The sequence below is a fragment of the Nicotiana attenuata genome, unplaced genomic scaffold (genome assembly GCF_001879085.1).
Source record: "Nicotiana attenuata strain UT unplaced genomic scaffold, NIATTr2, whole genome shotgun sequence".
NCBI lineage: Eukaryota > Viridiplantae > Streptophyta > Magnoliopsida > Solanales > Solanaceae > Nicotiana > Nicotiana attenuata.
Window position 1 is genome coordinate 229,021 of NW_017670276.1, and position 62,358 is coordinate 291,378.

General features: G+C 39.8%; 1 protein-coding gene and 1 pseudogene across 1 annotated transcript; one reads left to right on the top strand and one right to left on the bottom strand.

Moving 5' to 3' along the window:
• Positions 1 to 24,936: 24,936 nt before the first annotated feature.
• On the top strand, positions 24,937 to 25,743 carry LOC109237120. The gene is made up of 3 exons (XM_019403380.1): positions 24,937 to 24,986; positions 25,274 to 25,428; positions 25,519 to 25,743. Exons 1-3 carry the CDS (start codon positions 24,973 to 24,975, stop codon positions 25,659 to 25,661), a joined length of 312 nt encoding a protein of 103 aa, XP_019258925.1. The 5' UTR covers positions 24,937 to 24,972; the 3' UTR covers positions 25,662 to 25,743.
• A 537-nt stretch (positions 25,744 to 26,280) lies between these two features.
• LOC109237117 lies at positions 26,281 to 27,639 on the bottom strand (annotated as a pseudogene).
• Positions 27,640 to 62,358: the final 34,719 nt, after the last annotated feature.

Consider the following 62,358-nt stretch of genomic DNA (forward strand, 5'->3'; position numbering starts at 1 on the left):
TATATATATATATATATATATATATATATATATATATATATATATATATATATATATATATATTCTCTTTTTCTTGGTAAAATGGAAATATTTACATTCTAGGGTTACATAATCCTTATGTGTTTTATATATATATATATATATATATATATATATATATATATATATATATATATATATATATATATTCTCTTTTTCTTGGTAAAATGGAAATATTTACATTCTAGGGTTACATAATCCTTATGTGTTTAGTGGGGAATCAAAATATATTACTAGTCCTGCAAATACATTCATCCTTTTTTAGCATATAGTTTATTTGCCACTATATATATATATATATATATATATATATTCTCTTTTTCTTGGTAAAATGGAAATATTTACATTCTAGGGTTACATAATCCTTATGTGTTTAGTGGGGAATCAAAATATATTACTAGTCCTGCAAATACATTCATCCTTTTTTAGCATATAGTTTATTTGCCACTTGGTTTCAATCTCTGTAAGTATGATTTAATTGATAGACGTCTTCCCAATTTATTACTCCCTATTTGTTACTATCAACCTGAAATTATCAACTGTGTATGAATAATATTTGTTTCTTTTTAATATCATATTGATTACCTCACAAAATCAAGTTCGATCTCCAACAATAATAGTAAAAATTATGAAGTTTTTTTTCCAAACTGTTAATAGGGGGAGCCATCCATGTTTAGTTATTATACCTCTCATCCATGTAGAATAGTTATGATTATCCAACTTTAATTCAAACGAAGGGGGACAAGAGTTCAAATTTAATAAAGAAATTATATGCTTAATACATAGTTTACCCGGTGATTAGAGCCGTCAATATGGGCTTGGCCCGTTGGAACAGCCCAGCCCAACCCGTGATTTACCAAGGCTGAGCTAGAATTTTTGGAGCCCATTTAAAAATGAGGCTTTAAGCCCGGCCCGTGTAAGCACGTGGCCCGTGAGGCTTGACTGAGGCTGGGTTGGGCCCGCCCGTGGGCTTAATAAAAATACGTATTTAAAATATATAAAATAACAAGAAGAGTATCCCAAGTTTAAAGCTTATTAAGCTCATCATATTAAAAGATCAAAGTCTTAAAACGTTAACTAATTTTAAAATTTTAATTATTCTTAATATTTAACTAATTAATATTGCATACGAATTGTAGATGTAGAAGAAAGTGAATATGTTAAGACAACCTTCTTCAAGCGGATTCAAATGTGTTTGATGAAGATGATGTGTTAGATATCCCATAAGCGTCATGGGCGTTCTCGTGAATAGTTTGTTTTGAGTTTTGGCTTTTAGTGAATGAAATATAGTCTTGTCTTTTACTTTTTAGTATTTATTGTGATATATTAGAACCGTATAAAAGTTATTAAGTTTTGTGAAATTTTTCGAATAAGATTTTTTAAACTTTTAAATATTTATCTTTTTTTTAGTTTCGAACTTAAAGAAAAAATATAAAATTATATTTTTAAAAATGATGGGCCGGCTCGTGGGGGCCATAGCCCACATAGGGCTGGAGTGGGCTAATCATTATAAGTCCCATCAAAATGGTGTGCTAGCCCGTCCCAGCCCGTCAATTGCAAAAGCCTATGTGGGCTGGCTGGGCTAGCCCGACCTCGCCCAAATTGACAGCTCTACCGGTGATCTTGTAGCTAAATTTCTTTGACACACCCCTTTTTTCGGGAAACCATTTAGATAGTAAAAGTTTCACAAAATACATCTAATTCACACCACTTTTGATACCTGACTGCTCTTTTCAAATAAGTTTATACACGAGAATGAAGTCGTGTCACATGTCATTAACTTTCAAAAATCCTCCGACTCCATCACAATGGTTGCTACCACTCATCGCACTACCTCCACATCCATCCATCGAACTTCGACAACCTAGCAGGTGATTCGAAAATATCCGCGCAATTAACTCATCATGTCGATTTTAGAATAATAAGAAAGATTTAGTTCAACAAACAAGCTCATCTATTCGGTCCAAATAATTTCCCAGCAATTTTTCGAACTATCTCTTCTTGATTAGGAAAATCGAAGAACTAAAAAGGGATAAGAGAATTTTACATTAAACGACGAAATAGGACCCCTAATTTTGTAGAATTTGTTGGAATTCTATTATCACCACCCAAAATCCATTAAAGATCGTGATGGCACCGGACACCACTGTCAGGCAAGCCAACAATAAGTACTTAATTTGGTTCTCATTTCAATATCTTAGAAATCATATTTTCCTTCATTTAAATAGTAAAACATGGGATTTACAGAAGAAATAATGATATTTTTAACAATTTCAGTACAGGACAACCCCTAATGACTCCAAAACCTGGTGTCACAAGTGCATGAGCATCGACTAGGAATATAAATAAAATACAACATCTGTCCGGGATACAAATTGGACAGGAGTAATATAAATACTTTGAAGGAGACTCTGCTAGTTGTGGGTCTTAATTAATATGGAGTGCATCTCACTTAAGTCCCTACATGTATACACACCTCTGCTCTCACAAAGCCACTAAAATATATATATATATATATATATATATATATATATATATATATATATATATATATATATATATATATATATACACGTGCGCAAAAATGTGCAACAAGTGTAGTATGAGTACATAAATCCACGTGTGCCCAATAAGTAGCTAGCCTAACCCCGGAGGAGTAGTGACGAGGGATCGACATCGAAACTCGTGGTCCAATAATATCAGGTACAGTAAAAAGGTAAATAAACATGAGGCAGAGTAAATAAATAAAATAAAAAAGCATAAAATACGTGATACAAATTCTCTCTATACAATGAACTCAACCTACCCATTAGAAATTCCCCTCCTTAACCGGAGCACACATATCGGTATAGTGGATCTGATCAAATAGATTGTCATAATTCATATCAGAAAAAACTCACGGATACACTGGCTTCTTGTCAAATATTACGCATGATTCCATGAGGATATGATATAGGAAATGCCGAGGCGTACGGGCCGATCCAACATAAATATTTAAATTATGCTATGCCGAGGGTCGAACGACATGAACCATAGATGTATCTATTGACCTGCCGAGGCGAACGACCCACTCCCATGAGAGTGTGGTAAATAAATCCCGCCGAGGCGAACGACCTGATCCCATAAGATGTGAAATACATAATCCTACCGAGGCGAATGGCCCAATCCCATTAGAATAAGAAGCTTTGACGGGTCCTTGACCCCACTCGCGAATAAACGTGTGAGTTGTGATTTCTTTAACTAAAACCTTTCGATGAAGTAAAAATATCACGAAAACATGACGTAAGTGGAGTGAAATTATTTGATGACTAGTCATGAACTCGTGAAGTCTCAATAATAGCAAGTCTAGTCTCAAGTAGAAATGCAAAACAGAGGAATTTAATAAGCGAGGTACTTCTCAAATAATACGCCTATAGCATGATGTGAACCTAAGCCTACCGGCAAGTAACATGAATGTAGCTACGTACGGGCTCTCGTCACCTCACGCGTACGTAGCCCCCACAATAAGTAGCACACATCAACATACAACACCTAGGGATAATTTCTCCCTCACAGAGTTAGACAGGAGACTTGCCTCTCAACGAAGTTCCATACCGGCACCAACACCATTCTAACACCTCAAATCGATGCTCGTCGCTCCAGAACAAGTCAAACAATGTCCAAACCAATAAAAATATACTCTAATACTCGGAATAATAAATCAATTTATAACCATTATCTATTCCGCTTTAAAAGTCAATAAATAGACTCTCGGGCCCACGTGTCCGGATTCTGAAATTTTTCGAAAAAAAATATTATCCATAACTCATATGGTCTATATCCAGAAAATCATCCAATTTCATCCATGAATCGACTCTCAAATGAAGGATTTACCATTTCTCGTTCTTAGGGCTCAAAATCCTAATTTCTACATTCCAAACATGGATAAAAATAATAAACAACGAAAATATCATGGAGAAACATCAAAATAAAGGTCGGATATTTACCCCTTGTTGAGACTAGAACAACGCCGTGAAAATCACCTTAAATAGAGCTATAGAAATTATGATATGCCCAAAATACTAAAATTCTCGGTTTATAACACTATCTAGGCGATTTGTCTTCATTGCCTTCGCGGGAGACCTTTGCGTTCGCGAAGAGAAATTTTTCGCGTTGACAGGTCAACCCAGAAATCCTTCTTCGCGTTCGCGGAACCACTCTCGCGTTCGCAAGGAACAAATCTTCGCACCAGAAACCAATAATTTTATCCGGCACGGAAATGAGTATAACTCTCTTATACGATATCGAAATTCGACGATTCTTCATGCTATGGCTTCGTGATTACAGTAAGGATCTAATGGTTCAATACTATCACAAATCAATGGTCTTTTGCTCAATATAGTTCCCTTTATGCCAAAAGAAACGACGCCGAAACATCAAATAAAAGCGCAACACAACCCAAACACCTCCGAAACACACCCGAGGTCCCCGGAACCCCGTCCAATCACACAAACCAATCCTATAACATAATACGGACCTGCTCGAAGCCTCAAATAGCATCAAACAACATCAAAATCATGAATCGCACCCCAATTCAAGTTTAATGAACCTTAGAACTTCAAATTTCTACATTCGTTGCCGAAACCCATCAAATCACGTCCGATTGACCTCAAATTTTGCACACAAGTCACATTCGATATTACAGACCTACTCCAACTTCCAGAACCGGAATCCGACCCTAATATCAAAAAGTCCACTCCCAATCAAACTTCTCAACACCGTTCAAATTTCCAACTTTCGCCAAATGACTCCGAAATGACCTACGGACCTTCAAATCCACTTCCGGACGCGCTTCCAATACAAGAATCACGATACGGAGTTATTCCCAGACTCGGAATCCAAACGGACATCGGTAACACTGAAATACACCTCAACTCAAATTTATGAAATTCTTCCAAAATGTCAACTTCCACAATAGGCGCCGAAACGCTCCAGGGTCATCCAAAACCCGATCCGGATATATTCTCAAGTCCAAAATCATCATACGAACCTGTTGGAACCTTGAAATCCCGATTTCGAGTTCGTTTACCCAAAATCACAATTTAGTCAATTCTTCTAACTTAATGCTTCTGAAATGAGTATTTTATTTCCAAATCAACCCCGAACTTCTTGAAATTCAATTCCGACCACGCATACAAGTCATAATACCTTAAATGAATCTACTCAGGGCCTCAAACCGTTGAACAACGCGCTAGAGCTCAAAACGACCGGTCGGGTCGTTACATTCTCTCCCACTTAAACATATGTTCATCCTCGAACGTGCCAACAACTGCTCCGGAGTTGTCAAAAATCACTATTTAACACCTCGTGCACCTGCCCGTGCCACCACAACCCAGTTGAGCACATTAGCTCGAGCAAGACTGAAGATCCTTCCTGCTACCTTAGCTAGCAAGTTTAGAACCAAATTCCAACATCCAGAGTTTCTCCACGAGATTCTAACACACGAACATCGTATTAATCACCAGACACTGAGCAACGTGACCATGCTCCTCGACTAAAATCACACCATGCACACAAAACTCATTTGCCCAAGGCAATCTCTCCCAAGCACAACGGTTGAAATTTCCACTGACCCGAAGCCCGTAATATACCTTATAACATATATAAGCCTTGTTCCAACCCTCGCAACACTGCCACAACGGAAGAGATTTGTAGAAACTCACAACCATCTGCTGAATCACAAATCATGGAGTCTCTCCTCTTGACAAGAAGCATTACTTCATTTTGAACTGGATAACGATATTTGCTCTTTAATATACCTTATATAAATCTGATCGCATTGATCACAGGTCCAATAATCTCGTCTCACCCAGTACAAGCTGCTCCGGCAATAAGCCACCGCAAACACTATCTAAGATTCCATATGACGCCATCAATGCGCCAACAAGCTACAACTTGAATATGATACATAAGGAAGAATGAACTCTAGAAAGAACTACTCAACCAACATAGCTAATATAAACAAGCGAAAAGACGTTATGAACCTTCTCCAGAAAATGAGAAGCAAAACACACAATAATAGTTATGGGAAACTATACTCAACATCACGATGTTGCGGCGTGCAACCCGATCAGCACATGATACCATTATGGCGTGCAACCTGATCCAACCATGATACTCGTGGCAGCGTGCCACCCGATCCAAGCAACATACCCGTGACGGCGTGCCACCCGATCCACACATAATAATTTAAAAGGAAATACTTACCGAGCTAAAATGATCATACCTGCGAAATACCCGAGCATCAACCACAAACACGCGAAGTGCATAATACAAATCCTAGGGAAACGGATAGCAACATACACTACGAACTCAAGCACAACTAAGGTGCAATAATTGACCTGTATCTTGAGAGCCATCTTACTCTAACATAACCACCACAAATTACACAGGATCTCAATACGAGTTCGAATAATCAAACCACCTCACAATCCACCTGGCACAATATAGATTACACGGAATAGTTGATGACATAAATAACATCCAGGGCCCAATGATTCCTCCGTAAACAACGCTAAGCTGAAATGAGCCCATCCGGCCTGATATAGGGCCCACATTCATATTTAGATCCGCCCACGGACCTCAAGCTGATTCTGACTGTACCGCATTGGGCTAATAACCTTTCAAGCACACTACCCCTTTTTCCATGACACACAAGAGCAACCGCCCAATCTGAAACAAACTTCCATAGTTCACAACCAAATGAACAGAGTGTCTTCCAGGCCTAAACTCTTACATTAGCGATAGTACTATAATCTCCATACTTGGTTTCAATCTTATATCAATCAAGTGACAACATGTCACACTTATACAATCTTCCCGTGGAATACATTCCCACGACCTTCCACACCAGGTAACAAAGTCCGCACATCCATACCACCATCAATACAATGTTGTAAAGCTAATCGAGAATCCGCAGATCAGTACACAAAGCATCTTACATAGGACATCGATCTTAGGTGACGCTAAAGACAATACCAACTTACGTTAAACATCTGAATTCTTTCCTACTCTTCCAAGCTCATAACATTCTTGTCTACACCGAACCGCAACCTTGATCCTCAACTATTAATTCCTATGCCGCTCGCTGCACCTAACATGCCAATACGCGAGAGTACAAGAATTCCATCATAACTTTTGAGCCACTAATAGAGTACACACTCCATCATATAGAAACATTTCACTTAACTCATTTTAGGAGAACCATTGCAACATGCGACTGAATTCCCATAATCGCAGAAAATACAAACCTCGAGTAGTTGTCTAAACCACCGTAATCCTTCTGGGATCAATCTACACATAACAGGCCAAAATACTCGAATGCCCCCATATAAAATCAATTACGGAGACCGTTAAGCCTCGTACGTACCGCCACAAATTACATGTATAACTTAACACGCTAAAAAAACTGATCATTGCCACCATCATGCCAATCCAACCATTGCTAACCTATCCGACCTCCTCTAATTTACTCCGGACATACCTTAGGAATAATAATAGCTCCATTCAAAATATAACGAACTCAATCCGCACTCATTGTTAGAGACCCAATTCACGAGACCGTGTTACCTCAAAACCCACGAACCATTCATACCCTCCTTGGGCGCACATTCGCATCTTCAACTGGCACCCATTCTGATAATTCCTCTACAAATCCGAAGTTATTTTCTTCCTTTCCTCCAATGCTACACTGCAGAACGATGATAACTTAGAACACTCCAAACCCCTTTCATAATCCACTACAAAAGCTCGATACTTAAATATGCCACGAACTCGAAATCCTTAAGCACCACATTTTAATTTGAGCCTACTAGGACCATTGTTGAGAGTCACCCACTCTGATTTATTCCCGAATATAATCAAACTCCAAGGACCTGCTAGCACATGAACACCCTCTCAAAGAAGCAACCAGCTGAATTCCTTTCCTTATACATAACATCCACACGAAGCATAGACTCTAAGTCTTCCCAAAACTCGAACATGAACCAATAACGGCAAAGATAACACATATTCCTCAAATCCTTTGCTCAAATTACCACTGATGTTTTTTTTCTTTAGTCGTAATAACCCACTAATACACCGATAACCAGAAACCGCACAAATAGACAACCACGCAGTCCAATCATAGACGGTGGGGCTCTCCCACTTAGCTTGAAGCTACAATTATATAACATTGAGACCCACCGAGGTTCCCTCTTCCCCATTGGCATCAACTAAAAGTCCAACAACGCATTCTAAACTCGAAGTCATGTTGCACCCAAATAAAAATTCGTGGACCTAGTCGCTGTCCACCATGAATTTCCCAAATGGCTCCAGGCTTTCCTCAAGGTGTGTGACCATCCTACCACAGAACTCATATGTTACTGTGCCTCTCCCACTTTGGTTCAACCCTCTCCGTTAAGCAACTCTCGACTTCCACTTTTCATACTTGACCTTCTAGCAATTCAACCACCGCAAAACACCTCCCACATGTCCTTCCTTGTCCTTCGTCGCCCAATTGTTGCCCCAAATTTGAATCCATCTCCATAACACTCGAACAAATGAGCCGCTACCAACTCTAAACCTCTTAGAAGATCATATTTCTTGAGCCACCAATACTAGAAGTACCAATTTGATTCTGAAATCTCTACACTCCGTTATCTCTAACAACCGCATCTCAAGCACCATTTCACAATACCCTGCCCCGAAGGCAAATTGAAGAAGGCCATAACATCGGTGAACCTTAACGCATTCAACAAGGACGATGATACCACATCAAAATTGAGAACTCTACCATGCTAGAAAATACCAATCCTCGTTACTCCATCAACCCATATATGAACATACCTAGTTTGATATCCTCTACCGGAAATAGAATATTGTATCTCTGAATCATGCACTATGAAAAGCCTCTTTTTAGGTCATTCACTGCCTCGACGCCTAGACAAGAATCCTACCATTACACAAACATTGTGCGATAGCAATGCACTATTCGTCATAACAATCAATGCCAAATCTCAAAACCTTAAGTAATACTGATGTTGAGCTGAAATGACAGGACGACCTTTCGAAAGACGATGGTAGTAGCCAATCAAATACGCAGGTAGAAACATCCTGCACCATATCTGTAGTACCATGACAATTCCTCGATTCCCAATCCATAACAAGTGTTTCACGTCGTATAAGATTGAATAGAAAAGAAATAAAGGTACAAGCCTTAAAAGGATCAGTTTGCACGATGGCGAATCAAGAAGGGAAGTGCTCCTAACAACCTTGTAGCCTCTCGAAGATAAGTACAAACGTCTTCATACCGATCCGCAAGACTCTACTAGACTCGCTTATGACTCGTGAGATCTAAGTGAACCTAGTGCTCTGATACCATGTTGTCATGACCCAAAATACATTTAAAATCGTGATGGCGCCAGACACCACTATCATGCAAGCCAACAATAAATACTTAATTTGGTTCTCATTTTAATATTTTAGAAATCATATTTTACTTCAATTAAATAGTAAAAGATGGGGTTTATATAATAAGTAATAATATTTTTAACAATTTCAGTACATGAAAACCCCTAATCACCCCAAAAACCTGGTGTCACAAGTGCATGAGCATCAACTAGGAATATAAAATAAAATACAGCATATGTCCGGAATACAAAATGGACATGAAAAATATAAATACTCTGAAGGAGACTCTGCTGACTGCGGGTCATAATATGGAGTGCAGCTCACCTAAGTCCTCGCATGTATACACGCCTCTGCTCTCACAAGGCCACTAAACATATACGTACCTGCACAAAAATATGCAGCAAGCGTAGCATGAGTACGTAAATTCACGTGTACCCAGTAAGTATCTAGCCTAACCCACGGAGGAGTAGTAACGAGGGGTCGACATCAACACTCACTAGTGGTCCTATAATATCAGGTACAGTAAAAAGGTAAATAAACATGAGGCAGAGTAAACAAATAAAATAAACAAGCATAAAATACGTGATACAAATTTTCCCCTTTACAATGAACTCAAGCTTCCCATTAGAAATTCGCTCCTTAATCGGAGCACACATATCGGTGTAGTAGATCTCATCAAATAGATTGTGATAATTCAAATATGAAAAAACTCACGGATACACTGGCTTCTTGTCAAATAATACGCACGATTCCATGAGGAAATGATATAGGAAATGTCGAGGCGTACGACCCGATCCAACATAAATATTTAAACTGCGCACTGCCGAGGGTCGAACGGCACGAACCATAGATGCATCTATTAACCTGCCGAGGCGAACGGCCCGCTCCCATGAGAGTGTGTTACATAAATCCTACCGAGGCGAATGGCCCGATCCCATAAGATGTGAAATACATAATCCTGCCTAGGAGAATGGCCCAATCCCATTAGAATAAGAAGCTTTGACGGGTCCTTGACCCCACTCACGAATAAACGTTTGAGTTGTGATTTCTTTAATAAAAACCTTTCGACGAAGTATAAATATCACTGAAACATGCCGTAAGCGAAATGAAATTATTGGATGACTAGTCATGGACGCGTGAAGTCTCTACCATAGCAAGTCTAGTCTCAAGTAGAAATGTAAAACATAGGAATTTAATAGGCGAGAGACTGCTCAAATAGTACAGCTATAACATGATATGAACCTAAGCCTACTCGGACACTAACATGGATGTAGCTACTGATGTTCTAAACGTTAATGCCACACAAGAGGGGGGGTGATTTGTGTGGTACCCAATTTTTGCTTAAACTGCTTCTTGAAGGACCTGGTTCTTCTAGGTGTACTAACGACTGCTGTTTGCGGAATTAAAAGTACATAAAATAAAGAACACAAAGATTTTTACGTGGAAAACACCTGGCTCAAAAGGTGAAAAAATCACGACCTACTACTCAGTAGGATTTTCCCAAACTTCCACTAAAATCACTGAGCCAAAACTGCATTTACAAAACTCTTTGTAAACCTAAGGATTAACTCTAATCCCGTTGTAGCAACCAACCTCTAACTGCTGCGACAACTTCAAGTTAACTCTAACTTGAATACTCAAAATACCTATTACAATTGCTTCTAGATAAAGCTGAAAGGTACAATATGAAACACCTATTACAATTGAACTAGAAATAAAGAAAGACACATAAAACTCTTTATGGAGCTGGTTCTTCAATCTAGTTCTTGTAGTTTCAAGTTTGCACACTTGAATCACACACGAATTGCTTGCAAAAAGCCTTGCTATTTTTCTCCCAATTCACGTTTAACTTCTGTGTTTTTGTGCAATACCCGTAATGTGAGAACATCCTGCAATTTATAGAGTTAGTAGATGAAGAAATAGCTAGAGTTCCGATGCAACTCTTCCTTGTTGGAAGAGTTCTAGTTGATTTCAACTTCTAACTCCTTCCCTATCTTGACTTGTGTTCTCTTTGATTAAGGACTCCTTCTCCTTATCAATTATGCAACCTTTTCGATCAGGAGATATTAAATACACCAATTTAAGCTTATCTCCTTCACGTGCATCCCACATGCTTGAATCTGCCCGTTTTTGTGAACCTGAAGGATGGACCACTGGATGGACCCGGTTCATGTCTGAGTTCCTTTGTCAGTCTTCAAAACTAACCTTTACTTGGGCCAACAAATTCCCCCTTTTTGATGATGACAAACACTGTGCTTTTTATACACTTAGGCCCTGCCAGAACTCAGCTCAAACATCAACACAATGTTAGAAATTTTTTTCCTTTATATCACTTATCATCAAGAACCAGGTACATTAGGTTATAAACATCACTGTTCAAAGTGTAAAGCACAACCTTTTTCCCCTTTTGGCATCATCGAAAAGTTGCATAAAATGTGAGATAACCAGATTTTAAAACTTACTCATGGCCACTGGGGCTACTTCAAATGCAAACATGGATTAATCATCATAGATCAAACTAAGAATTTCAACCATCAAAGAAATATAAACAAACAGTTAGAGCAAAAATAGTGAACTTCATTGATGATTGATAAGATTCTACCACAACGCATAAGAAGAAATAAAAATACTGAAAACATGAGCAAAAGAAACAAACGTCCTGAACTGGGTCACTGGTTGATCTACACTAGGCTAGGATTTAAGGCTTGGAAGAGGTAGGGGCTGGGTTATTTTCTTGGAGAAGTTTCAGCATGTCTTGAAGAGTTCCATCATTCTTCTCCTTTTCCCTTGCAAGTTCAGTTCTGAGAACATCTCTCTCAGATTCTACCTCAACCAATCGTGTCTTCAGCCTTGCTATCTCAATATCCTTTGCCTCACTCTCCTGTACCAAGACTCTGACTTTGCTATTGATAGGTGTCTTTTTAGATGAACCAGGTTCATTAAGAATGACATTGACTTCATAATCGCAAGCAAGCAGAGTATTAACCCTGAAATGATCCTTGCTTGTACCTTGAAATGTGCAAGCACAGTTGTGAGAATGAAACCATAGGGAATGGCATGAGTTTTGGTGCCATTGATAACTCTATCAGTAGGCCCGCGAGGGTTTCCTATTCAGATGGAACAGGTTCATCTATAACTATTCCAAGTTGAACCAACCCCTCAGCAGCTTCGCCAGACCCACTTCCCCCTGTTTTGCTCACACTCTCTTCTATTTCAGTAAATTCCTCTCCCCAAACAACCATTGCACCAGTGTCTTTTATTATACCAACAGGACTGGGTGAAGAATCAGCCACTCTTGTCCCCTTTCCCCTTACAGTACTCCTAGTGCCCTTGCTCTCCTTTTTTTCATTTTTACCACCAACTTCTCCAGATTATGTAGACTCTATACCTGCTATACATCCTACAAATCTATTCTCCAAATTTGCAGCAACTTTAGAAATTGTCTGAAGAGAAACTTTAGAATCAGCAGATACCTGTTCAGTTTTGAAAGACCTACTTTCTTCTCTCTTAGTAGCAGACTTAAATGAATCTTCAGATTTCTAGGATTCTTCTTCCCTACTTGCTTTCAATTGCTTGTTTATTTGCTTGGTGATGAAGGATTTTCAGAGGTGTTTGACATATCTAGGCTAGGGTATGAAAAGAAGAGAATTAGATTATGTTTGGAAGATGAAAGAAGAATGAGAGTTTTTGACGGCTTGAGAGAGATGAAGTAAGGAATACACCAAAGCTGATCAATATACAGAGGAATAATTGATGGGGTAGCTACATCTTTTCAGACTCTTCGAAGTTTAATTAAACTGAAATTCAATTTTGAAGAGACGTTGGAGTGTATCCCTAGAATCTAGATACTTCCATTTGGTTGGGACTCTTTTGAATGGGACTGGTTCACTTGTAACGGATAAGTACAAAAGGAGTTTGGTATTTGGTAGGACTCTGCTCATGATCCAAATATAGTTATTTCAAATTATGCAGAGTGTAGAAAACATACCGTGTTATCTTGATGAACCAGGTTCTTCACTGAAAATTCTCTTGTGTAAGTCTAAATTTGCCAAAATAGAGAAAATATCATTAGAGATTAATGAGTCATTTTAACACATGGCACAAGAGTATACTATGTAAAGTATGAGACTGAGCAAGATTTAATCTACTTATACACAATTCACAGACTTACTAACCAAATTTTTTTTTTCGTTTAACCTTGAACTGGTCCTTTTAGGTGATCTTAATCATCCCTAATTCCAACCTGTTCCTCTCAAAGTGATCTCTACCTAAGGCTTTTGTGAAGATGTCAGCAATTTGCTTGTCAGTAGCACAAAACTCCATAGTGACCAAGCCTTTCTCATAGTTGTCCCTCAAAAAATGGTGTCTAACATATATGTGCTTAGTTCTCTTATGATGAACTGAATTCTTAGTCATACTAATAGCACTAGTGTTATCACAGTAAATAGGGATGCAACCAACTTTAATACCAAAATCCATCAACTGCTACTTGATCCATAACAATTGAGCACAATCATGAAGCAGCAGCAACATACTTAGCTTCAGTAGTAGATAAGGCCACTAAATTTTGCCTTTTAGTAGCCCATGACACAAGACATGAACCAAGGAAGTGTGCCATACCTGAGGTGCTCTTCCTATCCACTAGGAAACCTGCATAATCAGCGTCAGCATATCCCACTAGGTTAAAATTACTACCTTTTAGATACCAAAGGCAAAGGTCAGTGGTGCCTTTCAAGTATCTCAATATTCTCTTTACAATAGTCAAGTGGGACTCCTTTGAATTTGCCTGAAATCGAGCACAAAGACCTACACTGCACACAATGTCAGGTCTACTAGTAGTGAGATATAAAGAGAACCAATCATTCCCCTATACAACTTCTGATGAACAGATGAACCAGGTTCATCTATATCCAATTTCGTGGATGTTGCAATAGGAGTGTCAATTTCTTTGGATGTTCCTTCCTGGTTTTGTTACTGAGGAATAGGTTCATGGACAAGTTCCCTCGAGGTTTGAGGATCAGTTCCTCTCTAGTTAGTTCCCCCTGTCATGTTGCCCTGGGTGGAGGGACCTGTTCCATCACCTGTTCCTTCCTGTGATGCATCTTCAGTCTGGGCTGCGATATCATTTAAATTTCTTACCAGCCCAATTGCTTCATCTTCATGTTCCAGCCTATCAGAAAGAATGTTAGTTTTAAATAACATATACATTTTTTCTACACACATAGTCTTTTACTGTATATCTTATAAGCTTTACCAAGTGAGGAATATCCCAAGAATACTCCCTCATCACTTCTGGGATCATACTTACCTAGGGAGTCTTTGCCATTATTGTGCACAAAGCACTTGCATATAAATGCCCTAAGATGGGATGTATTTAGCTTTCTCCCTTTAAGTGACTCATAGGGAATCTTCTTAATAAGAGGTCTAGTCATGCAAATATTTATGATGTAGCATGCAAAAATTCAGCAAACTTAGCATTTTCAAATTCAGTTCCATGATCAGACCTAATTGATGCAAGTTGATTACCTAGTTGTTTCTGAGTTTTTCTAACAAAAGAAGTAAACATGTCAAATGCTTCATCTTTAGATGTTAAAAATAATGTCCAAGTAAATCTAGAGTAATCATCAACAAGCACCATCACATGTCTTTTACCACCTCTGCTTAATATTCTCATTGGACCATAGAGATCCATATGGACCAGTTCCATCGTTCTAGTGGTACTTACCACTTTCTTGCATTTAAAAGAGGATCTTACCTGCTTCCCCCTTTCCAAAGGAGACATTACCTCCTTTGAGGTCCTCAAGTGAAAGGAACTGGTTCTTGCTTCCTGTCATATGCTTTGAGCAGCCACTATCCATGCACCATATTTGGCTGCTCCCTTTCACTTGGACCCACAAAAGGAAATCAGGGGTTAGTCTTAGGAACCCAAACTAGTTTGTGTCCCTTTCTATAGGCAAAAGGGTGAATCAAATTCTTTTTAGCCCAACCTGGCAGCCTATTTTTCCCTTGAACAAATTCTTTATTCTTTTTACTAGCCTTTCTTTTGCAATACATTCAGATTTATAGTGACCAGTTTTACCACAGTGTGTGCAAATTATGTTCTCAGGAAGTGTGAGGTACTTACTTTTAGGATCCCACTTAGATGCAGGGGTCCCATAGCCAAGTCCTCGCTTATTGCTACTGTGGTGTTCGTGTAGCCATGAAAGTGCATCGGAGGACCTATTCCATTTACAGGTTCTATCTAGCTCGTGCTTAACCTTGTTTAGATCCTCCTTAAGGACTCTTATCTGCTCATCTCTTTTGTACAACTCATCTTTCATTTTTCCTACATTTTCTTCTAAAGTGAGTTGTGTGTGATCAGATTTCTTTTTACCAGTTCCTAATTTCAATTTTAGATTTTCAGATTTAAGCTCTAGGGCTGTGGTGTCAAGTTCATGAACCTGGTTCTTCAACTCAGCATTTTTACTATCACTCTCATTAGCCCTTAGTTCCAGGTTTTTGCACTTAGCTTTCAGAATCACACACTCCTTAGACAGCTGTTCCTTTTCATTGTTTATAACTTCAAATTCATCAATGAAATCTAGAAGTAATTCAGATAGACTTTCTTTAGACAAAAACTTAATCTTGTCTTTGAGATGAATTATACTTACCTCAGATTCCTCATCGGATTTCCCAATTGCCATAAGTGCTTGTTCATCTCCATCTTCATCTTCTGAGTCATCATCTGAGCTTTCACCCCAAGCAGCAACCATAGCCTTTGTTGATCCTTTGTTCTTCTTGGGATGAACCTGTTCCTTCTTCCTGTTCCTTCGTTCAGTTCTTTCCTTCTTCCATTCAATTTCCCATTGAGGGCAATTTTTGATGTGGTGATCAGTCTTTCCACACTTGTAGCACCCCTCATTGGTTTGTTTTTCAGGAACCCTTGGTTTGTTGTAGCTTCCATTTCTTGAAGGACCATTTTCTCTTATTAGGTACTTCTTAAAATCCTTTGTGATCATGGTCATTTCATCCTCATCTAGATCAGCACCTTCAGTGATTCTGAATGCCAGGCTCCTTTCCTTCTTAGGTGCATCCATCTTCATGGTTTGCCTTCTAAGTTCATAGGCAGTGAGATTTCCAATTAGCTCATCCAACTTGAGAGTGGCAATGTTCTTTGATTCCTGAATAGCTGTGATTTTGCTTTCCCAAGAGATTGGCAGTACCCTTGTCAAAATCTTCTCAACTTTGTCTTCTTCAAGAATAACCCTTCCAAGAGATTTAAGTTCATTTGTTAGTGTTGTAAACCTTGTGTACATCTTCTGGATGGTTTCTCCTTCCATCATGGTGAAATTCTCATATTGAGAATATAGCAGTGTTCCTTTTGATCTCTTTACTTGAGGAGTTCCTTCATGAGCCACTTATAGAGTGTCCCATATCTCCTTAGCAGTGGTACAGCCTTGAATCCTGCTGTACTCATCAGGACCAAGTCCACACACTAACCATTTCTTGGCTTTTGCATTTTTCTCCCATTTCCTTATATCTTCAGCAGTACAGTCTACTCTTGTCTTTGGAACATCCACTCCTTCAGCATTCTTCTTGGTTGTGGCTAAAGGACCATCAGTGATGATATCCCAAAGCTCATAGTCTTCGCCCATTATATGGTCCCTCATTCTGTTTTTCCACCAGGAGTAGTAGAGGCCATTGAAGAGTGGAGGCCTAACAGTGGATTGCCCTTCCCAGTTCCCAGGTGGTGCACTCATGTTGATCTTTTCCTAAGGTGTTAGCCTCTTCAAGGATAACCTGCTCTGATACCAATTGATGTTCTAAACGTCAATGCCACACAAGAGGGGGGGGGGTGATTTGTGTGGTACCCAATTTTTGCTTAAACTGCTTCTGGAAGGACCTGGTTCTTCTAGGTGTACTAACGACTGCTATTTGCGGAATTAAAAGTACATAAAATAAAGAACACAAGATTTTTACGTGGAAAACACCTGGCTCAAAAGGTGAAAAAACCACGACCTACTACTCAGTAGGATTTTCCCAAACTTCCACTAAAATCATTGAGCCAAAATTGCATTTACAAAACTCTTTGTAAACCTAAGGATTAACTCTAATCCCGTTGTAGCAACCAGCCTCTAACTGCTGCGACAACTTCAAGTTAACTCTAACTTGAATACTCAAAATACCTATTACAATTGCTTCTAGATAAAGCTGAAAGGTACAATATGAAACACCTACTACAATTGAACTAGAAATAAAGAAAAACACAATGGAATTGGTTCTTCACTCTTGTTCTTGTAGCTTCTGGTTTGCACACTTGGATCACACACGAACTGCTTGCAAAAAGCCTTGCTATTTTGCTCCCAATTCACGTTTAACTTCTGCGTTTTTGTGCAACACTTTAATGTGAGAACCTCCTGAGTTAGTAGATGAAGAAATAACTAGAGTTCTGATGCAACTCTTCCTTGGTGGAAGAGTTCTAGTTGATTTCAACTTCTAACTCCTTCCCTATCTTGAACAGTGTTCTCTTTGATTAAGGACTCCTTCTCCTTATCAATTATGCAACCTTTTCGATCAGGAGATATTAAATACACCAAGTTAAGCTTATCTCCTTCACGTGCATCCCACATGCTTGAATCTGCCCGTTTTTGTGAACCTGAGGGATGGACCTGGTTCATGTCGAGTTCCTTTGTCAGTCTTCAAAACTAACCTTTACTTGGCCAACAGGCAGCCCTAGCCTAGTTAACTAATTCCCCTTCTACCCCTTTAATTCTTAATCATTTTACCCTTTTAACCTTCCAAAATATCTGAAACCTCCCTTCTCTTAACAAACCATCCCCAACCTTATCCTCTAGAAGCTTCCCACAACAGAAAAATATTTCTCCCCAAACCCTCAAATACCTAAGACACCCCTTGACACCCCTGGATTTACATCCAAAAATGAATCACACATGGGTCAAATTTGACACAAGACCCAACCCCAATGAACGGGCCTCTTTGAACCGGGTCAGAGATGACCGAAAAGCCCAATCAGCCACAATGACCAAACCAAAATCAACTTCAATGATTATGAAAAACAGAAAAAGAAGAAAACAATCCGGAATTAGATGATTTTTTACGATTAGTCCCTAACTTATGCTATTAACCAATTGAAAACAAAATAAGCTAAGATTAATTCAACTAATAAAGAAAACAAAAAATAACGAAGCAAATATAAGCATAATAGTATATACAAAAAAACAGAAAAATGATGCAAGAAACAGAGTCAGGAGAGAAAAGAGGGGAAAGATACCAATTCTTGCCGGAATGAATTGACAAATTGAGACGACTTGACGAATGATGAAAGGAGTCGAAGCTTGGCCGGAAACCGATGAGTCAGTCAAAATCCAATGACCTCGGAATGAACTAAAACTAACGCCAATCGATTGCTCTCGTTAAAAGCAATCGACTAACGTAAGTTTTCGATCAAAACGAGTTGGAACTTAGACAAGAACAAGGAAATTAGGGTTTGCCCTTTTCTAGGGTTTCAGATCTAAGATTTGGACAAACGGATGAGGATTTTGGGAATATGGCGATGGATTAGGAATCAAGGGTGGGTGGTGATTGTGTAGTATGAATTTGGGGTCGATGGGGTCACGCCGCCGACCGGTGGGGGTTTGGGAATTTTGGGCGGCTAGGGTTTGGATTCTCAGAGATTGAGACGAAATGAAGAAGATGGAAATGNTTTTTACTATCACTTTCACTAGCCCTAAGTTCTAGGTTTTTACACTTAGCTTTCAAAATCACACACTCCTTAGATAGCTATTCATTTTCATTGTTTAGATCCTCAGATTCATCAATGAAATCCAGGAGTAACTCAGATAGCCTTTCTTTAGACAAAAATTTAATCTTGTCTTTGAGATGAATTATACTTACCTCTGATTCCTCATCGGATTCTCCAGTTGCCATAAGTGCTTGTTCATCTCCATCTTCACCCTCTGAGTCCTCATCTGAGCTTTCTTCCCAAGCAGCAACCATAGCCTTTGTTGATCCTTTGTTCTTCTTGTGATGAACCTGTTCCTTCTTCCTGTTCCTTCGTTCAGCTCTTTCCTTCTTCCATTCAATTTCCCATTGAGGGCAGTTTTTGATGTGGTGATCAGTCTTCCCACACTTGTAACACCCCTCATTGGTTTGTTTTTCAGGAACCCTTGGTTTGATGTAGCTTCCACTTCTTGAAGGACCATTTTCTCTCATTAGGTACTTCTTGAAGTCCTTTGTGATCATGGTAATTTCATCCTCCTCTAGATCAGCACCTTCAGTGATTCTGAATGCCATGCTCCTTTCCTTCTTGGGTGCATCCATCTTCATGGTTTGCCTTCTAAGTTCATAAGCAGTGAGATTTCCAATTAGCTCATCCAACTTAAGAGTGGCAATGTTCTTTGATTCCTGAATAGTTGTGATTTTGCTTTCCCAAGAGATTGGCAGTACCCTTGTCAAAATCTTCTCAACTATGTCTTCTTCAAGAATAACCCTTCCAAGAGACTTAAGTTCATTTGTCAGTGTAGTGAACCTAGTATAAATCTCTTGGATAGTTTCTCCTTCCTTCATAGTAAAATTCTCATATTGAGAATACGGTAGTGTTCCTCTGGACCTCTTCACTTGAGGTGTTCCTTCATGAGCCACTTGCAAAGTGTCCCAGATTTCCTTAGCAGTGGTACAGCTTTGAATTCTACTGTACTCGTCTGGACCAAGTCCACACACAAGCCATTTCTTGGCCTTTGCATTCTTTTCCCACTTCCTCAAGTCCTCAGCAGTGCAGTCAGCTCTTGTCTTTGGCACATCCACTCCTTCAGCATTCTTCTTTGTAGTTGCTAGAGGACCATCAGTGACTATGTCCCAGAGTTCATAGTCTTCTCCTATGATGTGATCCCTCATCCTGTTTTTCCACCAAGAGTAGTAGTGGCCATTAAAGAGTGGAGGCCTATCAGTGGATTGCCCTTCCTAGTTCGCAGGTGGCGCACTCATGTTGATCTTTTCCTAAGGTGTTAGCCTCTTCAAGGATAACCTGCTCTGATACCAATTGATGTTCTAAACGTCAATGCCACACAAGAGGGGGGGTGATTTGTGTGGTACCCAATTTTTGCTTAAACTGCTTCTGGAAGGACTTGGTTCTTCTAGGTGTACTAACGACTACTGTTTGCGGAATTAAAAGTACATAAAATAAAGAACACAAAGATTTTTATGTGGAAAACACCTGGCTCAAAAGGTGAAAAAACCACGACCTACTACTCAGTAGGATTTTTCCAAACTTCCACTAAAATCACTGAGCCAAAACTGCATTTACAAAACTCTTTGTAAACCTAAGGATTAACTCTAATCCCGTTGTAGCAACCAGCCTCTAACTGCTGCGACAACATCAAGTTAACTCTAACTTGAATACTCAAAATACCTATTACAATTGCTTCTAGATAAAGCTGAAAGGTACAATATGAAACACCTACTACAATTGAACTAGAAATAAAGAAAGACACATAAAACTCTTTATGGAGCTGGTTCTTCAATCTGGTTCTTGTAGTTTCAGGTTTGCACACTTGAATCACACACAAATTGCTTGCAAAAAGCCTTGCTATTTTGCTCCCAATTCACGTTTAACTTCTGCATTTTTGTGCAACACCCGTAATGTGAGAACATCCTTCAATTTATAGAGTTAGAGATGAAGAAATAACTAGAGTTCTGATGCAACTCTTCCTTGGTGGAAGAGTTCTAGTTGATTTCAACTTCTAACTCCTTTCCTATCTTAACTTGTGTTCTCTTTGATTAAGGACTCCTTCTCCTTATCAATTATGCAACCTTTTCGATCAGGAGATATTAAATACACCAAGTTAAGCTTATCTCCTTCACGTGCATCCCACATGCTTGAATCTGCCCGTTTTTGTGAACCTGAAGGATGGACCACTGGATGGACCTGGTTCATGTCTGAGTTCCTTTGTCAGTCTTCAAAACTAACCTTTACTTGGGCCAACAGCTACGTACGGGCTCACGTCACCTCGCGCGTACGTTGACCCCCACAATAAGTAGCACACATCAACATACAACACCTAGGGGTAATTTCTCCTTCACAGAGTTAGACATGAGACTTACCTCGCTTCGAAGTTCCATGCCCGGCTCCAACGCCACTCTAACACCTCAAATCGATGCCCGTTGCTCTAGAACTAGTCAAACAACGTGCAATCCAATAAAAATATACTCTAATACTCATAATAAATCAATTTATGACAATTCCAACTCCATCTCGAAAAGTTAATAAAGTCGACCCTCAGGCCCACGTGCTTGAATTCTAAAAATTTTTGAAAATAAATATTACCCATAACTCATATGGTCTATATCCAGAAAATTATCCAATTGCATCCATGAATCGATCTTCAAATCAAGGATTTACCATTTCTCAACCTTGGGGCTCAAAATCTTATTTTTACAATCTAAACACGGATAAAAATAAAAACCAACAAAAATAATCATGGAGAAACATCAAAATAAAATTCAGATATTTACTCCTTGTTGAGACGAGAACAACGTCGCAAAAATCACCTCAAACGGAGTTCTAGAACTCAAGATATGCCGAAAATACTAAAATTCTCGGTTTAAAACATTGTCTAGGCGATTTTTCTTCATCGCCTTCGCGTTCGCGAAGAAAATTTTTCACGTTGACCGGTCAGCCCAGAAATCCTTCTTTGCGTTCGCGGAACCTCGCTCGCGTTCACGAAGAACAAATCTTCGCACCAGAAACCTGCAATTTTTTCCAACACGGAAATGAGCATAACTCTCTCATACGACATCGAAATTCGACGATTCTTATTGTTCTGGATCCGTAATTACGATACAGATTTAATGGTTCAATAAAATCACAAATGAAAGGTTGTTTTCTAAACATAGTTCCCTTTATGCCCAAAGAAACGAGGCCGAAACATCAAATAAGAGCGCGACACATCCCAAACACCTCTGAAACACACCCGAGGCCCACCAGGACCCCGTCCAATCACACAAACCACTTTCATAACGTAATACGGACTTGCTCGAGGCCTCAAACCACATCAAACAAAAGCAAAATCATGAATCTCACCCCCAATTCAAGCTTAATAAACTTTAGAACTCAAACTTCTACATTCGTTGCCGAAACCCATCAAATCACGTCCGATTGACCTCAAATTTTGCACACAAGTTATATTCGACGTTACTAACCTACTCCAACTTCTACAATCGGAATCCAACCCCGATATCAAAAAATTCATGCCCGGTCAAACTTCTCAAAAACCTTTAAATTTCTAACTTTTGCCAAATGGCCCCGAAATGACCTACGGACCTCCAAATCCACTTACGGACGCGCTCCCAATACAAGAATCATCATACGGAACTATTCCCATACTCAGAATCCCATACGGACATTGATAACATTTAAATACACCTCAACCCAAATTTATAAAATTCTTCCAAAATGCCAACTTTCACAATAGGCGCTGAAACGCTCCCGGGTCATCCAATGTCCGATCCGAAGATATGACCAAGTCCAAAAGCATCATACAAACCTGTTGGAACATTCAAATCCCGATTCCGAGGTCGTTTACTCAAAAATCACACTTTAGTCAATTCTTCCAACTTAAAGCTTCCGAAATGAGAATTTTCTTTCCAAATCAACTCCGAACTTCCCGAAATTCTATTCTGACCACGCATGCAAGTCATAATACCTGAAGTGAAGCTACTCAAGGCCTCAAACCGCCGAACGATGTGTTAGAGCTCAAAACGACAGGTCGGATCGTTACATCTATATATTCTATAAAATATTTATTGTTTATGTTTCGATAGTGTATAGTATTGTGAGTTATTGTAATTATGACCTTATTTTTGTATATCCCTATACGGAGCATCAGACCCTTAAATGAAGAGTGTGGATCACCTATATATGTGGCCCAGAAGTATGTGTGACCACTTTCATAAACGGTCAAACCTATACCTTGCACCTTTAAGTATATGTTTAGGTTGGATTCCTGGAGTTAGTGTTATATCTAGTCTACTTTTTATTTGTAAGTAGAGAGATGCAATTTTACTACATTTTACATGGAATTTTGGTTTTTAAAAATGTTAAAAATTAAAAAAAAAAAAAAGGCAACCTCTACTGTACCTGAAAAGAGATTACAATTACAATGAGAGGGATATACAGGGGTGTCAATGGTTCGGTTCGGCCGGTTATTTTATAAAATTTGTACCATACCAATTTTTCGGTTATTCTATTATGTATAACCAAAATTGGACTTTTCGAAACCGTCCCAATCATGACGGTTTCTCTTTGGTATTGGTACGGTTCGGTAAATATTCAATAATTTTTTTTAATGTCATGTAAAAATCACTACTAGAAGTAGAATGCAATAACATACGTACTTTTATAGGACTTAGCAAAATGCTCTAGATATTTTTACAGTTTAAAAGGAGATAAATTAAGAAAATATAAAAGATGGCTAGAATATAGATCCATCAGCTATTCTACATCAGCGTAAAAGAAACTAAGCAAATACAAAAAAATATAAATCACACGAGTGGAAAGATATTAACCAAGTTGGGTCTCAAGAATAAAGTCTATAGAAGATTAAATATTCAAAAAGATAAATCTAAATCATACGAAAGGAAACATATTCAATACATTGTAGTTTTCTACTCATAATCGCTACAATACCTTGTGTTTTGCTAGTGAATATGCCGGAAATAATTTAGTTTCAATAGGAGTAGCATAATAGATTTGGGAATTATGATTCTAAGTTTAATTACTTGTTGGCTTGTAACTATTTCATAATTCCAAGGTCCCGGAAATTTTTTAATGCTTTATCATTTTTAAACTTAATATATAAATATATTTTTCACATTGTAAATTTATTCGGTACGGTTCGGTATTTTTTCGGTTTATTTTTATAAAATAAAAACTTACCCTATTTATCGGTTCGTTTATATATTTATATAAAAACCTACGGTTTTATTAAATGAAACATACAAATTGGTTCGGTACGGTACGGTTCGGTCGGTTTAATCGATTTTTAAATATCCATTGACACCCCTAGGATATAGTACCAAACATCTGCGGTGCATAGGGAATAATTCTAGTCCTAGCTAGGTAGTAATGTGATAACTACTAAAATGTGTGGTACAACAAACTCTATTGAAGCTATTGGTTAGCCATACTCCTTAGTATGTTTTAGTTTTAGGAAAGTAAAACAAACTCTATTAAACAACTTGCCAGGCTCCAGGTTTTATTAAATGCATTACGTTTCATGTATAAATGTCAATGTTAATGCAACTTGCATTGACATCAGTTTTTCCTTTTAAATCTATCCATTAATTACATGCTAATTTATTTAGTTAATAATCTTAAATGGTAAGTTTCGATTCCAATTCTTTATTTCCAAACAAATTATAAAGCCATCTCATGGACGCTAAGTTTTATTCACTGTTCGAAGCTAGCTGGTAATATATACATGTAATTTTTTTAGCTTCTCTTTTTCTATGGGATTTCAATGGTTAGTTTTTTCTAATTATTACTTTTGGAAACAAATCTTTTCGCTCTTTATTAAGTCATAATTTGTTGGTTCCTTTGAATTACTTTTTTTAGTATCTAAATTGGTTTGAAGTATTTGATAGATGAATATATATAACATGCATGCGTGTTGCAATTTTAAGAAATTGGTATATGCAACTCTCGACGTATGTTTTGGCGTTTTCACTGTATTCTTTATCTAATTTATGTATTATATATAACACCTAATATAATTAACATTTATTTCTTTTCTTTTTGAAACATTTGCAGTGGAAATATGATTTCAAGATTAATTATGGTTGTTGCTCTTGTGGGTTCTCTTGTTTGTGGAATCAATGGCGAAGGGACTTATAGTAGGAAACTGTACGGAGGTGGCCAAATAATTATCTCACATGAAGGTGGAATTAATCCTGCATTAAGTGGAGGTATTGATAGTTTCCCTAAAATAAATTCCATTGCAAACTGATCGTATCAATGCAATCAACATCCATTTGGTTTTTGTTTTGGTCCTGCAGATTATCCACTTCCATTAGGCATGAATGATTTTCGTGGCGAGAATTTTCATCCTGGATCCAGGCAACCAAGTGGTCCATTTGGCGGCGTGAATGATCTTCCTGATCAATCAAATAGTCCATTTGATTATCGTCCTGTAGGGTGATTATCTTCCGGGATCTAGGCAACCAAGTGGTCCATTTTAATTTTCCTTCTAATCCAGCTAATAAAATTCTATTTTGCATGAATGATCTTTCATTATAATACCAGAATTATGATATAGTTATTAGAATGATAGAATGGTAGTTCAGTCTTGTAATGATAGAACCTCCCGAACAAGCATTCTACCTTGTTTGCCTTCTTAAAAGTTTGAAAAGAAATTAAATACAATGAAACTCCAACTTTGAATTTGTCCTACTTTTATCAAGGGTTAATTAACTTTGTTTACTACAAAACATTAAACTAACAGTAACTTAGTGTGACGTTGTTATTAGTCTTCATGCAAGAGAGAGTCAAATAAGACTATACTTTGTGTCACAAACAAGTTGTCAACGGTTGAAGATTTTTAAACCACATTACCCCTTTAAAAATAGCTAGAAATATGACGTATAATATTGTAACAGAATTAATGTAGAGATGAAAAATAGAACACCACCGAATATCAAAACAGCCATTAATCCCCTGTTGCATGCCCCTTCCTCTTTTGTCCAGAAATGCACATCTTAACAAAGTAAATCATAAACATTAAAAATGGAATTAACAAAAACAACCAAACTAAAGAGAACATAAAAGAGTAAATAACTACTTTGTTCCATTATATAGATAAGAAGTTGACATTATAACAAAGTAGCTAGCTTATTATCAAAATATGGAGACAAGTCTCAGACCATGTTGGTGCAGTCAGTGGCCTTGAACGAGACACTCATATTTTCTAAATCATAGGCGACTAGGAAGTTGGTTTGGGTCACACTGCCGAAGAAAGCCTCATTTTCAGTTGGACGAAATGCTAGGCACTGATATCCGTGAGGATCTGGATGCATTATGTTCTCGACGGACAAAGGTAGATCAGCACCCAGAAGATGCATTGTGATTGGAGGAACGTCACTGGAATTCAAAGCTCTGTAACAGAGTACAGTTGAGCTGCTGCCTCCGTCCACCACTGGTTCTACATGGTCTCACCACTAAAATAAGCTGGTTGTATAACCACGTAGGAAGGGAAGTGAAGGTGGTTCCTGAATCTATGATTATGTTCCCTGCTTGAAATGTGGCAGAGGAATTTTTAAGAAGCTCCAATCTAACATTCCCAATACTAAGGCCGATGAGGGTCAAGTAATAAGATGGTCGGGAGGGTTTAACAAGAAGTGGAGTGACATGCGTCCCAGGCCCCGAGACGTCAACCTTGTCACCAAAGCTAAGCTTGCTTGGGACATCTAACTTTGCCAAAGGCACAAAGCAGAAGGAGAACCTTTGGTCAAAAGTCGACGCAATTTGGGAAATTAAAGAGAAGGGAGAAAAACCGAGCCCCACAACCCCGGATAATCCTGGGTCTCCTGAAGTTATTCTTGAGTTGCGTCCACACCCGAAAAGGATATTGGGAAAGGAGATTTTTTCACCAGACGATGAGTAGAGAGAGAGAGAGTTTCTGTAGCCACTTCGCCGGACGAAGAACTCTTATCAACGTAATCGACATAGTAGGAGCAGATACCTCCCTCGCAATGTGCAAAGTCGGAGCACTTTGGCGAGTGGCAAGGTTGTTCCTCATAAGTAGAAGAATTTGCGGGAGCATAGATGGGAAATTTCTGGTTGTAGCACTGACATGGCTGGCATTGTATCCATATGAAGCCACTACCAGTATCAGCAATTGCAAGCTGAAATTGCGGAGGCGTTCCCACTGAAAAATTCAGTAGGTAACTACCAAAAGCATCAGGGATCAAGTCTGCTGAGGCTACGTGGTTGACTAGAGGTGACAACTTTGACGAAGGGTGGATTAAGTCGATGCTAAATCCACGGCCAATCGTACAAGTTTTGGCCCCATCTACACGCAGTGAAGAGTAGATGAGATTAGTGATAAGTGAGATTAAAAAGGAAAAAGTAATAATCAGAAGGGTGGAAGAAAAGAGATTGGAAGTAATTTTTAGGGCCATAGTGATTCAGTACTGGAATGCTGGAGTTTAGTTGTGTTTTGAAAGAAAGAATGTGGCCTATATTTATAGGCAAATTGTTCCACACAACCGAAATCATAGTATAAACTTCGACAATTATTATGAGAGGGATATGTTACCAACCTCTGCAGTGCAGTGGGAAGGTAAATAGCAAACAACTCTTTTCGTTAAACTTCTAAGGCAACCTAGCTAACTTTGGATGCCATCTAGTATAATTCAAATTGGTTTGCTGACAAAATCATGCAAGGCATTATAATACGGGCACTGTATAATATAGTTAGTAGTATCAAAGAATGGCAATTCAGTCTTCTAATGATAGAATCTCCTGAACCAAGCATACTGCCTTGTTTGCCTTCTTAGAAGTTTGAAAAAAAAATACAATGAAACTCTCACGTGGAACTTTAAACTTGTTCTAATTTTATTTTAATTAACTTTGTACTCCGGTTTTACTACTAAAACTAACGAACTCTTACGCTAAAATTTTTTTTCTTCCTCTTTCCTTTCTCTTTTCCTTCCATATGTCGAACTTTCGATTTCTACTAAGAACACTATATTTATTTCTTTCTAGTTTCAATTTGGTAACAAACAGACATACTTGATATGTTTTTGCAAAATTCTCCTCAACTTTTTTTCTTTTATACTTTAATCTGAAAATAAAATGATTGAATGCATTATGAGTTTATCACTACGGTTGCGACCTGCCAGGTCTAGATTATATTAAAACTTACGTGCTGTATCTAAATGTGAATTTCCTTGCCTTGCACCAGTTTTTCATTCAAAAGTTAACCATTAAATGCTAGTAGTTAATTTAGTTAATAATCTCAGATGTCAATGTAATAAAATTTGATTCCCTTTGTTTATTTTTCAAACAAATTATAAAGCCTTCTATGAGCCTGGAACCAAAGTAATATAAAATGCAACTTAAAGAACTAAAATAACGTGTAAAAAAAAAACAAGAGAAGCAACGTACCTATAGCACATGGTAGGCATGCGTTATACCTTCCTGGCCAACGTCCCAGGCTAACGAAGTCCAGTCAACTTTGATTGAGTATATGATTATACGCATATTATACATAAATTATATATATGTACATTATATATCTATCGGCTATTTTTAGTTTAAGTAATTTGGAATATGGCAATTTAGGTTAATCTTCTTTTTTAAAATTAAACTTGTCATATTATTAAATCTCACAGGGTAATACAAAATTCGGTGACTTTTGGCATATAAAAAGATAGATAACTAACTTTGATGACCAATTAGTCCATCTGAGCAATTAACTCTAAGCATATATCCTCGTGTAAGAGAAAAGACAAGGTTGCTGAAATTGCTAATCGATGGCAGGTGGGGAGGTGGTGTTCAGTTTATGGAAACATTAGCTCTTCTTTTTACAAAGCTGAATTATCTATCAGTTTCTTAGCTAGTACACATTGCTTCTCTGATTATAAATTTGTTTCAAGACATAATTTCCTTTTGTTTATTTGCACAATTACTATGAGAGGGATATAGTACCAACCTCTGCAGTGCATGGGGAAGGTAAATAACAAACAACTCTATTAGTTAAACTTTTAAGGCAACCTAGCTAACTTTGGCTGCCATCTAGTATAATTCAAATTCTATCGTACTAAATGAATAAAATAAAACAAGAATGGTGATTTTTTTGGTCCGATTGCATGGTGATTTATTGATAATGTGAAGCAATTGGCCATTGAGAAGCAATATTCAAATTTCCTTCATTGCTGATGTTTATACTTTAATCGTGCTAACAAAAAATGCACTTGAAAAACATGAAAAAGTAAAAGAAACAAAAAAAAAGGGTATACATGATCTACTTTATTTATTTATCTGTTGTAACGACCCGACCGGTCGTTTCGTGAATTATAGCCTCGTTTCCCCATTTGTGCTTCTTTATGTGTTGTTCAGCTGTATTATGTCGTATCGAGTTGGTTGGTTCGGGCTCGGAGTGGGTTTGGAGTGGAATGAGACACTTAGTTTCTTATTTAGAGGTATAAGTTGGAAAAGTCAACCGAATGTTGACTTATGAGTAAACGATCTCGGATGTGAATTCTGATGGTTCGGTCAGCTCCGTTAGGTAATTTTGGACTTGGAAGCGCGTCCGGAGTGTGATTTGGAGGTCCACAGTAGAATTAGGCTTGAATTAGCGAAATAGAAAATTCGGCGATTTTCGGTCGGCAGTGAAAATTTTGATATCGCAGTCGGAATGGAATTTCAGAAGTTGAAGTAGGTTCGTAGTGTCATTTGTGACGTGTGTGCAAAATTTTAGGTCATTTGGATGAGGTTTGGTATGATTCGGCATCGTTTGCGGAATTTGGAATATTGAAAATCCTTAGGCTTGAATCCGGGAGTATTTGGGTGTTTTGATGTTGTTTTGAGTGTTCCGGAGGTTCGACTAAGTTCGTATGTTGATATGTTACACGTTGGTATATTTGGTTGAGGCCCCGAGGGGCTCAGAACGATTTCAGATGGTTAACGGAAAGTTTGGAATTGAGATTGTGCAGCTGAAGCTGCTGCTTCTGATGTTTCCGCATCTACGAATAGGGGACCGCAGGTGCGAGGTCGCAGATGCGATAGGGAAGCTGCAGATGCGGAATTAAAAGGCTAAGGCAAGAACCGCTGATGCGGTGGGTTTGACGCATCTGCGGGCCCGCAGGTGCGGTTTTTGGGGCTCAGATGCGGTCGTGGTCTTTTAAGTGAAAACCGCAGGTGCGGTTGGCTGGACCACAGAAGCGGTTGTGTAGGTGCGTGAAGGAGGCCGCAGGCGCGAAAATGCCTGGGCAGAAGGTATAAATTAAATGCTTTGCGAATTTTTGCCCATTTCCACCATTTTTGAAGACGGGATTAGAGCTTTTCGAGGGTTTTGAAGAGGAAATCAAGGGGAATTTCATTGAGGTAAATTTCTTGAGCCTAACCCTCGTGATTGTGGTAATTTTCAGTCATTTAAGCATGTAATTAGCAGGAATTTGGGATGAAAATGAGGAATTAGGGCTTGAATATTGGAGAGTTTGATTTGGGAATTTGAGGGACCATTTGTTGTCGGATTTTGATGAATTTGTTTGGATAGACTCGTGAGTTAAAGGGCTTTCTAATTTTTTTAATTATGTTGGATTCCGAGATGTGGGTCCGAGGGGCCGGGTTTGGATGAATTTCGGGATTTTGGGCTAAATTGATAGTTTTTCGTGTGGTATTGATTCCATGGCCTATATTGATTGCATTTTATTGCTTTTGGTTAGAATCATGGATGTTTAGAGGCCGATTCCAGAGGCAAAGGCGTAGTTGAGTAGGGTTTGGCTTGGTTTGAGGTAAGTAACGCTTCCAAACTTTGTTTTGAGGGTTCGAAACCCCGAACTATGTGCTATATGATTGTATTGAGTAACGCACATGCCAAGTGACGGGTGTGCGGGCATGCACCGTGAGAATTGTGGCCTGGTTCATTCCATGGCACCGCATAGTGATTCTTTCTTGCTATATCCTTGTTTCTATCATGTGATTAAGTGAATGAGCTGTAAACCATGCTAGATATCATGTTAGGGCTTCACGTCGATACTGTTGAGATCCGAGTGGTCGCTTCTTGTTGTCATCTCATTAGTTTAATTGATATTTTGCACTCAATCTTGTTCATGCATATCGTATCATGTCTCAGTCTCGGTCGATATTATTTGATACATCATATCATTGTTTCGGGCTAGTTTTCATGGCACTGTGAGCCCGTATGTGAGACTGGAGAGTGATGACTGTAACACACCCCAGTGAGCGCAGTTGATATTATTGCGGGATGGATCTTCCTTGGACATGGATCTTGTCCGAAGTATTTATACTTGGAGAAGGATCTTCTCCATAGGGCTGGAATGGCCTTCCTCGGTACTGGGTGACTGTTGTCAATGATGTGTATAAATTCCAGGATGGATCTTCCCTGGGTCGGATGGCCAAATACAATACCGAGTGGTTGAGTACTTGAGAGTGGAGGTACATGGTACATTTTCATGCTTTCTGTGCTTTGGTACGTAGAGATTTGCTGAGCTTTATATTACACATTGTTCAGATTTGTATTTACTTACTGTTGAGCTGAATACTTGAACTGCAAGCATGCCTACTTTACTGTTCAGTTTAATTGTGTTTACCTGTTGAGGTTTAGTTCGTCACTACCTATCAGTCCATAGTTTGGACTTATTACTTACTGAGTTGGTATACTCATGTTACCTCCTGCACCTTGTGTGCAGATCCAGGTATCTCAGGCCACGATAGTGGCTGTTGACTATTCCAGTCGCGGACTTTCAACGGAGATAGCGAAGTAGCTGCCTGGCGATCGCAGTCCCGCCTTTCTCCTTCTTTATCTTCCTTTCAGTGTATTTTTTTGGCAACTCTTAGACTATTTTAGTCTTGTTATATTTCAGAACAGTTGTAGCATTTGCTCATGACTTAGTGACACCAGAGGTCGGACTTTTATTTCTGCATTTTTTTTGGTTTTTTAATTACTCTCTTTTATGGAAACTTCAGCATGAAAAAGGTTATTATTTTGCTTTTAATCAAATGTCGAATTATTTGGGAATGTGTCGGCTGACCTAGTTCCATGATAGGCGCCAGCACGACCGAGTTCGTTTTTGGGTCGTGACAAGTTGGTATAAGAGCCTAGGTTACATAGGTCTCACGAGTCATGAGCAGGTTTAGTAGAGTCTTGCGAATCGGTATGGAGACGTCCGTACTTATCTTCGAGAAGCTGCAAAACCTTTAGGAAACATCACATTCTTGAATTCTTGTCGTACGAATCTGTATTATGGTAATAAACTTCTGTTATTCTATTCTCTCACAGATGGTGAGGACACATGCTACCGGTTAGGACGGACGGCCACCAGTACCACCAGTTGGGGCCACTAGAGGCCGAGGTCGTGGTCGAGGCCGCGGTAGGGGCAGGGGTATAGCCCGCACATCAGCTAGGGCAGCACATGCAGATCCACCAGCCGCCCCAGTTCATGATCAGGTCCCATTTGTGGATGCTCCAGCGGGACCAGCCCAGGCACCGGCTGCACCTGTTGTTATCCTAGGTCTTCAGGACACCTTAACTTAGATCTTGACTGTGTGCACCAGTCCTGCTCAAGCGGTCGCCGTTACTACTACAGCATCTACTTCCTAGGCCGGTGGAGGCACTCAGACTCCCGTCGCCCGTACACCCGAGAAGGTTGCTCAGGGACTTCAAACACCGGAGGCACCACCAGCCCAACCGGTCGCACCTGCTCAGGATTATGTGGTTCCAGTCATGCCTGATGTCGAGCAGCCTAGATTGGAGAGATTTGGTAGACTTCAGCCTCCGACTTTCAGTAGTGTAGATGGAGAGGATGCCCATGGCTTCTTGGACAAGTGTTAGAGGATTCTTCGTACAACGGATAATCAGGAGACCAGTGGGGTCTCGTTCACTACTTTTCAGTTCTCTAGAGCTGCCTTTACTTGGTGGGAGGCTTATGAGAGGCGTAAGCCCCTTACTTGGCAGCAGTTCTCTGTTCTCTTTCTAGAGAAGTACGTACTGCAGTCCTGCAGAAAGGAGCTGTGCAGGCAGTTCAAGCAGTTGTGTCAGGATGATATCACTATGATGCAATATGAGATGAGGTTTTTTGAGTTAGCCCGTCATGCTGTTTGGTTGGTTCCTACAGACAGGGAGAGGATTAGAAGGTTCGTGGATGGCCTCGCTTATCAGCTACGTATTCTTATGACTAGAGATAGAGTGTCCGGTGCTTATTTTGAGGAGGTGGTTGACATTGCGAGAGAGATAGAGTTAGTTCGCCGCTAGGAGAGAGTTGAGAGGGAGGCCAAGAGGCCTCGGGTATCGGGTATTTTTGGTGGTATTCCTTCTGGAGGTCAGTTCCATCACGACAGAGGCTGTCCATTCAGGCAGGCTCAGTCAGCTCGTCCGGGTCACTGTGGTGGATCATCTGGCCAGGGTTCTCACAGTTCACATCAGGTTCACTCATCTCTCAGTGCCCTTCCAGCTCAGAGTTCAACTCATGCACCATTAGTTTAGGGTTAATATATGCCTGGTTCTTCTAGTGGGTATCCCGGTGCTCGGGGTTCCCTTCAGTCCCCACCGCCATTTGCCGGGAGAGGTTGCTTTGAGTATGAAGGTTCATCCCTATAGAGAAGTCAGCCTTCGACTTCAGCACCAGTTACTTCTCCACCCGCCCAGCCAGCTCGGGGTGGAGGTCAGTCAGCTAGTGGTCACCCTACAAAGGGAGGCCGATCAGGTGGCTGTTAGGCCCGTTTCTATGCACTCCCTGCCAGGCCAAATTCTATTGCTTCAGATGCCATGATCACAGGTATTATCTCAGTTTTCCACAGGGCTGCCTTTGTATTATTTGATCTGGGTTCCACTTTTTCATATGTGTCATCATATTTTACTCGTCATTTGGATACGCCTCGCGAGTCTCTTGTTTCCTCGGTTCATGTATCTTCTTCGGTGGGTGATACTATTGTTGAGGACAGCGTATATCGGTCACACCTCCTTTTTTTCTTACACCCGCAAGGGCATAAGGAGTTTTTCCAATTAAAGGACAATCGGAACGGGATTTATTATTAATATTCAGAGTCGCCACTTGGGAGGTTAATGGTGTCCCAAGTCACCGGTTGAATCCCGATCCGAGGAAATTATGACTTTGTTAACAGTCCGCGAACCAGAACTCCGAGTAAGGAATTCTGTTAACCCGGGAGAAGGTGTTAGGCATTCCCGGATTTCGTGGTTCTAGCACGGTCGCTCAACTGTTGCATTTGCTTTTATCTGATTTTTAAACATATTCTAACCTATGTGCCTTTTATTTTAATCGCTTTTATTTTATGTCTTCTTAATAAGAATTGCAATGTCGTGAAAATGTATCTCGAACCACGTCACACCAGTGCACCCGTGGCTTTTGACGCATTTCGACTTCGTTGAGATTTAGATTTGGGTCACATAAATGTGCACCCGCATTAAGGAAGGTAATATTATTAAAATACGCGCCTAAAGCAACTACGCTTTTATTATCTTTGGGGAAAACCGTGAAATTCGCTAAACGGTTTACCCGAATTCTAAGTATTTTATAGCATTGATTGAGGGCCCCGCTATTTGTATTTGGCTCGGCGAGGCTCGTCTCATTTTTATTATTAAAAGGCCAATCCTAAAGTAAACTAGAATTTTTCTATTTATTTGTCTCTAACAAGGAAAGAAATAGTCCTAATCAATTAACCAATCAATTGTCATTAACAACATTCAAAGAGGCTTGACCCTTTAATTTTGTGATTTTTCAGTCTATTAGCCCAGAGCAGTTCAATACATAAGGACACAAATGGATTGGACTGCAGGCCCAAATGAATGCCAGCCTTTAATTTGTCGAAATCGAGCGACCAGCCATGGGTCCAGTGCCATTATAGCAAAGATTCATGCAAATTGGGCCAGATTGAGCCCAGATACGCGGTCTGGCAGCCCAGTCGTTGTTTTGAAGTCTAGCCTATCAGTTGAGCCAATTTTAGTAGAGATAGCAACCCATGTTCAGGAGAAACGATTCAAACCAAACCAGAATGATCTAATTCCCCTATCTAATAATAGTGAATTGACGAACTAAACCATTTTAAACTAGATCAATCTAACATTACTAATTACAGCATTCATGTGTTCATAAGAAAGACAAACCAGCTAACGTTGAATCAGCTAACAGTCCACAAGTTAAAACAGTCCAATTACAGTCTATAGTCTCATTATTACAGCTGAGATATGGCTCAAACGAATTGATCAAACCAAATTTCTAACTAAGCAATAAAAGCAACACGTCCAGATGTAACATGCATTGATTCCATCATTTAAACTTCGACATAGTTTTCTACAGATGAATATGATCTTCAGCATCATTGGAGCATGAGAATATACCTGAAAATTGCGATACAATGAGAAAAGTAAGGTCAGCAGCAGCAAACAAACGGGCACAGCTAATTCAACCCAGAAGCAATCTCAAGTGAACTTAGTAAACAAATGAACACCAAAGCAAGCAGGAAACCAATCCAAACAACTTGACCAACACTAAATTGTCTCGAACATGCACCCAAATATCTTCTGAACTTTCACAGACCAACACTCAACCCAAAACCAGCTTATCTAAACCCAAACTCACTCGAAATCAACCAAAAGACTCCTCTGAAACTGCAAGTTACCAGGAACGAAGCTAGGAGATGCAAATCAGCTAATAAAACTAGAGATTAGCTAGGAAATTGAATAAAACAGTATATTTTTTGGACTTATCTACTGGATTTGTTTTGTTTTTTTTAATTTAGGTTCAGATCTGCAGAGAAGATTTTTGGGGGTAATTTTGGGGCTCCAAACTTGTGAATCAAGGCGAATGAATGCTTATTTATAGGTGAACTTAGGGTCCAATTTCAGATTTTCCCTTTACCCATTAGTCCCCATTTTAATTCTATTTTTACCCTTTATTTTCTGACTTGTTACACAAGTAACTACACCTATTTTATTGAAATCTATACTAAAGCCCACTCTAGAAGGGTCTATACCCATTACAATTCCTATTCTATCCTTGCCTTAGTTTTGATTTTACCAATCTTAATGAAACTACCCTTTTCCATGCCTAAACTACCCTTTGAACCCTCTTGGAATTACTGAGCTGAACCAGACCATTCCCCTATTACCCTAGTAACTGGTCAAGGACTAACCGTGGTTAAACAAGATCCTATCCTATTCAGCTATAACCAGACCAAACTAAACAAAACCTATAGCTACTTAATACTAAACACTGAATTAAGGCATTACCGATGATAATTACTGATTAAACTAGACTAACTAGACTAACTGAAATTAACAAATCAAACATTAAAACAAAAATTAAAATCAACAAAGCCTAAACATAATCGACTAAGACGGATAATAAAGGATTAAGGACTATAACAATGAACCATAAACTGAAACCAAACATTTAGCAAGACGGATTCAAAACGAAAAATTAAACTAAAACCTAAAATTAGCCAGACAGGATTAAACCAATCAAACAAAATTAAACTAAAGCTAAGAATAATTACAAGAGCAAGACGAAACACATATTGAACATCATCAAAACAAAATCGAACAAAAACTTACTAATTTTGAGCATTCGACTGACTATCTTCGAATTTGGCTTTCAGAAATGTCACGTGTTTATTTCGTCTGAAATAAACATGTAACATTAGCTAACAGTCAATCGAGCATTTGAGTCTGCAAACAGACTTGATTTCGAAAAACCCTAGATTAACGATTTGACAAATTCCAGAGATATTCGACGGAAACCAAGTGGAAATTTGGGATGAGGGAAGAGAGGGGATGATTTGGTGCTAATTTGGCTGACTTTGGATGAGTTACCGTTTTGGTCGGATTTTCGATTGAGGATTCGAGAAGTTTGGCTAGGATTTGGGGGAAGCGATTTTGGGGGTTGGAAAGAGGAAGACGAGAGGAATAAGGGGTGTATTTTTTGGAGTGGTTTGGAGCTTCGCCGCCGTGGGCGGCAGAGGCAGCGTCCACAGATTCAAAGATTCGAAGAGAAGGGAGGGGATTTGAGACATGGGGGTTTGGGGTTTGGGGTTTGGAAAGAGGAGATTACGGGGAGTAAGCGGTGTAAATTTGAGGTGGATTGGACAATCGCCGCCGGCGGAGACGATTTCCGGCCGGCGGCTGACGGCGGAGAACGGAGGCGGAGTGGTGGTGTATACAGGGGGTGAGAGAGATGACTGGATAGGGGGTGGGGTGGGGTTTGGACATATATATACTTAGTAACCTAGGCTTCAGGACCGTTAGATTAAAAAACCTCGACGGTCCTGATTGAAAGTTACTAAACGACGTCGTTTAGGAGGGGGGGCGGACCTGGATCGGGTTAATGGTGTGGGTTTTGGGCTAATAGGCAGATCTGGGGGGTTTTTAATTTGGGCTAAGCCAATTTTGGCCCAATTTTGGTCTTCTTATCAAGCCCCACTTTCTTTTATTTTAATTGTCCCCTTTTTCATTTTTTGTTTTGCTTTCATTTTTGTATTTTATATTTTTTCTGATTTTATAAAATGCTATAACAAAAAAAAGACCTAATTAAACTATTTAACTCCTAAAATTATTCAAAACTTTATTTAAAGATAAGTGCGACAATTAACAATTAAAAGTGCAAAGAAACTATTTTTGCAATTTTCTTTAAATTTTGTTCTAAAACTAATTAATACCTAATTAATACTAAAATTGTGAAATTAAATCCTAAATGCAAAAAATGCATATTTTTGTATTTTCATATGAATTAAAATGCACGAATAAAAATGCAACAATTACCAAAAAATGCCACCAAATTCACGAAAAATTACAAAATACTTAAAGAAATTGTTTTGTTTGAAATTTTGGGAATTATTGCTTAGGGCAAAAATCACGTGCTCACAGCTGCCCCTCTTTGCCCGGAAACACAAAGAGTTTTCGTGCAAAGACAAGTGAGCGTAAATGAGCGATTTTTGCCCGTTCGCATATTCCGTGTGAAGCATTTTTGAAAGAGTTGACCGCACCCTGCTTCAAAGGTTGCCTACACATCCTGGGCTAAACAGGAATCAGGTCAGTGTAGTTCGGGAATGTCTGGTAACTGGGACTACCAAGAGCTGCGACTTTCTGCTGTTGCTGTTGCTACTGCTCGCTGACCTCCTTATTACACCATGTTAAAAATGAAAAGAAGCTAGCCTAAGCTATGATCTACGAATTACAAGAGAGTCCTATCTATGTCTTCTAACTAGTTCTTGTGTTGCCTTGAATTTGTATCTTGTAATCTTCCGATGGTATTCCTGCTGTTGTCTTGCATTGTGATTGGCGATATTGCTGCCATTCCTCCGAGTGATGCTTGATTACTTGAAACATGTGTCCATTTTCCAGGTGGGCTCCTGACTGCAGACGCTTCAAAGGTATTCCCTTGTTCTCCAGGCGGGCTCTTGATTGCTGAAATTTGAAATATTTCCTTGTTCTCCAGGTGGGCTCCTGATTGCTAAAAATCTGAAAATGAATGCCTCTGTTCTCCAGGCGGGCTCCTGATTGCTAAAGCTTGGAATAAATGTCTCTGTTCTCCAGGCGGGGCTCCTGATTGCTAAAACTTGAAACAAATGCCTCTGTTCTTCAGATGGGCTCCTGATTACTAATAACTTGAAAAAAATAAATGCCTCTGTTCTCCAGGCGGGCTCCTGATTTCAAAAATAGACAAACAACAAAAGAAAAGAATTTTCTGCCCCAGTTTGGTGGCTGGGCGCATCATGTTACCAAACACTACTAAAACTTTGAAAGCTAAAATTGGAATTGTACTTCCCTTGTTCTCCAGGTGGGCGCCTGACTGCTGAACTTAAAATGTATTCCCTTGTTCTCCAGGTGGGCGCCTGATTGCTGACACTTGAAATGTATTCGCTTGTTCTCCAGGTGGGCGCCTGACTGCAACAAAATAAACAACAAAGAAAATTTCTGCCCCAGTTTGGTAACTGGATACAGCATGTTATCAAATATTAAAAATTAAAGCTAAAATTGAATTGTACTTCCCTTGTTCTCCAGGTGGGCGCCTGATTGCTGAAATTTGAAATGTATTCCCTTGTTCTCCAGGTGGGCGCCTGATTGCTGAAACTTGAAATGTATTCCCGACTGCAACAAAATAAACAATAAAGAAAATTTCTGCCCCAGTTTGGTAACTGGATACAGCATGTTATCAAATATTAAAAATTAAAGCTAAAATTGAATTGCACTTCCCTTGTTCTCCAGGTGGGCGCCTGACTGCTGAACTTAAAATGTATTCCCTTGTTCTCCAGGTGGGCGCCTGATTGCTGAAATTTGAAATGTATTCCCTTGTTCTCCAGGTGGGTGCCTGATTGCTGAAATTTAAAATGTATTCCCTTGTTCTCCAGGTGGGCGCCTGATTGCTGAAACTTGAAATGTATTCCCTTGTTCTCCAGGTGAGCGCCTGATTGCTGAAACTTGAAATGTATTCCCTTGTTCTCCAGGTGGGCGCCTGATTGCTGAAACTTGAAATGTATTCCCTTGTTCTCCAGGTGGGCGCCTGACTGCAACAAAATAAACAACAAAGAAAATTTCTGCCCCAGTTTGGTAACTGGATACAACATGTTATCAAATATTAAAAATTAAAGCTAAAATTGAATTGCGCTTCCCTTGTTCTCCAGGTGGGCGCCTGATTGCTGAAACTTGAAATGTATTCCCTTGTTCTCCAGGTGGGCGCCTGATTGCTGAAACTCGAAATGTATTCCCTTGTTCTCCAGGTGGGCGCCTGACTGCTGAAATTTAAAATGTATTCCCTTGTTCTCCAGGTGGGCGCCTGACTGCAACAAAATAAACAACAAAGAAAATTTCTGCCCCTGTTCCAATCAAAGAAAAATTTGTTAATGTAAAATGGTGGTTAGCTGCTGGCATTCTTGTTGGCCATGCTCCCGCTTCCGACTTTGCTCTGACTTGCTTCTTTGGACTTGCTTTGACTTGTTACAATTTCCCAATTGACTTTCAACCCTCTAATCTTGATGACCCACATGCTTTACCTCGTATTACTGTTCGGTGTTTCTGTTCCCTTCTTGTGAACCTTGCTTCTCCCTCACAACCATCTGATTATTCCACTGATTTTCATTGGTCCTCCATGTTTTACTCTCTTTTGACATGTCCCCACCTTGTTGTGCCATCTAACTGGGAAGCTGGTAGTTAGCTTTGACATCCTTCTTTTGTTTTTTGAATAGAACTGACACTAAAACATCTTATAGACAGACTTCAAGAGAATGAAATGCAATGACCTCGAAGGTTTTGAAGATAGAAAAACTCTGAAAACGAATGAGTTGTAATGAAGAGAAAAAGGACAGGACTTATCTGAGCGGAAAGGCTGATTCCATTGATTGTGCCATGCATTTTGGATTCCAGCCTAGTCTGTCCAACCAATCAATTATCAATTACCACATTTGTTGTCTCATACTTTCACGCCCGACTCTCGCCAAATCCAAACCTTGCTTGTTTTGCCATGTTTCAAACAACTTTTAACCACAGACTTCTTTCATTTGCCCAACTGAAAAACTCACTTTCGCCTTACGGTGCCCGTGAGGGTTTTCACCAATAAGACTCTCTTATTTTAATATCTCTCAAACTCACCTCGCCTTACGGTGCCCGTGAGGGTTTTCACCAATAAGACTCTCTCATTTTCATTTCTCTCAACTCACATCGCCCTATGGTGCCCGTGAGGGTTTTCACCGATAAGACTCTCTCATTTTATCATTTTCCTTCTGTCACCAGAGTGTTGTCTCCAACATGAGTCGCTTTACCTGCCCGTATTGACATTTCTTTGAAATTGATCAGAAGGTCTTTCTTTGGACTGTAATGTGGCTTTTGGATGGGTTTTAGAAAGAAAGGTATAAAAGCTCAAAATGATTCAAATGTGGGTTCAACATTACCACTTTCGGAATCATATCTCTTGCAACAACCATAACTTCTGCCCCAGTTTCCTTCTTGGGGATTCTTGGATTTTTCTTCTGTTGTGACTGAACCTCAATGAGGCTGCCTACGTACCCTTTCGGGATCAAGTCAAACGTAGTTCAGGCCATAGAACTACATTATTGTGGCGATCTTTCTTTCTTCCACTTGTCCTTTTCTTTCTTTTCATTTCTTTTCTTTTCCTTCTCTTTTCTTTTCTTTTTTCTTCTTTTTCTTTTCTTTTCTTTTCTTTTTTTTCTTTTCTTTCCTTTTCCTTTTCTTTTCTTTTTCTTTTCTTTTCTTTTGGACTGTTTTTCTCTTGTTTCTCCGCTGATTTTCCCCGCTCGGGCTTTCGAGTTGTTGTTTTCGAGTTTGTTATTGATTCCGAAAGAGGGATACGAAAGGAAATATAATAAGGCTCAAAGGGATAACAAAGGATAAAGTGTTTGGGTAGCAGAACAAAATGCCTTCATCATTTCAATCTCAAAACATGCCAAATAGAATCAGGTACACAAAGATAAAGAAAATCATACATAATATCTCTTGACTGCATCAGAATTGATAGCCATTTCTACACATTTTCCTTCCACGTCCGTTAGATATAAAGCGCCATTGGACAAAACTCTGGTTACAACAAATGGCCCCTGCCAGTTCGGGGCGAACTTTCCTTTTGCCTCAGCCCAATGAGGTAGGATACGTCTCAGCACCAACTGTCCTACTTCGAACTTCCGCGGACGCACTTTCTTGTTATATGCTCTTGCCATNTGAACGTGAATCTACTACACTAAACGGCTTTGATTTGCATTAACATGAACAGGTTGATAGCCTAGATTCGCACTTTATCCGCACTTAACTATCAGACAGCTAATTAATTCAAATCAGTCAAATTGAAGATGCGTATTTGATCTGAGTACACCACTGATGTTAACTACCCAAATTGTCAACACCTACATTGAAACCATGAGCTTAAAGATGCTGAACTCAAAATCAATTACATATCCAAGTTATTTCTGATTTTTTAAATAAAACAATGTTAAACTAAGGCAAATACTAGCTATACTAAAGCTACGCTGGACAATCACGAGTTCAAATAGTCCACAACAGTCCAGTACAACTCCAAACAGTTCAAATCAGTAGAAATAGTTCTAAGTGAACAGTTCCTAATTCAATACAATTCAAACAAACTAAAACTAGACAATTACACATTGTTGGACTAACTATAACTACAGGCATTCACATGAGCATAGATCTGAACTAATACTTCATTTTATTCCAAATTGTGATTACATCAGTGTGAATTCAACGCGTGTACCTGGATTTGAAATAGAACAAGAAGAATGAGAGTCAGCAGTAGCAGATTGATGATCAACAACAGCTCAGAAAACAGAATGAACAGCCCAGAATTGTTTTCAGAGAAGAGTAGCACCAATAGTAAGCCAAAATACACTTGCAGACACCCAAACAGACTCAGAACTAATCCCAGGACAACTTCTGAAACCAACAGTTACAAAACCAGCCTAAAATAGCCTCAATTGGACCCAAACCCACTCGAGATACACCCAGGCACCACCAGAATGTATCAGCAAACGGACTATTAGGTGAAATGATGCAATTCAGAAGTTAAGATTCAAAATTAACTAGAAATTTTCAATGGAACAGTATTTCTGAATTTTTTTGGTTTTCTAGAGGTTTTCTATTGTTTTTGGGTTTTTGAATGTTGAATTTCAAAATCAGATCTGAAACTTAGAGAGCACCTTTTGGGAAGAAATTTTGGAGCTGAAAACCTCTTCTTCAAGGCAGAATACACTGCCTTTTATAGGCAGAGTTTGAGGAATATTTCAGATTTGCAGTTGCCTTTTAGTCCCTCTTTATTTACTCATTTAGTCCCCTACTTATTGACTTGTGTCTCAAGGTACTACATTAAGGTCCTAAAATTCTGATTGGAACCCCATCTAGAATGTTCTAGGGGTTTCCAAATCAGTTAAATGCCAGATTCCTCTCTTTGAATTGCCCCAATTACCCTTGACTTATTCTGAGAATTACTGAGCTAAACCAGACCATTCCCCTATTACCCTAGTAACTGGTCAAGAACTAACCGTGGTTAAACAAGATCCTATCCCATTCAGCTATAACCAGAAGATCCCAAAAATTAAACTAGTTAAACAATCATGCAATTAAACTTAAGAATCAGTGAACCGGTAATTAGGCAATTGAAACTAAATCAGATTATCAAAAGTGCTCATGAATCAACACAAAATCAAACTAGAAAGATCAAGACAGGACAGTATTAACAAAAATTAACCAAAACCTAACACTCTAAATCATTTAATCATGAAGGTAATTAAAAAGGTAAGGAAATCAGGATTTGAACGCAAACTACGAACAACCAAAACAGCAGAGTGACAACACTCAATTTAATCTGAAGCCCTGTTCGAATAGCAGTTCGATTATACAAACAAAAAGAAGAGATGAAGCAAAAGGCCAAGAATATGAACAAGAAACAAATACAAAGAAGAGAGAAAAAGAAGATGAAATAAAAATAAGAGCTCACCCACCGACTCGGATTCAAGGTTGAACTTCTAATTTAACCCCTGCTATAATGTCAATCACCCTTTCTTTGTCCAGGCATGGATAAAAACGTTAGCCTGGGACAGGCTTAGGACTAAGGAAACTGGAGAAGGGCCTTGCATGCTTGAGTTCCGGATCAATCCTCAATTCGATTCTTAGATTCAAAGGGAAGCTTGGTCGATATTCGAAAGGGAAGGAAGACAGATATAGGATGAGGGAGGTCTGGTGGTTAAAGAGGTATCGATTTGGGAGGATTTGGGGGCGGCGCCGCCGTGGGCGGCGGAGGCGGCGTCCACAGATTCAAAGATTCGAGGAGAAGGGAGGGGATTTGAGACATGGGAGTTTGGGGTTTGGAAAGAGGAGGTTACGGGGAGTATGCGGTGTAAATTTGAGAGAGATTGGAGAATCGCCGCCGCCGTGGGCGATTTCCGGCGGTGGCAGACGACGGAGACGGTGAGGGAATCGATGGCGGCTAGGGTTTCTCTAGGGTTTGGGGGTGAGAGACGGGAGGCGAGAGGGGGGTAGGGGGGCACGTTTGGACATATATATACTTAGTAACCTAGGCTTCAGGACCGTTAGATTAAAAAACCTCGACGGTCCTGATTGAAAGTTACTAAACGACGTCGTTTAGGGGGGGGCGGACCTGGATCGGGTTAATGGTGTGGGTTTTGGGCTAACAGGCGGATCTGGGGGGTTTTTAATTTGGGCTAAGCCAATTTTGGCCCAATTTTGGTCTTCTTATCAAGCCCCACTGTCTTTTATTTTAATTGTCCCCTTTTTCATTTTTTGTTTTGCTTTCATTTTTGTATTTTATATTTTTTCTGATTTTATAAAATGCTAAAACAAAACAAAGACCTAATTAAACTATTTAACTCCTAAAATTATTTAAAACTTTATTTAAAGATAAGTGCAATAATTAACAATTAAAAGTGCAAAGAAACTATTTTTGCAATTTTCTTTAAATTTTGTTCTAAAACTAATTAATACCTAATTAATACTAAAATTGTGAAATTAAATCCTAAATGCAAAAAATGCATATTTTTGTATTTTCATATGAATTAAAATGCACGAATAAAAATGCAACAATTACCAAAAAATGCCACCAAATTCACGAAAAATTACAAAATATTTAAAGAAATTGTTTTGTTTGAAATTTTGGGAATTATTGCTTAGGGCAAAAATTACGTGCTCACAATATCGATCTTCTGTGGTGACCATTGGGGGTTTGGAGACCATAGTAGACCTATTGCTGCTTAGTATGGTTGATTTTGATGTGATATTGGGCATGGATTGGTTGTCTTCGTGCCATGCTATTCTAGATTGTCACGCTAAGACGGTGACGTTGGCTATGCCTGGGGTGCCACGGATTGAGTGGCGAGGTTCATCAGATTATGTTCCCAGCAGGGTGATTTCATACTTGAAGGCTCAGCGGATGGTTGGGAAGGGTTGTCTTTCTTGTTTGGCCTTTGTGAAGGATGTCAGTGCAAAGACTCCTAGTATTGATTCGATTCCGGTGGTGAGAGATTTCCTAGATGTATTTCATGTAGACCTACCGAGCATGCTGCCGGACACGGATACTGACTTCGATATTGATTTGATGCCGGGCACTCAGCCCATTTCTATTCCACCGTATCGGATGGCACCGGCGAAGTTAAAGAAATTGAAGGAGAAGCTTCAGGAACTATTGGATAAGGGGTTTATTCGGCCTAGTGTGTCGCCTTGGGGTGCGCCTGTTCTATTTGTGATGAAGAAGGATGGCACAATGAGGATGTGCATTGATTACATGCAGTTGAACAAAGTCACAATCAAGAACAAGTATCCTTTGCCTCGTATTGATGATTTATTTGACCAGCTTCAGAGAGCAAGGGTGTGCTCCAAGATTGATCTCAGGTCAGGGTATCACCAGTAGAAGATTAGGGACTCGGACATTCTTAAGACAACTTTCAGGACCCGATATGGTCATTATGAGTTCCATGTGATGTCTTTTGGGCTGACCAATGCCCCAGCATCATTCATGCATTTGATGAACAACGTGTTTCTCCCTTATCTCGACTCGTTTGTTATTGTATTCGTTGATGATATTCTGGTGTACTCGCATAATCAGGAGGAGCACGCTGAGCATTTGAGAGTGGTATTGCAGCAGTTGAGAGAGGAGAAGCTTTATGGAAAGTTCTCCAAGTGTGAGTTTTGGCTAAGTTCAGTGGCGTTCTTGGGGCACGTGGTGTCCAGTGAGGGTATTCAGGTTGATCCGAAGAAGATAGAGGCCGTCAGAGTAGGCCCAGGCCGTCCTCAGCCACAGATATTCGCAGCTGTCTTGGTTTGGCGGGTTATTACCGTCGGTTCATTCAGGTATTTTCATCTGTAGCATCACCTTTGACCAAATTGACTCAAAAGGGTGCTCCATTCAGGTGGTCAGATTAGTGTGAGGCGAGCTTTTAGAAGCTCAAGACTGCCTTGACCACAACTCCAGTGTTAGTTTTGCCATCCGCTTCAAGTTCTTATATGGTATATTGTGATGCTTCTCGGGTTGGTATTGGGCGTGTGTTGATGTAGGAGGGTAGAGTGACTGCTTATGTTCTCGTCAGTTGAAGCCCCATGAGAAGAACTACCATGTTCATGATTTGGATTTAGCTTCCATTGTTCACGCATTGAAGATTTGGAGGCATTATCTCTATTGTATGTCTTGTTAGGTGTTTACTGATCATTGTCGCGCCCCCTTTTTCTCGCGAAATTGGGTTTATGATATTTGGGAGGACAACTCATTCCCTTTCGGGAATTTGGGTTTGAATTGAAGAGTCGCCACCTAATGATTAAGGTGCATTAGGACACCAAGAGGGTTTGATTTGAGTAACCAGAGATTGGGTAAGGGCTTAAAATTATCCCAAGGGGAAGGTGTTAGGCACCCCTCAGGATCCACTAGTGTGGTTCTCGGCCAGACTATTATTGTGAATTTAGGTGCAAATAACATGTAGGCAAATAAAACTTCAAATAAGAGGGGACTTTCATATAATGGTTACAAATAAACAAAGTTGGAAAGAACTAAGGAAAGCTGATTTTTCTTAAAAGAAATAGTTTGAAATTTTCGGTAGAAAGAAAGAAACAAAGGTAAAGGGGTCCTAGGTTTTTAAATAATATGGATCGCCCCACACAACATCCGGTAATCACTCCTCAGTGAGGGGCTACACGAGATGTTATCACGTGGTCATCATATCCATATCTACCCTTTCACACTCCGTTAAGGTTTTAAAGCGCGGAATGGTCTCGTTTACTTATTGCATGCTATTACCCGCCCCAATCTTATCAGTCCTAGAGGCATTTAGGAATACTAATCCTAAAGGGAAGGGGTATCGGCTTATTTGTAGTTTCAAAGGCAAAATTCTAAGGCGACACGCAACAACATGTATAACAAATTGGGGGAAAGCACATAACAGGCAAAAGGGCGCAGATATACCTCCTTTAAACAAATAAAGCACGTAGTTTAGCATGACTTGCACATACTGTTTAGGGTCTGATTAAATACTGAAAGCGAAAGAACTTAAAGGTTGAGGCAGATTGATTTATTACAGAATGCAGATAAGAAGCACGAATCAGGCCTGCCTGCTGGTTGTAGTTAATAGAACAGATTCAGTTTATAACTTTAACCTAAGGCTTGCCTAAGTGTTGGACAAGGATTCTATAGGCATGGTATCTACTGAATTCAGAAAGCAATAACGAGGTCTGAGTAAACTGAATACGTACTAGTTAAAAGGTAGTCAGGTCATTAGAGAAAGGCAAGTTTTAGCGAAGGTTATAAATTCTGCAACTGATGATACTCGTTATTATTGGTTTTAACACTAGACGTGAATGAAGCAATTCAGATTCGATCAATATTTCCAATGGACATGGTTTCTACACGTAATTGATTTTAAACCTTATAGACATGGTATAAAAAATGCAGAAGACTCGTTTTAAACCTATGAACATGATATCTAAGTGCAGAAATTGTTTAGAGCCTATGGAAATGATATCTAAATGCTGAAGTTATTTTAAAAAACCTTATGAGCATGATTTCTAGATGAAAAGATGAATATACAGGATTTGAAAGGTCCTATAAGCATATTTTGAATATGCATATGCAGAATTCAGATTTCCAGATACGTATGATAATGAATATACCGGATTTAGGATAGCCTATAGGCATGATTTCTATATGCATGCAGATTTAAGAATGACTTATAGGCGTGTTTTCTATATGCATGCAAATTTCAGAATGGCTTATAGGCGTGGTTTCTATATGCATGAAGATTTGAAATACATAATCAGGGATCTATATGCATATGGAGATTTGAAATACCTATAGGCATGGTATCTACCCTTTTGCATACATGATCACCCACCCTTTTTCACTATCCATCCCAAGAGTTTATTACAAATTATTACAGCCCAGAATAGAGTAAAAATACATCAGAAATTAAAGTACAACCAAGGAGAGCCTGATTCAGACTTCATGTCTGAAATATGAGGTAAACCAACTCCATGAGATCATGATCCAAAGCCTTTCTCCCATTTGAGTGTGTCAGAGTTCCCTAAGAGTCTCAAATGAACTCCGGGCAGTGCTCACACCCAAATGTATTACCAGATTAAGACAAGTGCAGTGTGGAAAGGCCAGCCCTCAAGTGTCCAAGTTCAGAGGGAACTCAAGGTCCCAAGGCAAGGCTCACAAGAGGGGGGCAGAACTTAAAGACTAAGAGAGAGTGCAAGTGTAGGAACAGAATTATGAGAGGGGGAACAGGGAAGGGAAACGGTTACAAATAAATACACATAGGGGGTTCAAGGGAATGGGGAGATTGTAAAGGGCCTAGTGCTTTGGCAAGGGCAGGCTTTAGGCATGCTCAGCAACAGAGGATGCTAGCATGCCATAAGCTTGTCAAAACACGCATTAATAGAGGCTAGGATCCCAAAGGATCGGGTTTGATTCATGGGCAACAATTTACATATTGCCATGCTCCAAACCATAGCTTAAACACACAAGGGGGTGGGGGAATAGGGATTCATAACAGAACAGGCAGGAAAAGAAATCAATAATGCTGAACTATACAAAAGCAGTGAGTAGACAGGGATAAACACATTGTTGTGGTGTTGAAACTTAAATCAGAACATACCAGTTTCAAAGAAACACAATAAAGAAAGGCAGTAGGTCTTGTAAACAAGCCACAATGCAACCACTAAGAGAGAATACTATTGCGTGTTAGTGTGATTTTAGAAAGACAATGAATGAGTGATGTCTTTGTGCTAATGAAAGAGTAGTGTATTTATAGTGTGAAAAACAGGCAGAAATAAGGTAATAAAACAATTGAGGAACTGGGGTATCAATTAAAAATCAATCAATACAAGACTTCCCTTAATTAAGGAACTCAGATTCAAATGGGAAAACTATTTAAGGGAAGAAATCAAATAAACATCTTGTGCAAAGCATGCAATTAGGGGTAAATACATAAAAAGTTACTTAAGGGCAGAATTTTGAAATACACGGTTGCATAAATAAGGTAAGAAAAATCAATTAGTAGCCAGTAAATCAAGGATCAGAGATTTTGTAATCACTGGTCCATGAATGAACCAAGTCAGAAAAGCTGAGAAAAGTTTTAACTTAAGTCGAGTCACATGGAGATCAACTAACAAGGAAAGAAATCAATCAGACCTATACAAAAGGAAGTCTGAACTAATCACAAATTTGAAAGCCATTTTAAAGGGAAGTTCAGCACATATAAAGAGCATACAAACATGTTAAGCTGAAAGAAGATGTCGTGTCATTGCAAAAACTTGTAGATAATAGACTACAGGAGCATGGTAGTCATATAGGTTAGCAATGTAGAAGAGAAGTAGCATCTAGTAGCATACAAAAGATCCAGTGTAAAAGACCTTAGAAAAGTTTAGTGGAAAATCAGAATTGCTTAAAGAGACAGAGGTTAAGACAAAGAATTTCGAGACTCAGTTGAGAAACAAATTAGGAAACTCGAAATAGTTAGGGTTTCTGAAATCAGACGGACATATCACATAGCCAATGTTCTCAAACTCGGATGAACCCCCAAATTCTAGGGTTTTACCATCAATCGAGTGCCGAGATGAGAGGACAAGTAATCAAGAAAACAAAAGATACTAGTCGAAACAAGTTCAAAGGTCTCAGAAAGGAAATGGGACCTTCGACATGCTTTTTCAGTAATAGAAACTCATGAGAAACAAAGTAAAAGAGTAACATGCGAATCACAGTAGAAGAGCTCAAAGAAACATATCAGAAGAAGCTAGTAAGAAACATAGTAGAAGAAGCTAATAAGAAACATAGTAGAAGAAGCTAATAAGAAACATAGTAGAAGAAGATTAATCAGAACACAGCAGGAGAAACATATAAAGAAGTATGGTGGAAGAAACTAATTAAGAACACAGTAGAAGAAACTTAATAAGAAACTCACAGAGAACACAGTAGAAGAAACATAGTAAAAAAAACACACAAAAGAACAAGAAAATCAGAGAAGCCTCTAAATAACTCAGAAACCCTAGATCGGAAAAAATAAAGGGTTATGAAAACTTGGCCTTGAAAGAGATATCAAGAAATCATTTAGAAACTTAGGGAAAACATGTATCTGGAACAGATCTAAAGAGATTAGAAAAACCTCAAAAGCTAGGGTTTCAGAGGAACCCGAACGGTGAGAAAGGCCTGGATTTATGAAGGAGGGGTCGAAGCCAGGCTTGAAACAGACGTGGCTTGCCGGAGCAAGGCCGGACATGGCCATAAAACTTGAATCAACAAGTCCTGGATGAATCTTCTTCGTGGTCAGGCCATGAAACCTCAGCAAACGAGCGTGTATGCACCATGGAAGGTTGGTAGGTGGTGAGACCACCATAGGTTCAGGCCAGGAGATGGTCGGAGAAGATGGATGAGACTCATCGTAGAGGAGGGAGAGGGGGAAGGTTCTAGAGAGAACCAGAGATAGAGAGATAGAGAGAGAGTCGGTTGAGTGAGGAATGAGAGGGGTTTGGGGGGGTCGTTTGGTTAAAAAAGGTAAGGGTAAATAGGGACCGTTGATCTGGGAGATCAACGGTCGAGATTAAATGGGTAGGTGGGATTCCGGGTTTTGGGTATGGGTTAAAGGGTGTGGGTCGGGTTTTAATTCTAAATTGGGCTTGGATTGGGGTCCTGATTTGGGCTACAATTGAAAGCCAATTTGGCTATATTTTAAATAGCCACTTTTCCCTATTTAATTTATAAAAAAGAAGTAAATAATTCCTGGAAATATATTGAATGCACTAAGATGATTTATAATATATAATTTACAATTTATAAATATGAGATCCCATTTTATAAACATGAGACGAATTTAAACCTAAAAATGGCTAATATTTCAATTATGCAATTTTGTCCTTAAAAATACCAAATAAATTTGTACAAATGTGTGAAAAATATCTTAGCTATATTTTAGTATAAACATGAGACTCCAATAAATGAATCACCAAAATGATAATTTTGGGGATAATTATTGGGTTTTTCTTGATAAAATAGGGCAGTAAATTGACTAAAAAATCCTTGAAAAATTAAGAAAAAATAATGCAACCCTAGGATATACTTATATATGCATATACATTCTATTTTGAAAGGTATTTTGCATATAAAAAATACAGGAAAAAAATTGGGTATCAACAGCTGCCCCTCTTTACCCGGGAAGGATGAAAGAGCTGTCGTGTAAATATATTATGGCCAATTTTGACCAAGCGAAATGGTTTGAGGAGGTTTGGCCGTCCCTGGCTTTTGAGCTGCCTACATATCCCTGGTTTTACAGGAATAAGGCCATATGTAGTTCAAGATCCGTCGGCAGAGTATGCCGCTGGAGATTTTTCAAGAACGGATGTAATATTCAGGTCGGGATGAATGGTTAAGGTCTAATAGGGCTGCAGGAACTGGAGCGGGGCTCCTGCTGAGATGTCCGTTGCTCGCCAGTTTACCTGCAAATGAGAAATAAAAGGGAAAATGATAATAGATTTTTCTTAGCTGATAGCGGATTGCGATATTGCGACTGTTGGGGGTACTGTGTCTGCTGGGGACACTGCGTGCGGATAGCAACTGTGAGTAAGTGCTACGGTTCTGGGAGTTGTATTCCTGAACAATGTTTGTCTCTATATTTGATGATTTTACGACTCAAGTGCCTGCATCCGAAGAAAAATCATGAGTTTTGTAAAGAGGGGAGGTTAGTTCGTATCCCCGCTGGCTCTGCTTGATCTGCTCGATTCTGATCTGGTGATACTATGCGTATCGTTGGGGTAGCGTTGCTAAACAAAGCGATTTCGGAAATAGACATGCAATATTTAGTAAAAATATAACATAAATGCATAACTAAGAGTATCTTTCTTTAGATGAACCGACGACTGCGACATGGTTCAAGACATTGCAACCCTTCTTGCTACGGAATTTAGAGGGTCCTCCTCAAAATCATGCCCCAGTTTACTGGGTTGATGCTTCCGACTGTTGCTTGCGGCGATTGGCTGAAAATTACTTCGGAATTTTGAGGGTCCTCCTCAAAATTCTGCCCCAGTTTTCAATTGCGGGGGAAATGAAAATTTTATTGACTTGTGACCGAACCCATAGGGCTGCCTACGTATCCCCTCTTAAACGGGAATTAGGTCAGGCGAAGTTCAAAATACATCATAAAGGAAATCATAAAGATTACACATAGTATCGCTTGACTGCGTCTGAATTGATCGGCTTTAGCCAGACTTCTCCGTCCATTTCTGCAAGTATGAGGGCTCCTCCTGTTAGAAACCGGTGAACCATATACGGACCCTGCCAGTTGGGAGAGAATTTCCCTTTGGCTTCATCTTGATGTGGGAAGATCTTCTTTAACACCAGCTGCCCCGTTGTGAATTGTCTCGACTTGACTCTTTGTTGAAAGCTTTGGACATTCTGTTCTAATAGAGTTGACCGCGACAAACTGCATTCATTCTCTTTCCGTCTATATGAGCTAGCCACTCGTAACGACTCTTTACCCATTCTGCGTCGTCGAGATCTGCTTCCTGTATGATTCTTAAGGAAGGAATTTCCACCTCGACGGGAATGCCTGCTTCTGTACCATAAACCAGCATATATGGGGTTTCCTAGTTGATGTGCGGACTGTGGTGCGGTGTCCCAATAAAGCAAATGATATCTTCTCGTGCCACTGCTTATGCTTCTCTATCATTTTCCTTAGTATCTTCTTGATATTCTTACTGGCGGCTTCTATGGCTCCGTTCATCTGAGGTCTATAGGCTGTAGAATTCTTATGTTTGATATTGAAGGTTTCACGCATGGCTTTCATCAGGTCACTGTTGAGGTTTGAGCTATTATCAGTAATGATTGACTCTGGAATCCCAAACTGACAAACAATGCGGTCGCGGACGAAGTCTGCCACGACTTTCTTGGTCACTGCTCTGTAAGATGCTGCCTCGACCCATTTGGTGAAATAGTCGATTGCTACTAGGATGAACCGGTGCCCGTTGGAGGATGCAGGCTCGATTGGTCCAATAACATCCATTCCCCAGGCGGCGAACGACCATGGTGAGCTTGTTGCATTAAGCTCATTTGGGGGTACCTTGATCATGTCTGCATGTATCTGGCAGCGGTGGCATTTCCGGACATACTGGATGCAGTCTGTCTCCATAGTCATCCAAAAGTAACCAGCCCGGAGTATCTTGTTGGCTAAGACAAAGCCGTTCATATGTGGACCATAGGTCCCAGCATGGATTTCTTCTAGTAGTTTAGATGCTTCCTTCGCGTCGACACACCTTAGTAATCCCAAATTCGGAGTCCTCCTATACAGGATTCCTCCGTTGTGAAAGAAATTGTTAGACAACCTTCGAAGTGTACGCTTCTGAGTGGTGTTTGCAAGTTCTGGGTATTCTCCTTTTGCGAAATATTCCTTGATATCATGAAACCAAGGTTTTCCATATGCTTCTTCTTCGACATGAGCACAGTAAGCTGGCCGATCATAGATCTTTACCGGAATGGGATCAATGAAGTACTTGTCTGGATGCTGTATCATGGATGATAGGGTAGCAAATGCATCGGCAAACTCATCCTGGACCCTGGGAACATGCTGGAACTCTATCTTTGTGAACCTCTTTCTCAACTCCTGTACATGATGCATATAAGGGAGTATCTTGGAGTTCTTGGTTGCCCATTCTTCTCGGACCTAATGTATAAGCAAGTCTCAATCCCCAATCACTAGCAATTCTTGAATGTTCATGTCAATGGCCATCTTGAGCTCTAAGATGCAGGCTTCATACTCGGCCATGTTGATGGTGCACGGGAACCTGAGTTTGGCAGATACCGAATAATTCTGACCTGATTCTGATACTAGGACTGCTCCTATGCCAACTCCTTTGAATTTTGCTCCTCCATCGAAAAACATTCTCCAACCGTCATAGGATTCTGCAATATCTTCTCCTATGAATGATACCTCTTCGTCAGGAAAATACATTTTAGGGGTTCGTACTCTCCGTCCGCGGGATTTTCAGCAAGGTGATCTTCTAGTGCCTGTCCTTTGATCGCTTTCTGAGTTACGTAGACAATGTCAAATTCACTCAACAGGATTTTCCACTTGCCTAGCTTGCCAGTGGGCATAGGCTTCTAGAAGATGTACTTCAAAGGATCCATCCTTGATATGAGATATGTGGTATAGGCGCAGAAGTAGTGCCTCAGCTTCTGAGCTAACCAAGTCAAAGCACAGCAGGTGCGCTCTAACAGAGAATACCGGGCCTCGTACGGGGTGAACTTCTTGCTGAGATAATAGATGGCCTGCTCCTTCCTCCCCTTTTCATCATGTTGCCCCAAAACATAACCGAACGCTCCATCCAATACTGCGAGGTAGAGTAATAGAGGTCTACCTGGCTCGGGCGGTACCAAAACTGGTGGTGTTGACAGGTACTCCTTGATTCTGCCGAAGGCCTTTTGGCAGTCATCAGTCCATTTGGTAGAGGCATCCTTCTTCAACATCTTAAAGATTGGCTCACAGATAACTGTAGATTGAGCAATGAACCGGCTGATATAGTTAAGTCTCCCCAAGAAACTCATTACGTCCTTCTTGTTCTTTTGCGGTGGCAATTCTTGAATATCTTTGACCTTTGATGGATCCAGTTATATTCCACGGTGACTTACAATGAACCCAAGTAGTTTTCCGGCAGGAACCCCAAATGCGCACTTCGCGGGATTCAATTTTAGGTTGTACCTTCTCAGTCTATTGAAGAACTTCCTCAAATATTCCATGTGATCAGTGGCTTTCTTGGACTTGATGATTACATCGTCCACATATACTTCGATCTCCTTGTGTATCATATCATAGAAAATGGTGATCATGGACCTCATGTAGGTGCCCCCTGCATTCTTTCACCCAAACAACATCATTTTGTAGCAGTACATTCCCCACGGCGTAATGAAAGCCATTTTCTCAGCATCTTCTTCATCTATCTAGATCTGGTGATACCCAGCGAAAAAATCTACAAATCACTACAACTCATGCTTGGCGCAATTGTCGATCAGGATGTGTATAATTGGCAGAGGGAAGTCGTCTTTCGGACTGGCCCGGTTGAGATCCCGGTAGTCGACACAGACTCTGACCTTCTCGTCCTTCTTCGGCACATGCACAATGTTGGCTAGCCACGTCGGATATTCTACTACCTGAGAACTTTAGCTTTGACTTGCTTAGTGACTTCTTCTTTGATTTTCAAACTCATATCAGCCTTGAACTTTCTGAGCTTTTGCTTTACCGGCGGACATGTTGGATCGGTTGGCAGTTTGTGGGCCACAATAGTTGTACTCAGACCAGTCATATCATCATACGACCAGGCGAATATGTCCTCATACCCCTTTAGAAATTCTTTGTACTCTTCCTTTTCTGACGGTGACAAATGAACACTGACTCGTGTTTCTTTGACGTTTTCTGTATCTCCCAGGTTAACAATCTTAGTCTCGTCTAGGTTGGACTTAGGTCTGTTCTCAAAATTCTCGAATTCTTTAACAATCTCTTCTGGTATGTGGTCTTCCTCTGAATATATATCCGTTTGTTGTGTTGTCTCGTTGCATGTCACAGTCATTGGTTCATCAAGATAAGTAATATTAATGCTGTATAAGTAAACTAATGAGAGAAAATAATAAGAGTAAGATTTATTAAGGAAAATCGAAATGCTTTGATAAATTCCATAAGTGTTTTGAGCATTGAAGATCTTATTGCAATATTTAAAATGCGAAAGGAAAGTCAACTAGTAAAAATAAAAGATAGTGCATGATGCTTGTTCAGCCTTGCTACCTCGAGGCTTGTCGGGCTCTGGTTGTCCTGATGGTCCAGTTATTGAGGCATGCTCCTCTGCTTACGGCTTGTATGGAAGGGCCTTCCTCCCCCTCCTCCTCGATAATGACGAAACAATCTATATCATCGTTTTCTAGGAACAAATTCCTTACTGCTACCAGTGCTTCCTCTTCTTCCGTCCCATAGATAACATCGGCTGGCTGGAAAGTCTGCTCTAAATGTGGTATTGGCTGATCAAGCGGATAGTAAGAACCGCGCCATAGTGGTGATCAGTTGTTGAATTCTTTCCAAGTGTACTCATATCCCAGACCAAAGGTGGTGCCATTTGTCTTTAGTTTGATGGGCTTAGCGATTCCTTGGAGGTTCTTGCCAAGTCCCTTGCCAGGTTCATATCCGTTCCAGTTCAATATGCTTTCAATTTTGTTGTCCCACCATTTGTCCTTGTCAACGGCGTTGACTCGCTCAATGTGGTGATAAGTCTCTGATGAGTGGTGATTTTACCACTCAATCTAGTCTCTTTTCCTTAGCTTTTATGTCCTTTCACTATAATATGAGGTTGTTTATGGTGTGTATTGTTAGATTTTCAGGTAAATGATGCTACGAAGTGATTTGAATTGAATTGAAGTGGAATTGAGCAAAAGAGAGTGAAAACATGCAAAATCTTCCAGTGATTCCGCTTCTGCGGACTAATGGTCGCAGAAACGACCCCGTTTCTGCGTGAAAATAAATGCTTCTGCGGTGGAGGCTTGATTTGGAAGATTCCGCTTCTGCGGAGGAAAAGATGCAGAAGCGATCCCGCTTCTGCAAGGGGATACACGCTTCTGCGGAAATGGCTGAGCATGGAAGAAACCGCATCTACGGTTAGAGTATCGCATATGCGGTGTCGCATCTGTGACTTTTGCACCGCATTTGCGAAGCAGTGTTGGACAAGGAATTTCGCTTCTGTGTTAAGGAATCCGCATCTGCGTGAAGTTTTCCGCGATGCGAAAGTTGGGCATCAGATTTGGCAAATTGGTCTTTCCACATTTTCTAAACCCCAAACCATTTGTATACTCGTCCAAGCAGATCTTTGGCATATCTTTGGCATATTTTCAGTTCATAGAACTAGAGAGAACATATATTGAAGCTAGGATTTTCCACACACACTTGGGTTTTGAAGATTTCAAGCTTGTGGTTAAGATTTCTTACCCATTTATGTTTATTTCTTCATTTCCTTGATTTGTATTGAATATTTAAGTGTGTAGTATTTTATCCAACACTTGAATCTTGTTAATGGAAATATTCTTGTTTAAAGTGTGGATTAAATACCTTGTTGTGCTTATGTATTGAATGATTTTTATTTATTTATGAAGTGAGTTATTGTTACTTTAATTATTCTTGTTCTTTAATGTTTCCAAAGGGATTAGCTAACCCTAGGACTCGCCCATTAACTCTGAATTAATTTTGGAAAAGATAATTTGGGGTTGGGAAAGATTAATTAACAAGAACTTGAGGTTTTAACTCTCATTTTATAGATTCTACCTAGGGATAGGATTAAACTACTTGTAGCCATTCCGGGTGTGCTTAATCTTCTAATTGTTTTAGGGATAATTCAATTAGGAAGTCTTGTTAGTCTTTTGAAGAAGCTAATTAAGAATTATTATCCATGGCTAATTAACATAAACTCGCTCATATTTGTAAAATCGTGAAATACATTGGATCGTTACTTGAGTGTAATTCCCGATGCAACCATACTTGTAGCCATTGATTATTTTACTTGCTTTCTGGGTTAGTTTACATTTCCGCATTTAGATATAAACATTTTCAAACCAAAATTCTTAGTGTTTGGCATTGCGCGATAAGCGATAATTTTCTTACATTCCTAATCTCCTACACATTGTTCTCTGTGGGATTCGACCCCGACTCATAGTTGGGTAAATTATATTGCATGCGACCGTATATATTACTTTTTAGTAGTGGATTTGGACGTCATCAAAATTGGCGCCGTTGCCGGGGAACAATTTGGCATAATTTAGGTTGTTTGAGAAATAAGCGAAAGTGCTTTGGTCCAAACTTGTGAATATTTGTGTAATTATTTTTCTTACCTTGGTCTATTTTTCTTGTTTATTTCTTGTTTATTTTCTTATTTTTAAAAAATGGCATCGTATAATGAAAATTGGTCGGATTGTAGTTGTTCATACTTTGATGACCCTTGTCCTTATTGTGGAGGACCACACTCGTGGCAAAATTATTTAATTTCTCCCGGTGGTGGATTGTGGGCACAATCTCAACCCCATGAGTGGAGTATTTGTGATAAGTTTGGTTTTCAAAATGGTCATTGGGATGATTGTGCTTATTTGTTACTTCCTTCCCCAAGCCCCTGCTATGATGATTCTACTTTTTGTGATGAGAATTATAGGGCTATGGAAGTGGAAGAAGTTGAGCATGGCCGAAATGGAGAGTTCAAGCTTATGTTGGAGTGTTTACTTGAAGAAGGAAACAAGGAGCAAAATGCCTTGGAGGAACTTTTGGAGACTAGTCTTCAAAATGACTTGGCACTTGAAAGGTTGCACTCACAAATGGATGAAATGATCGAAGACTTAAGGGTTCAAAAAGCCTCGGAAGTGAATGATAGCCAAGAACCTTCCTTGGAGATTGAAGTTGAAAATCCTTCCTTGGCACTTAATCAAAACCAAGAAGAACTCACAAATGCTCACAATGAGAAAATGATGCTCATGTTGGAGACCATTCTTGAAAATGAGGAGAAGCACCACTTTGCACTCGAGGACTTGAAACAAAGCTTGAATTACAATGATGAACACATCTGCACTTTGGAGGATCAAATGCAAATATTGGTTGAGGCTCACTATGCCCACCAACTTGAGAGTGTGGAAGAAAGCCAAGAAGAGTCCAATTCCGAGGAAGAAAGTGAGCTCTATTTTGAGGAGTCAAGAATTGAACATCCGCCAACTGACTTCATGAGTGTTGGTGATGCCAAGAAAAATATGGAATTAGAGTCAACCGGTGTAAATGCAACTTTTGGTTGAGATTGACTCTAGTTCGGGGGAAAAAGAGGATGTCAAAATCCGAGAAAAATTGCAAAGTGAAGGTTTGAAGTCACATTCCAAGCATTTTTCAACATTTGACTTGTGTGGTGATATGGGAATTGAACTACACGAGTCAATAAGGGATTGCAAGGAGGAAAGGCACCAACCATACATCTTACAATTTGAGGGAACAAGAAAACAAAATGACATTCCTCACATGAGAGCCAAGAAGTGCAAAATGAAGAATTTAAGGCTTGGCTTCATCATCAACTTACCACCCCCCAATGCTCGTGGTCACAAGCTTGATTCCAAGCTAGGTGCCCAGTTCATATCATCCAAGTGGCGAGAAAAGTGGTAAAGTTGAGTTGCGTCGTGCCACGACGTTAAATGCGGCGCTTGGTGGGAGGCAACCCATCATTTTTCAAAATTTTTAGTCATTTTTGAAATTTTCTTTTTTAGAATAGCTTAGAATATTATTTGCGACTAATCTGCCAAGTTTTAGATTTTTCGGAGTTAATTTGAGCAGGTCAGAGTGGTCCGGAGGGCCAAAACCAGTACCTGCAGAAACTAGGCATCAATCTTCTGGTGTAACCGCATATGCGGATTTTGGACCGCAGATGCGGTCACGTAGTAGCGAAGTCAGAGGCACAGAAGCGAAAAGCTCCGCAGAAGCGGACAGCTGGCCGCATAAGCGGCGACGCAGAAGCGGATAAATTCCGCAGAAGCGGAAGTCGACAGGTCTGAAAAGAAAATTAGACCTCTCAATTCCCCATTCTCCCAGAAACGCCCAGGTATCTATTCCCCAGCCCTAACTCCCTCAAGCTCTAACAAATCTCCAAAACTCCTCTACTCTTGATTTCTACTGCACTCTTGCACAAGACTCAGGTAATGTCCTCTGAATCCTCATCTATTTCGTTCCTCTCTTTGCTTTCGTTCTCTCTGTTTCTCCTTAGCCAACAACCCCACTCATTTTATTTTTATTTTTTTTGTTTGATTGCTTTTAGTTTCAATTTATCTGCTGTTAGTTTTAGGATGTGAGGGATATTGGTTGAGAGATTTCATGTTGTGTGCTGTTAATATTAAAGCAAACTTGTGGGAATTCTGAGTACCTAAGTTGTGCGAAGAAGAGGTCATTTTAAATTGCTCGCAAGATGTTCCACACAATGTTTAAAAGAAATTTTCATGCTAAGTATCACAAAAATTGGTCTCAATTGAATCATAAGTTCATATACTGCACTAATTTAGAAGTCTTGAGTATAAATTAGGTGCCAAAAATTGGGTTTGAGAATCAAAAGTTGAAAATTTTTCTAGGCAGTTGAAGAAGATGTCGAATTCCGCAGATGCGGTCTGTTGACCGCAGAAGCGGAACCGCTTTTGCGGTAGAAAGTTCGCAGATGCGATAACTGAAATAATGTTCAAAACCGCAGATGCGATGACTTTTCCGCAAAAGCGGAGCCGCTTCTGCGGCTATATATCCACAGATGCAGAAACTGTGCAGTTTGTGCAATTCCAGTAGCTTTGCAACAGGGCCTTCCCAGGCCCGTTCAATCTAACTTTTTGGCTTAATTGCAGTGTTTTGAGTTGCTTAACATGATTCTACTACTCGACTGACTTTGTTTTGATTTTACGAAGGTACTTGGAGCTAAAATGGACCCGAACATGGTTGAAAATGTGCAACAACACCATGAAATTGATGAGGAAGATGAGGGACCATATGATGAAACACGCTTCATGTCCTCTGCATGTGAGCGTCGATATTTGCATGAACTTGTCAATAGGAGGATAATTCTTGAAAAGGGCATCCATGAAGACAAATTGGCCGAAAAGCTCCCGGATTTCTATGCCCGACTCCATTCAACTGGATGGTCATGCTTCATCCACACCCCTTGCAAGGCTAATGAGGAGTGGGTGCGTGAATTTTATGCAAACCTTAGGCGCACTAATTTTGCCAATCCACAAGTCGTCATCAGAGGAAAATTGGTGAGGTTTGGGATCGAACAAATAAATGATACTCTTGGCATTCCCAACTATCCAATGGAGCCGGTGCAAAAGAAGGATCATTGTGAAAATGGGGAATGGCTTGTCTCCAAACTCTTCCCTCCTAGTTTGAGAGCCAAATGGGGTAACCGGAGAAAAGGGTTGAGATCAATTGACTTCACCGCTGAAGCAAAAATGTGGCTGTACATCGTTTGCAACAGGGTGTCTCCTTGTGGAAACGTCTCAGATGTCTCCTACACAAGGGCATTGATCACTGCATGCCTCTTGGACGGCATTCCTGTGAATGTCGGGTACTATATCCTGCGGGAGATGAGGGAGTACTTGCGAGACAAGGATGCAGGGATGATGTTCCCTTCATTGATCACACAGCTATGCACTAGAGCAGAGGTTGATGTGCGTAGCACCGATCGGTGGCTACCAGCTGATAAACCTTTTCATCCATTGAGAGTGACAGGAGAGGGGAGCGTCGTCAAGAGCTAGAAGAGAAAAGTCACCACCACGGCTACTGGTTCAGAGTCCTCTTCAAAGGCAGCTGTACAGGGACCATTCGGGATGCTAAACTCCGAGCTTGCATCTATTCGGGAGTTAGTATCACAGCTTCCGAGTGGGCCCTCATCCTCCCAGCCCGAGCCTTCATACTTCTCCAGGGACGAAATGCAGAGTTACTTGGATGCACTAAAGAATCAGAATGAGCATCTTGAGAAGATGGCAGCAGCAGTGACTAGACTAGAGGGAGCATACGACACTTTTGCCAAGGCTCATGAGACCTTCAACAAGAGTTCGAGAAGGAGAAGAAGAAGAACAAGAAGCAGGGCAAATTTATGATCAAGATGTGGAGAGGCATAAAGGCCATCTTCAAATGGGGAAACCCAGGTAAGAAGATACCAGTAGCGGCGAAAGACGATAGCGAGGAGTATTCCTTCATGTCAGAGCCTACTGGTGATGATGGTGATGATGATGCCGATGAGGAGACTGATGATGATGGAGCCACGAGTGCAACACAACATTGATCTGCCGTCCTCCCATAGTCTGCTAGTCTGATGTAGACCTCAAGGAGACCCTCAAACTGTTTATGCTTTATATTTGATATTATGCAGTGAGGACACTGCAATGTTTTTAGTTGGGGGTGGCTGTAGGAGTATACTTATTCATACTTTGATATTGGTGCGCCCTTGCCGGACTTATTTTTGTTGCTATGGATATTGTGTGCCCTTGCCGGGCCTATTATTGTGCTGTTGTGAATATTAAGTGCCCTTGCCGGGTTATTTTTTATAGCAGGTGCTCTTGCCGAGCTTGGTGTGATTAGTCTGCTTCTATTTTTCCTTTTCATTTATTATT

Coding starts and splice junctions, on each gene's coding strand:
- LOC109237120 (XM_019403380.1), top strand. Junction 25,429..25,518: donor TAATCCTGCATTAAGTGGAG/GTATTGATAGTT, acceptor TTGGTCCTGCAG/ATTATCCACTTCCATTAGGC.